Source organism: Miniopterus schreibersii (genome assembly GCF_964146895.1).
Source record: "Miniopterus schreibersii genome assembly, chromosome: 11".
In the NCBI taxonomy this organism is placed as follows: Eukaryota; Metazoa; Chordata; class Mammalia; order Chiroptera; family Miniopteridae; genus Miniopterus; species Miniopterus schreibersii.
In genome coordinates this window covers 37,935,136-38,007,224 of record NC_138111.1, presented here as the reverse complement: position 1 = coordinate 38,007,224, position 72,089 = coordinate 37,935,136, and the positions used below count along the sequence as shown (strand labels likewise).

The 72,089-nt window shown below is 36.5% G+C and overlaps 1 protein-coding gene across 6 annotated transcripts; it reads left to right on the top strand.

The window, feature by feature from the left end:
• The first annotated feature begins 12,550 nt into the window (after positions 1–12,550).
• LOC308563645 (cytochrome P450 1A5-like) lies at positions 12,551–49,357 on the top strand. Of its 6 annotated transcripts, XM_081150894.1 has the most exons (8): positions 12,968–13,138; positions 22,176–22,350; positions 34,372–35,210; positions 36,475–36,598; positions 39,689–39,778; positions 39,859–39,979; positions 42,973–43,059; positions 45,697–49,357. In XM_081150894.1, exons 2-8 carry the CDS (start codon positions 22,251–22,253, stop codon positions 45,989–45,991), a joined length of 1,656 nt encoding a protein of 551 aa, XP_081007020.1. In that variant the 5' UTR covers positions 12,968–13,138; positions 22,176–22,250; the 3' UTR covers positions 45,992–49,357. The 6 variants fall into 6 exon arrangements, with proteins under 6 accessions (XP_081007023.1, XP_081007020.1, XP_081007025.1 ...); XM_081150897.1 differs by lacking the exon at positions 22,176–22,350 and having other exon boundaries at positions 12,551–13,138; XM_081150899.1 differs by lacking the exons at positions 12,968–13,138; positions 22,176–22,350 and adding an exon at positions 13,211–13,359.
• Positions 49,358–72,089: the final 22,732 nt, after the last annotated feature.

Here is a 72,089-nt window from a genome sequence, read left to right as displayed (position 1 = left end):
CATAGACATAAACACTACAACTAAAAACATAACACTTATAGGCTAAGAACAGATTTTAATGCAAGGAAATAATTGAACCATGGTTTTGGTTTCTAAAATTCAACCAGAATTGTGGTTTCTAATAAAAATGATTTAATCATCTTTTGTTATTCAATTAATATGTTTTAAAAGAGCCAAAAAAACTTAATGGCAATGTAGTGTACCCTCCACCAAAATCTAATTTATTTGTTATAATTATTAGTCCCGTACAACTTATCTCAGTAAGCCTATGAAAAAAAGTTCTCCCTTGAAAATATTCCTGAAAATTAAAACACCTTTGAAACACCTTTACATTGCAGTCAATTAAAATCAATTCTTAGTTAATAAGAAACACTGTTTTCATGCTGTATATTTTATTTAAACATAAGAAAAAAATGACTTAGCTAATGCTTTCGTAAATCTAGAGGGCTCTAAGGAGAATATCTTTAAGGTAATTCCTTAATATCCCTTTTGGAAAAGTATTAGCCATTTCTTATTCAATGTAGATTTCTTAAGTAGCTGACATTTATTTTGTTTCTTACCACCTGATCTTGGTACCTTAAAATCTGTTTTTCATTTGTTTTACATTTATTCATGTTTTAATGGCTCTTAGTGATTTCCAACTAGAATTTTCCTAAGGGGCAAGTTTTAAGATCTTTCTACATATACGATGAATATTGTTTGTATTGATGTTGTTTTAAAAAATTTCTCTTTGTTAAATAGTAATGACTCACTCTATTGATTATATTCTTAACTGCTACTAATTTTAACCATTGAATTGGTTTATAGTTCCCCTGAATACAGTAAATGGTATGTATATTTAATTATATGAAATATTATGCCTCTCTTTTGATGCTTTTATAAAGAGCCTATTTGTTCATTGAAATTCAGGCCAGGCCTAAACCATATAGATTTTTTAAAAAGAACTTTAAATTTTATTTTTCAATTACAGTTTACATTCAATATTATTTTGTATTAGTTTCAGGTGTATAGCATAGTGGTTAGACAATCGTATACTTTACAAAGTGATCCCCCCAATATTTCCAGTACCCACTTGGCACCCCACATAGTTATTACAATATTATTGACTATATTTTCTATGCTGTACTTTACATCCCCATGACTATTTTCCAACTACCAATTTGTACTTCTTAATTGCTTACCTTTTTCACCCAGTTCTCCCATCCCCCTCCCCTCTGGCAATTGGTCAGTTTGTCCTGTTTCAATTTTGTGTATTTTGTTCTTTAGATTCCACATATAGGTGAAATCATTTGCTATTTGTTTTTCTCCGATTGACTTATTTTACTTAGCATAATAAACCACAAAGATTTTGAAGAATGCAATGTTTTACCTTTATAACAAAAGTTGGCATCACCACCTACACTCAAAAGCAGTTTCCCTTTGGAGCATCAAATCACACCACAGATGCCAGATTATGAAGTAACTAGAGATAATGGATCCATAATATTTTATATTTATTTCATTCTCACGTTTATCAAATCATCATGGTCATCAAATAAGATTATTCAGGCACACATTTTATCTACATTGGTTTGAGGGCAATTTTAATAAAACATGACAAAGAGGGAATTTATTTTAAAAGTAAAAACATGAGTTTCCCCGACATTGTCACACATACTACTCATTCTGTAAGTCATGTAATGAACATTGTCATTTTGACATGTAGAACATTTCTCTTCTTCCATCACCTTTGAATTAATTGGGTTGTAGAGAGTAGGGCAAGGGAAACAGGGATGGAATTTGGAATGTGCAATGACTCCCACTGCAACTTGTAGCATTGGAACATTTTGAAGTCAGGTCGATATTAACCTAATAAGGGGAGCCCCACTGACTTTCTGTCTCCTCCACACAATGAAACAACATAATTGAGTCTGTGCCCCTCTTTTCAATTGTTCTACTATAACAAAGACTCAGAACTAACTACAGATTCTAATTAACTCAAATTACACTAATGAGAGAGATAAGTACTACAACATGAAGATTTAAAAATTAATCCTAATTTTAAACTTCAAAGATGTTAGGAACAAGGAAATAGAGGTTAAAGGAACAAATTGGGCCACTAAGTACCAATGTTAGAAGTTAGCAGTAACCAATCAGTGGCTTTAACCAATTTGAATGCATGGTCCTGACTCTGTACAAGGAAGGACTTCAGCACCTAAAGGATAGGAGCCCAAATTTCAAAATGAGATTAAGCCCTTTCTGGCTCCTGATTCTGCCTGTATCATTAGCACGGGGATGGGAAAGGGGAAAATGGTGGAAATAGAAAAATACTTTATTGATTTAAAAATATATTGATTTAAAAACCTGCCTGGCATATTTTTTAAAGTTTAAAATATTTAGAAAGACTGAGTATTACAACATATTATTGAAGACATTTTGAAAGATATATAATGAGAACTTTAATATTAATTATACTGTTTGAGGAAACCATTTATTATAGATGTTCATTAATGAAATTCCTTATTGAAAATGTGCACACTTTTTATTTTTCCATAATTTATAACTCATTTAAAATGTTACTTTGTACTAAATGTTTTGTTTTTATGAAAATGGTGCTTCTAATGTTCACTAGTTTCTCTGCAGTCTCAGTTTTCTACTATGAAAATAAGCTGTAGAGAAAAAGTAATCCTTTTTAGTGTTGCAAGATTTGCCTATAGCAGTCATGCTGTTTGAAATCCATAATATAATAGAGTGATTCATAAGTATAAATTTGGAATTCTAATCTCTGTTACATAAAGGATTTAAGATAGAAAAAATTTATTATAATAAAATATAGAGCAGCCCCGGCCAATGTGGCTCAGTTGGTTGGTGCATCACCTCATACACTGGAAGGTGGTGAGTTCCATTCTGGCTTGGGAATCGTGTAACAGAGGCAGGGTGAGTGTGTGTGTGTGGGGGGGCTAATCAATGGTCCTCTCTCACATCGATGTTTCTCTCTCTCTCTCTCTCTCTCTCTCTCTCCTCTCTCTCCCCCCTTCCTCTCTCTAAAAATCAATAAAAAATTAAAATGTAGAGCAATTTGATTAAAATTTAACAAGTCAAAACCACATAAAGGGAGAAAACTAAAATGAGGGCTGTTTGGATCAGACCAGAGGATGTTCAATCAAATATCACACTTAGAGTTTTCCATAAACCAAAGTGAAAAGGGAGATAAGTAGCCTGCATGACTCTCATTATTAAAAAAGACGGAATTACATTAATTCCTCAAAGGAAGCAATGTTTTCAAGAAATAAAGTCTTTGAAGTCTTTAGAATGGGAACTCATACTGTGGTATGCCAAGTAATAATCTCCTCAACAACTCTGCAGTTTATAGTAGATGTTGGCTACATTTATAAGAAAAATTTGAATTGATATTTCAAGTAGTATTAAAAAAGAGAGTTTTGGTGTAGTGACTTAAGCCAATTTGTCCATTCACAATTATTAGGCTCTTTTTGGTTGGTTTCTGATCCCGGTCTTTCTCTCCCCTTCGCCCACAGAGGTAGCAGTGAGCTCTAGGTTCCCTCTCCAACACACCGAGTGCTTTGTTACATCAAAAGCAAGCCGCAGACACAAGCCAGCATAAACAGATTTATTACCAAGAAGGTGCAAAAACATTCAAACAACCTGTTCCTTAAATCAGGTGAGATTCTAGCTCTCTATCCTTTTGGAGGCCCCTCTGACAACAGTCTTGAGGACTTAGTTGAAATTAGGTGAGTCGTCTATTTTGCCCTTGGCCATGGGAAAGAACAGGAGTCCTAGGACTAAGGCACTGCTTTGAAGGATATTGGGGGGGGGGGGAGGCAGCTGGCTCACCAGGTTCTCATATCATCTTTACAGTGGGAAAAAGCATTTCAAACATCTCTTCTGTTCTATCGCAGATGGAGATGGCAATATTAGAAGTCATTGTTATTTGAAGTCATACAATACCGATTAGTGTCTTTGAAATGCCATCAAATTACCCTAATTAAAATACTTCTAATAGTGCTAATAATCTAATCTAGCATGTAGATTATAGTTAACCTGTCTACCCATATATCACACTATCTATGCTGAAGTATTAAAATAAATTGTAAGCAACATAACAGGAACTGTCACAATCTACTCATAAGAAAACTCAGGCTTTTTCTAGGATGTCTTTCCCTTGAATATCTGCTAGTGTAACATTCATCGTTACTAATACACACCCAATACAGGGTGGGGCAAAAGTAGGTTTACAGTTATGAGTATGCAAACCAGTTTATTCTTGTATTCTTATTTATTAAATATTGCTTTATCTTCCATACGAACAACTGTAGACCTACTTTTGCCCCACCCTGCATTTAATTTGTCGTAATAAATACAAGCATTCTTCTTTTTAGTACCTTATGCCTAGTGTTTTTGTTTCAGAATTATTTCCCATATATCATTTAATTAATCCTCTGGAACCTTGTAACTTGGAATACAATGGTGACCATTATTTCCATCATACAAAAGAAAGCAGAAGGCTCACCTTGGCAAAGTGAAGTATTCAGAGTCACACAGCGAGTCTTGGCAGAGCTGGCCTTTCTAGTCTTGTGGTTTTCAATTGTGAAATTTTTCTAAGTGATCTTTTTAATGTCCCTCCTGCTGTTTTTTTCTGGGAAAGTCTACAACAAGAGAAATGAACTTCTATTCTTTTACCTGTTTCACTTCCTCTAATTATTCAATAAAATAATTTTAAAACATTCTCTTTGGCTGGGTAGGAGTATGCTTTTAAGTTCTCTGATGATTCCTGAAAACAAAACAAAACCCTCAACTTCTTCAATATGGAATTTAACTGTAAAATGAACTCTATTTTTATTTAACAAAGTTTGAATGGTAACCTGTGCTTCACAAAAATCACAAAATACTTACCACACGATAAGCCTAATTTATAATATAAATGATAATTTCTGTCTGCTTATTTAGGGAGAGTTAGAAAATTGGAGCATTTCAGACAAAATTCTTAAACTTAATTTTGTTCTCTGGCTAATAACTAGATCAAAGGTATCTCAATCTTTAATTCAGTTCTCCACTATCAATATTTCCTTGAAAACAAAATTATCTCCTCCTAAGGAAATAATATTGCTTTATGAAGAAAAGCACAAAATATGAGTCAGGCAGAAGGAGTTTACTTTCTCCTATTTCTGCCCATTATTTGCTAACTGACTGCCTGGTTTCCATTAAATCTGGAATAAGCAGCTGGGGAGAGGCCGTAACCTGACTGAGAACCTCATGTCAGTGCCATTGTTTTCCTGACAAATTCTGACTTCTTCATGCTTCAACTCGGGCGTCCCTTCCTTTGAGCATCCGGCCCTTGAGTACACCCCCTTAGCTCACCTTATTGGATATACTCTTCCTTTGCTTACCTCTGTCATTGCTTTGGCTACATGTAGGATCTGCCTAATTTTATGCCTCTCCCATAACACAGGCAGTCCACAGAAAATAAGGACAATATTTTATTAGTCTTTGCAGCCACTGCAAGAGCAGTGCTAGTTACAGGGTAGATTCTCCAAAAAAAAAAAAAGTTAAATAAATGAACGAATGAATGAATGGAATGCAATGGAATGGAAGAAATGTTTACTCTATCTTGCAAGGTTGTTGTGAAGGTCAAAACTGGTGCAATACATTAAATTTTTTAAACTTAAGTACCACGTACAGTTTCCCTCAGCTTGCATAGCTTTAATAAATGATTGGTCAGTTAAATTAAACAAAACTAAAAATATTTGTCATGAATCTGTGCCTAACGTTATGCAGTTGGCAACTGCTGGTCTTGTGCCGATTAAGTCTAAAAGCCTGCGAGTGAAGTTGTCTACTTACGGTTCACCCTCCTTGGCAAGGCCCTTGCTGAGGTTGAGAACTGGGGGTGCTTCAGACCGCCAGCACCTAAGGAGATATGACAGGTAACCAGATGGGAAACTGCTGGCTGCCTTGGGCCCACTGAGATGTGTGTCTAACAGGGCAGACTTGTCACTAGGCCCTTTGGAGGGGAAATGAAGCGATGAACTAATGCTGGGCACAGGAGGCGCCAGGTCCTGACAGGCTAAGGTGTGACCTGCTGAATCCTAACCATGCCAGACACCTTTAGAGGACAAGTGAGCTGGGCGATGGCCGGGGCAGGCAAGGTTGCCGGGGAAAGGAGGTGTGTGCAGAGCCCGCAGAGAGTGGAAAGGAAAGGGCAAGTGAGATTACTGGTCATCTGGTGTCTTAGATCCCACGCAAAGCAAACTTCAAGCACAACAGCAAACACAACCTTTGGGCACTGCTGTCTCCAAGAGTATTTACCAAGTGCTATCTGGCTTGATCTCCCAGATGCGGTTAAACATGTATTTTGCTAAGGTTGTGTTTCTGACTTTCCCTTTTTGTTATTGTTGTTATTATATCTTAAAAAATTTAATACTTTATTTGCTCTAACACTATAATTCTGACCCCCAAAAAAGGAAGACATAAGAATGAGAAAAAAGGAAAATATTCCACAGAGCATTTAAAAAAAAAAAGGTTTTCAATAGGACAATAATGTAATTTGACATGTATAATTATAATATATTATTAAATATAATATATCTGATTCTTTGATCATATTATTAAATATATACTTATGATTCTATACATTGTTCTCCATTTTAAAACACTAATATTTATAAATTAGCAGGAAATTCATTTAAATCTTGCCATTTTTATAAGGTATGTTTCCTTAAGATAAAAATAGGATTAATAGTTACATTAAAATACATTTTATTTGGTGACTAAAGGCATACAAACATATCAAAGCATTTAAATATATCACTCTACTTTATTATATTAATGGGAAATGTAAAAATGGGAAGTTATAAATGAGGTGAAAGGTTTTTTATGTCTTTTTATATGCTTTTATTATGGCCATTTCATCACATTTTATCACGGTTCTTTGTTTAAGTGACGAGTGCTCCCACTGAATCAAAGGCCTACGAAAATGTTCATCCTTGAATTTTCAGCACCTTACAAAATGCTTGGGGCATCATAGGCTCTTAATTAAAGATATCTAATGAATAGAAAAGATGAATAGAATTAAGACCTCACACATATCACACTGTTTTGACAATATAGTTTTAGGATGGTAGCAATTAATTTTTAACAGGCTACACATCTCTTATTTTTTACACATTGAAACTAGTCATCGAAGTATAAAATATATGAAAAGGTAGATTCTCTAATGGTGGTTAATCACTGGCAATGAAAATTTAATTGATCACATTATCTTTTCAGCTCCATGAGAGTTAGACAGTAACAAAAAAAGATATTATGTAAACATTGTACAATAAATTGAAGTAGAAAGCACCTTGTCTGAAACATATAATGAACTTGTAACTTTCTATGGTATTTAGAATATATGAAGCACTTCGAAGAGGGCACATTTTTTTCCTTTTTGAGACATACAGTGTGCTAAATCCTTCAGACCTTTAATACAAGTGGGTTAATTTGACTTAAAAGTTTCAGAATGTAATTTTTGTAAGAAAATATAAACTTTCACCCCTTTTATTGTCTACATTTTGTTTGTACTTTGAAAAATCTCATTAATTGTTAAGGGGCAGATCAAGTAATATAACCCCCAGGAAATCCAATTTATTCCTTCTCAAGGAAAGGCATAATTTTCACCACTAAGATCAGGAAATGACAGCAAGTGAAGGTTTCTCCTGTACCAGGTGGTACCAGCCAAGCCTCAACAACCTGAACTCCGCCTGCCCTGAAGGAAAAACCATCTCCCTCCCTTCCCCAGACCTGGCACGTGTCATGAGTGTCGGTCAGCAGCAAAAAAGAAGGCAGCAGAGAGTTAGAACAATTAAGGCTAGATGTGACATGGACTTCCATGTGGTCCCCGACCTTCCAGACACGAGGGGTTTTTATAAATATAGAATTCTAAGCTGCAGCTTGAGATACTCTGATTCATTGTGTTTGCCACGGCCCTCACCCGAGGTGAGTCCGTTCACCATCAGGCTGGAGAACATCTAAGCTGGTCCAGGCCACGTTACGGACCAGAACCCACCCACCCCCGGCCCTGAAGAGGAAGGCGACTCCATGCAACATTAATGTTAGAGCAAGGACCACACGCTGGATCGGAGCAGTTCCTTTTTACAATGCCACGCCCTCAGCCTGGGGAGCTTAGACTTTCTGAAAACCGTGGTCCGTTCGGTGAGTCACACGTGGCCCTTACTCACGTAGAAGTTATACTCTTCAGCAGCTGGAAACTTATTTCCAGTCCGGCAAAAGTCATCTCCAATCCCAACCATTCTCCAAACGGTTACTATTTCTGAACCTACAAATTAACAAAAGTATTCTAAGTTCAATGCCTTCAAAACATAACAGTAACAAAATATTGTTTATGTTATTATCTGTTTTCTCCATTGAAAGGAGTCTAATCAGTTGTTCTGAATATATAAGTAAGGCATAATCTCTGTAAAATACATCAAATTATAGGGAAAGATGAAAAAATTTCCTGAGATCCTACTACCCTCATATATCCATTTGTAACATTTTGGTTGAATTCATTATGCATCTTTACATACAATAGTGTATGTCTTTCTATGCCTTTTTATGTGTATATAGAATCAGATACATATACATACAAATACAGAGGACACATATAAAACACACTTTTGCCACTTTGTTTTACATAAATGGAAAGTTGTATATATTTCTCTGCACCTTGATTTTTGTGTCTTAGCTGTATATCATGACTATATTTCCAGAGAAATATACAGTGATCTAGTTTATTCTTTTTAAGGGTTAAGTAATATTTTATGAAACTATCATAATATATTAAATTATTCTCCAATTGGTAGGCATTCATGTTGTTTATGAAAATTTGAAACATATTTTGGTCACTATATCTTTATGCACTGATACTTTTATTTTTATGGGCTAGCATACAAGCAATGGGATTACTGAATAAAAGGATATGTGGATTATTAATTTTAATATACACTGCCACAGCGCTTTTCTAAAGGATGGAACTATTTACATTTCTACCAGTAATGGATACAAGTTCTCTTTCTTACTTATTACCAACTCAGTGTTCACCAGCCTGAGGGTGTGAGGTGATAGTCCATTGTTAAATTCATTTACATTCTCTTAGTAAAGTTGAGCATCTTTTTCATATTATTAACAATTCATACTCTCTCTCTCTCTTTTTATTCCAAAATCACAAATACTTTGTAAGGTCTCAGATATCAACGGATAGCAATACCATGGAAAAATGAAAGTGCTCCCCTTAAGTAAAAGCCTTTCTGGGGAAATGCACACACACCTACACACACACACACACACACACACACACACACAGATAGTGATTTACTCACAAAATACAGAAAGCCATTCTGTAAATTTATTTTAAGCTGATTAACAAAGATAAATAACCATTTTCCTGGAGTAAAAATTAATGAAGATATTCATTTCCATGTTTCATAATTTGATTTTAATTGCAATTTTTAGAATAGATTTCTTGAGATAAAAATTTGCATACCATAAAAATCCATCCTTTTAAAGTGTGTGATTCAGTGGGTTTTGGCATATTCAGAGTTGTGCCACCATCACCACTATCTAATATTAGAAGATTTTTATCACTCCCAAAAGAAAACTTATATTCATTAGGAGTCACTCCCCATCCCCCCTCCTCCAATCCCTGGCAATCACTACTCTATTTTCTGTCTCCCTACAGATTTGCCTATTGTGGACATCACAAACAAAAACTGTTATCTTGAAAACACTATTCACTTTGAAGATTTCGATGCCAAAACAGAAACACAACTGAGTTGTTTTAAGCCATTGGGTTGATTATGTTTAGGCTACATTTATTATTATTATTATTATTATTATTATTGATTTGAGAGAGAGAGAAACATTGATTTGCTGTTCCACTTATTTATGCATCCATTGCTTGATTCTTGTATATGTCCTGACTGGGGATCAAACCCACAACCTCAGCATATCAGGACTATGCTCAAACCATCTGAGCTACCTGGCCAGCACTTGTACCTATTTTTGAACTTACTAAACTGGGATAGTCCACCTTTTGACTACTCTGCATTTATACACACCTGTACATATTTTTGAACTTCCATAAAGCAAAAGCTATGCTCTTGCCTAGAAAGATGATGCAATTGCGCAATTCTCCTTTGCTCTCCCCTCTCTCAGGGACACGCAGAGTCCCAACAGTTGTGTTCCTCTCCAGAAAGAGTCATGGTATCCATCTCTGGGTGATGTTAATTACTCCTCAAATTTTGTTACAGTTTTACCTGGAGATAAATCTGACGTCTAAATTGTAATAGAGCCGCCACCTGATACCTCTCATATAAAGGCCATGCCAGTCTAAAGGTGTGCCATTTGTCCTCCGTTGACTGGGCTTATCTACACTTTTGTTTCTGAAGCATCTGAATCCGCAGAAACCTGCCTTTTTATGATTGCCATGGTCTTCTATGAACTCTTCCTATTGCACATGAAAGTCTTCATAGGTACTCCGAGAATCCAGTCAGCGTGCTCCCTGCCTGTGCTCGCTCCTTAGAAGCTGCTCCAGCGCCGATTCCAAACCCCGGAGGCCTGCACGTGGCCCCCTCCTGGGGCCTGTGGACACTCCCGGCCGTCACACAGGCTCTTAGGCTCTGCCGCAGGGCTCTGAAAGTGGGAGGACACCGTGCCCCGCGGCCTGGGCTTGCTGCAGGACCGTTCCTGCTCTGTCCCCACTGAGACCCGGCCGTGTGAAGGGTGCTTCTGCAGGGGGGTGGTGGCTGGCAGAGGGCACTGCCTGCGTCAGGCCCAGAGAGTGAAGCCCACTGCTGCCCGGGGTGACAGGCCACGGCTGGGGTGACGGCGCCCACAGAAACAAGCCAACAGAAAGGGCATGTTCCTTCCCCTTGTTTTTGCCTTCCAGTCTCTTCTAGGGCCCCCGCTGGTGGAATCTAACAGGAATCCAGCTGGGAAAAAGAAAGAGTATTTGCACACTAGCAACCCCAGCACCACAAAGCAGAGGATAGGAGGATGGGTTTGGAGCTAAATCCCGGCAGGCCGGTAACCAGCACAGTACGAAACTGATCATCAAGTTAGCCGACTCAACAGCATGTAGAAAAGCAACTTGAACTGGCTTACTTTCTTTATATAATAAAAATAGTATGTACTTATTGAAGAAAATTTAGGAAAAAAATAAAATAAAAATCACCCATAATCTGACCATTTAAAGAAAAAATTTGGTACCTCTTCTGCCCTTATCACACACACACACACACACACACACACACACACACACACACCTTTATATTTGCAAGAAAAGGGGTCATGTTCTACATGCAATTTTTAAAACATACTTTTATACTTAACAATCTAATACAGTGTTAGTATCTTTACTTGTCATGAAATAATCCACCAATCAATTGTCCACATGGGATATTAGTGTATCTCTATCACATATACTAATACATTATAAATCATTCCCTCATTTTGGATCTTTTAAATAACTTGTGTTAATAAGTTAAGTACTTTTCTTTGAAATTCTTTACAAAAATTTGTTGATATGCTATATTTTGGAGAAACGTGCACATTTCATGTTTTTGAATCTTAATGAGATTTACTCTGTATATAAGTCCCTTTGAAAATAGGGTTTGTCACATATAGTAAAGCAATCTCTTGAAGGGTAGGTCAGATGCAAACTTTCTTTCCTCCCCCACTTCCTCCCTCCCTCCCTCCCTCCCTCCCTCCCTCCCTCCCTCCCTCCCTCCCTCCCTCTCTCTCTCTCTCTTTCTTCCTTTCTTTCTTTCTTTCTTTTTTGTCAATCATGTTATGCTGTTGGGTTGAGGTATTACTTGGATTACTGCTCATTCAAAAATGAACACGATAGGACCACAGACATGGAAGCATGGAACAGACTGACAGATCTCAGGGAAGGCAGGAAGGAGGAAGGCAAGAGATTGACCAAAGAACTTACAAGCATATATGCACAGCCCATGGACACAATGGACAGGTGGGGGCCTGGGAGGGGTGGGAGATGGGTGGAGGGGGGTAAGGGGGAGAAGTGAGGGACATCTGTAATACTTTCAACAATAAAAAAATGCATATCATGAGAGGTTTTTTGAGTGTGGGTAGTGATAGAACAGCTGGGATGGAGACTGAAGGAAATGGCAAGGACATTTCACATGGATATAAATGGAATTGCTTATCACACAAAACTTAGAATTCTGTGTGCTAGGAGAACACATTGGAATTGAGTGTATTTTTTTTTTCTTTGCAAATACTAAATGCTAAATCTTAAAACCATCTGTGCTCTTTCTGAAAGTTTAACATTTGAATGTAGGTAAATCAAAGTGAAAAAAAACGGATGGGGTGCTTTCGTGTTGCCAAGCAACATTGCTAATCTAAGATCTCTCAATCAAGTGCCAGAAAAAATCTGGCCACAATAACTGTGTCCCTAAAGACAAGTGAGTCAGCACCAGCTATTTCTGGAGGAGATTGTAGGGAGCCCAAAAAAGTCCTCAATAAGAGAAAAAATTGTCTTGGGGCTGTTTTGTCCGTTCTTTCGAAATGCAAACCTTTATGCCTCAACTCCCTGGTCCCCAGATCAGATACAGCCACGGAGCTAAAATGTATCCTGTTCCATCCTATGAAGGTCCTTGGAAGGAGACGAGAGAATCGCCTCAGTATGCAGAGGCCAGGAGCCCATGCCCGTATTCAGAGAGCAGGAGCTCGTGGCTCGAGTCCGCTCCCTGGGAAGCGGGGGCCCCGTCTGCGTCGTGGGAGCAGCCGGACGGGCTGGAAGAAGAGGAGCAGGCCTGCCTGTGCGCCTGCTCCTGGAAATGCACCGTGTGAATCCGGGCGAGCTCTCCTCTCGGCCACACAGCAGGCCCATCTGCAATCTTTGCGTGTCTGCTTTCCCCCAAAACAACTGCTTTGGGATGGAGTTTGTTGAAGACAAGCATTTGTTATTTTCTAGGTAATGGGTCTGGTCAAGTGGAAGGTCTGGAATTTAAAATTCTGAGCTGGGGTTTTCCTCCCACTGTGAGCTCAAGAAATTTAAGCCTCGATTTCCGGTTGGAGAAAAATGACCCAGGAGAACGTCATCTTCTCTGACATAAGACTGGCAGGAGTGAGAAGCCAAACACGGGTAATGACAGTCACATCTACGCATTGCTCTATAATGTTTTTCTTTTCCCAAATGCATTCACCTTTTCTAGCTGTTTCTGGGTAAAGAATACAAAACATGATAATTGTTGGGAAATTTGAGACTGGATTTGATCCCAGGAGGGAATCTCTGTAACTTAACCAAAATTTTTAGTTAAGTTTAGTTAAAGTGGAAAATACTTTGGGGTTTTAGTCTTTGAGAAGGTAGGTCCCTCTCCTTTTAATTTTTCTTTCTTGTTAGAATATCTGTAATTGTTTATGTGTATAAGTTATGTTATTTGGGTTAGTTACAATAAATATGGGTGTCTACGTTACTAAATAGGTTAAGTGAATTTTAATAGCCTGTTTCTGTTGTTATTGTTACGGGAAATTATAGAAACAGTACCGTACGCTGGTGACTCTCTAGTGTGTCATTGGAGGCGTGATTTGAAATGCTTTTGAATTTTTATAGAAAGATTTCAGTGGAGGCACTCTGAGTTTATTATTTATTCTACTGAGATGCTGAACTGACTGCTGATCTTGAAATTATAAGGGTTATGGATTTCAGGTCATATGTTTACTGCTTTAAGTTGCTAATGCTCTCCAATAGATAATTATTTCCCTTACTCTTTTGGTAGACTTTTGTAACACTTTTAAATGATTTAAAAGTAATATCAACTGATTCTAGAAAATATGGAAACATAAGAAATACTTAAGAAGAGGAAAAAAATTCCTTCTGCATTCTTAGCATTCAATGGTTAACTTCTTATGCTTTTTAACTCTTTCTAAACCTTTTTATCACAATAAAATAAAATGCCCTTTTTTGTCTCTTATGACAGGTTTTTATATCCTCTCTCTCTTATACTCTATGATTACTATATATTTCTGTGCAGGAAATATATATATATACACACACACACACACACATACACACACACATATATAGTATTTTTATATACAGTGTATATAGCATATAAAATACTATCTATTTTAAATTCTTTGGATAAGAAACTAGGTGTGTGTGTTTTTTTAAATTCTCATCTGAAGGCATGGTTGTTGTTTTAATTTTTTTTTATTATTATTGAGAGAGGAAGGGAGAGGAAGAGTGAGAAAGAAACATCGATGTAAAGTGAAAATGCATCAGTTGCCTCCCGATGGAACCTGCAACTGGGTATGTGCCCTGACCGGGAATCGAACCCATGACCTTTTGGTGTACAAGACAATGCTCCTATCAACTGAACTACACCCGTCAGGGGACTAGTCTTTTTAATTTTAAAAAAGTAGTAATTCATATCCACATGGGATTCCAATGCTTTATTAATAGATCTGTTTGTGATGATTCAGTAAGTCTTAATGAAGTATGTACGTATTCTGGTGGCTATTGTGTATTTTTCTCTCATGAATAGACTCATCTAAAAGCAGAATCTAAAGATAGCTTAGTGACGCATGCACACTCTTGGTTCCATAGTAGTTGGTAATTGTAGTTTATTGTTTTTAAACACTCGTTTCCTTTTCTTTAGAAAATATTACTTTTGTTTCATGATATAGTTGTAGTCAAGAATGTGGGCAAATTCCAAGTTTTGTCTTGAAATTTGCACTTAATCATCTTGTTTTCTTTCCTTTTGAAATATGAAATTAATACTCTCTAGGGAATAAAAGAAATTTATATTTGTTTAAAAATAATATGTCTGAAGAGAAATCATCATCTCTTTTGATAAAATAGTCATCCCTTGTCTGGGAAATTTATTTCTAAAAAATCATTTAAAATATGACCTTAGTTATTAATTAGTGTTATCTAGGGAGAAATTATAGGCTCTGAGATTATATATTTTTGCCAATGTACTTCTTAATTTACTGTGTTCTTATTTGTGTTCATCCAAGAGTATAGATCTGGAACTTAGATAAGCGTATGGGAAATATATCTTGAACTATATTATCCTGTAATGAAATTATATATATACTATATACTATATTATATTAATTATATATATAATTAGATTGCTTAATTTCTCATAAGCACTCTGTGAGTAGTAGAGCATATTGGTTAAACGCTCTGAATCTGGACCAGGTTGACTGGCTCAAATTCTGGCTTTGCCATTTGCAAACTCTATGACTTCAGGAAAGATACTATATTTCCTTGAGCTTTAACTTCTCATGTATAGAATAAGAATAATAGTAGCAACTATAATTGTAAGAACTAAATGAGTTAATATATTTCAATTACTAAGAACAGTGCATAACACATAGTATGTGCTATGTAAATGTAAGCTACTATTTTTGTTACTGATTTAGCTCCCTTCTATGCACTATGTGGACTTTAAAATGTCTGCATTCAAAAGAGTTTGAGTGCAATAAAAGAGCTTAGAATTACCTTTAAGACACAATGGTATAAACAGAGCAAAATATTGTTAGTACTAATCTACTGTTAGTATGACATTATTTTACACATATTTCCCATATTAAATATAATTGTAACCTCTATAACTTCTTTTTTTAAAATATATTTTTATTGATTTCAGAGAGATGAAAGGAGAGGGAGAGAGATAGAAACATCAATGATGAGAGAAGCCATTGATCAGCTGCCTCCTGCAGGCTCCTTACCAAGGATCAAGTCCACAACCCAGGCATGTTCCATGACAGGGAATCAAACCGTGACCTCCTGGTTCACGGGTCAACACTCAACCACTGAGCCATGCCGGCCAGGCAACCTCTATAACTTCTAATTTAACATCAACATGTCTTTGTTAACTCTGTGGCTTTGGAAAAAGAAGTTAACCACTCTGTGACTCAGTTTTCTCATTTCTAATATGGAAAAATGTCAATAGCACCTATCATAGGATTGTTGTAAGGGTTAAATGAATTCAATGTGTAGGGCTTAGAAAAGGGTCTGGAACACAGTAAATGTTCCACAAGTATTAACTATTATTGTCATCATTATCTATAACATTTTATATAAGGTTATAGCCCTTACAGTTTCAATTTAATGGTAACAAACTTACCAAGCATCTAAAATGAGGGCAACACCAGTAGGAAGAGTACAAGTTAAAATAAAAAAAATAGTTTCAAATGATACTCCGGCATAATATTTATTAAGTACCTTATGTACTTATTATTACTGAATATTTATTTGTCATGAGCTCTGATTATACCATGGAAAAGGGAAGAAAGAAAGAGAGAGAGAGAGAGAGAGAGAGAGGAGAGAGAATTTATGGGAAAGATCCTCAAGAAGATGAAGAGGTGGAGAGCCTATGGCACAGTAGAGGCATTAACCACGCATACAAGTGGTGCTCATCAATGAGGTCAAATGTCACTAGCTCCAGATTTGCTTGTTGCAGGTGAGTCAAGTAGTCATCCCGGATAATTCTAATTTTCTTTGTCAAATTCAAGGTCAGCATATTTGTGAAGAAAAAGAAAGTGGCACAACTAAAGAAAAGTGGTAAATAATTTTGGGATTAAGATAAAGAACTTGTTAGTTAAAACGATTAAAAGTTGTGTGAAGGCTCAGGATCCCATATATTCCTTAGGTCTCATTTTAAATTCTTTCATTTCTGTATTTCTGAGGTTTTTTATCCCTCAGGACAACATTTTCAATGTTCTCTCTTCCAGATAATTACACACTGCTAATACTTATACACCTGTAGTTTGCTTTATATAATTTAATTCTAAATAACAATGCTATTAATACAAATTCATTATATGTGTGTGATACTTGAAATTTACAAAGTTATTTCAAATTCAACAGCATTTGCCCCTACCAAGAAGTTGTATGTCCAATCAAGGGCTTAGCGTTTCGCTCTGGTCAGCTTTGGCCTTTGCATAGCCTGAGATAGAATCAAGACTCTTCTCCCAGAACTTTGTACAGAACAGAGACTTCCAGAAAGCTCCATAACTTGTGCTTCACTGATCCCAAAGCAATGTGGGTGAATCAGGTGCTCTGTGCTCCTATTTGCCAAGGCAAGCTTAGACAACCCTGTATCACGAGGCCATCTCATATTAACATGAAATCTCAAACTCTGCCTACAGGATACAAACCCTTCCTTATCACAGTCCTCAGACTATACATTACACTTGGCTTCTTCTCATAAATCCTTTTCTTGTGTCATATCAGGGGCAATGGCTACAGCCCATAGTTAATGCTGGTGGATTGGCTCTTTTCCAAAATTCGGTTGTTTTTCTTCTCAGTTGATAACATATAGATAGATGATCTTGGCAAAATTACTCAAGATATTTTTTTTAAAGGGCGTATTTGAGGGACCTTATTGAAGGCTGTTGTGCTTTCAAATTCTTATCTGTGATTATAATAGTGAGCGCAGGCCAAAGAATGCCATGCATTTTTCAATAAGTAAGGAATTTTATTTATCTGACTTCATAAGTTAATGTGACTTTTCAACTAGGACAAAATGAAAAAATGATAAATAAAAGTATTCACTCTTGAAATTCTATTACATGCTGGCCAAGGTCGGCCTCCCTGGATACAGACTACCAGACCCAGAACTGGGCACAGAGAGCCTTTGTGTGTGTGGACATCCTTCATGTGCACCCACCCTTCCCTGGGAGGGCTCACTCTGAGCAAAAGGGGAGCAGCTTCTGAAAGCCAGGAGCTACGTGGCACTACTAGAAGGCCTTAGTGCTGCTGGGAACTGGCCTGCCACTCTCAGCTAGGCCATTGTATTCTCCCTTCAGACATTAACAATTTCACACAATGACAAAACTAGACAAGATCCTGGGACTTTTTTGGATCAAGGCAAAACAAGAACATTCTGTAATCATGGCTTAATAGATAAAAACAAGAAAGTAGTCCAAATGATTAAAAAACAAACAAACAAAAAACCACAAATATTACCCTAATTTGGCTAATAGGAAAAAACCCTGGCTTTTTACCAATTACAGATGTAGCTGTGCTCCATTCTTCCCTGCCTCCTACAAAATAATTATTAAGATGCCCCATCAATGAATCCTTATCACTTCCTGACAACACAGCAGCCACCAATCCAGAGCAAAAGCTCTGCTTCTTTGGACCTTTCCAAATTACCAAACATATGTTCAAATCTTCTAAGTCCTTTTTCATGCCCTTCTGCTGGGATGCCCATATGGTTTCTCAGAGTGCAAGGTCTCCCTCAATGCAACAAGGCAACAAAAGCAACTGCTTTCTACCACTAGTGTGTCCCAGGAGGTTTTTAGCTGGAGAAATTTGACAAATCTGTGACATGAGCATTTGGACTCCAAAGGAAAGCTAGAGGAACTCTTACCAGAAAAGAGAGACAAGTGCAAAGGACAGAGAGGTAAGTTAACAGCAATAGGAATTCCTCTAAATGCACCAAAACAGGGAGATTGATACAAGAAAAGGCAGAAAGAAACATTGTTAGAAACAATTTATGAAGAGAGGACTTGAGAAAACAGGCACAGGTCACAGTGTGATGTTAAGAGCCAGTGATGGGAGTGGGAATAATTCACCTAGGCACTCATTCACTTATTCAGTCAGTCACCAAAAATTTACTGAATGCCAGCTACATGCTGCTCACTGGGTAATGGGGATGCAGTGATAAGTAAAGAAAGATACTACTCTTGCCCTAATACAGTTTGATGGTTAAGAAGTGGAAGAAACCAACATTACTCAAATAACTGCAAGATAAGAATTGCCATTGCCCTAGAGGAAGGGTTTGAGAGACTATCTTATGGTTAGAGGCCACAGATGGCTTCCTTGAGTAAGTGGCTTTGAGCCAAGACCTGAAGAATGATTAAGAGCTAACCAGGTGAATAACCAGGTGTAGAGAGATATTGTGAATGCTCTGAAGCGGGAAATAATACTATCAGTGTAAAGGTATGAAGCAAATTTCATTGGAATGGCAGTGGGAATATTCTAAGAGAGTAGAGAGGTAAATAGGGTTATGATATGCAGAATATTATAAAACAGGGGTTGGCAAGCTATAGCCCATGAGACAAACGGAGCCATTGGTTGTGTTTACATTGAACTTTTATTATAATGGAGCCACCTATTTGTTTCCCTGTTGTCCACAGCTGCTTTTTCATTACAATATCAGTGTTAAAAAGTTTCAACAGAGACTGTATGGCCCACAGAGCCTAAAATCTTTATCTTCTTAGAGGAAAAAAGTTGGCTGAACCCTGTTACACACTAGGCTGGGAGTTCTTTGTTGAAAGGGAATAGAATGCCATCAATGGCATGGAAAACATGCCTTCTGGTTAGAACATGGTGAAGTCATTGAACAGAGTCTCGAGAACATGTGGGTAGACCAACTATGAGACAATGGCAGATGAAGGTGTTTTAGAATAGGGTGATGGTGGTGAAGATGGAGAGAAGTGTGATGGCTTGGATACGTGAAGTAAGAGAGAAGTCAGGAAAGACTTCCAGTTTCTGCCTTGTGCAACTAGAGAGAAGGTCATGTCATTTGCTGAGGCAGAGGCTGCTCAAAAGAGCACTAGTTACTTTATTTATTTTAACCAAAGAGGGAAGTTTGTGAGTTAAGTTTGGGCATGTCAAATTTGAGTTCACTTTGAGGTGCCCAAGAAGAAGATACACATTAGACACTTTGGATATACAGTTCTGGAGCTCAAAGAAGAATGCTAATTACATGCACATTTTCTCCCATGTCATAAACAACCCAAAGAGATAAATGAGAATCAAAGTCCAGAATCAGCATTATTCTGAAAATACTGGATTTGAGTATATTGTAGGGATTCCTCTTGCTGGGATTTGATCTCCTCAATCTAAGGTGGAGAAACTAGAGAATGGCAGACACCCTTAACAGGCAGCTACCAAATGGACACAGAAGAGTTGGAGGAGGGAAGCATGTCCCACTTGAACACAAACTATTCCAAGAGGAAAAAACATTAGACAAGGGGCAGGGCCATTCATGGACAACGACTTCACCATCAATCATCTCATCCAACAGAAAAACCTGACACCGATGAATACCAGATTCTCGCCAAGTTCACCAATGAGATAAGCTACTCCTCTCTCCAAGGGAGAAATGGCCAAGCAGAGAGAGGGACTAGAAGAACTTGCCTAATACTAAGCTAAATCAGTAAGTTCCTTTATGGTAATGTGAGGAGTTTGGGAAAGGAGTGAATAAATATTCCCCTTTAAGAAAAATATCAAATTCATATAAAGGGCAAAAAAACCTAGAAAGAGTTCAAAATTACTTTGTTATGTTCTTTTAAAAATTCTTTTTAAAATTGAATTTATTGGGGTGACATTGGTTAGTAAGATGTGTAGGTTTCAGGGGTGCAATTCTATAATACATCACCTGTATATTGCATTGTGTGTTCACCACCTGAAACTTTATATTCTCATTTTAGAGAAGAAACTATAAAGCTAAATTTAAATAGAAGAAATTCATTAATCTAATTACATTTTCATAAGTGAAGCTGGCAAGGGATTAGTGTACACAAGGAGACACTAGTAAGAAGCCTACAGAGGACTGCTTAGAGGTAGCTTCCCAGGGCTTAAGGCCGTTCTCATGGGCCAAATATTAGTGGGCAGTAAAAAACTTCTGAGCCTTATCTTTGGGTGGCATTCATCCTAGATGTCTTTATCTCTTCAAGACTTTCACTGTGGTCAATGGTAGATTTAATGTAGTTCATGCAGGAAGTACCTCATGAAAAATTTTTAATAATTCCTATAAAACAAGTCCATTCTTTGTCAGCCATAACTTAATGCAGAGCCAGGATTAGGACTGAATTTTGAGCTTATTATTATGCTGGTTAATCACTGACAGACTATTTTCAGTGGGAAAATAATGGATGTCTTTGTGTTTGTTTTTTATTTATTTTTAAATTAAGTTCAATGGCCTTTCATAAAAATAATATTTTTTCTCATAGTTAATGTGGTGTGTCCTCTTATAATTTATTTTTTTTTTCCTTTAAACTGTTCATCAATTCAAAAGTTATGCATATTTGTTGCAAAAACTCCAATTTTTCCAATATTGTGGAAAAATTGCAGAATTAAGTGAAAGCCTTCTGGAAAGCATTTTACCTGCTCCTGTCTCCCTCTCTTCCCATAGTATCATGGTTAAGAATTTCAACTGCATACACTTACAGAACTATATCCACAAATTCACTCATTTGGTTTTCTTAATATAAATAGAAGTGATACTACATATTATTATTGTTGTCATTGTTACTATTATATAACTTGCTTTCTTCACTTAATCTGAGCCTCCAACTCAGCAGAGATAAATCTCCTCGAATAACTTTAAGAACTACAAGGTGACACTTAGTACTATGTGTGGACATAGTGTTTCATCGTATTCAGAACCCAAAGCAACATTTAACATGGTTTTAATGATCTTTAGCATAATATTGTCAGACTTTTGAAAAAACTATTTTAGCTACAGATTTTACATTATGATCACAAGGGAAACGATAGAACTTCATGGAAAGAGCATTGGACCTGATGAACTCTTGAACAAATCAGCTTATCATTTGACCTCTCTCTGATTTGAAGTCTTTGTCTGTGAACTGAAATATTTTGGTCCTGCTCATTTCTAACATTCCTGCTAGCTCTATTTTATACTTATACACATATTCATGTAATTTTGTATGTGAACGGGATTGGAACACCCAGTCTTAGTTAAAAACTTTTCATATTTTGCAAAGTATTAAATATTTACCCTCACTCAATACTTTAGGTAAACTCAGGGACAAATATATATATATATATAATTTGTCCATGTCAGATGTTGGTTGAAAGATATTTTCTGGGTTCCCCCTTGAATTGTTATTTCCAACAACAAGTACTTTCCAATAGTACTGGTGCCATGTTAGATGTCCACTTCTTTAAAAACAGAAAATTAAGAATCTGAGTAGAAAGTAAATACTTAGTGGCTAGAGGAATCAAATCAAAGAAACTAAAATAAAATTTTCTTTTTAAGGTGAAGAAGGAATTGCCATTTAGTTGTAAAAAAATACATGCAAAAGAGCAAGACAAAAATATAAAACTTTATGGGAACAAATATGTGGGATGGCAAAATATTGGGGTACACCTGTAAGACAATGAAAATGTGGTTATTCTGGTTCCTCAGAAAGAGCTGCTGCCCCCCCTTGTGGCACATGAGGAAAGCTAACCTCTGGATGAAGCACTGCATCTTACACAAAAAATGATACTAAGACCTCTTTGGATTACAGTGACATACTGCTTTCAAGGCGAAAATGAAAGACATATTCAAGTGGACACCTCAAGCAATGATTCTGTCTCAGGTACAGGCTTAATGTCACCAAGAGAAAAGAGCCCCATGTTGTGGGCATGTGCCCAGAGAGAGCCCTAGAGACTGACTGTAGTCAACTCAGGAAATTGGTTGGTCAACAGTTATTTCACAAACACGTCTCTCTGCCAACCACTTCGTAAGGTACTAAAAAGAGTGCAAAGTGATATAAGACGGTCGTCTTTCAAAAGTGTGCCATCCACATGGGAAGATAAAACATGAACACAAGGAGACAGTTAATTACAAGGTAGTAGATTGTGTCATCCTGGATGACCTAGAGCAGGGAGAAAGGAGAAGGGCTTTTGTGCTGGGGTATGAAGGGTCAGGTGCTTCAGAGGGATGTAGAGTGGTAACAGGCCAGTAAAGTAGAAAAGCCTAAGAGCAGAGAGTTAACCGTATTTCTGGAGTTTTGTGTTTATAGACTAAAGGCAAGAAAGAATACTTGGGGTCAGATTAAGCAACCCTGAGCTAATGACTTTGGACTGTATTCCACTTGTTTTGTAGATGAATAATTGTTGAATGTGTTTGGATGGAGAAATGCCATAATGTGAAATGTTTCAGGAAGTTTGATCTGGGAAACTAGATACAATAAGTTTTCTTTAGTTATATATAAATATAGATGCTAAAATAATTATAATTATTTTTTACATGTACCTCTCTAATTCATCATTTCTTATTCTCTTACTCTGCTTTTTTCATATAATTTAGTACTATCTGACATTATATGATTATGTGTGTGTATGTTTGTTTGCTGTCTCCTTTACTGGCTGCAAATTTCATGAGTGTAGGGACTCTATCACTTTTGTTCACGGCTGTACTCCCTAACTTCTAAGACTGGCAGACATTTGGTAGATATTTGTTGATATTATAAATAAACCTATATTGAAAGGCTTGAGGCAAGGAGAGCAATTAAGTGTTTATCACAATGATAAAACTTGACCTTGAATAGAAACAGAAGAGAAAACGGAGACATTTAATATTTTGAAGAATGAATGGACTAGACTTAATAACTCACTGAATGTGGCTTGCGAGAGAGAAAAGGAATCTAAAATTGCTGAGGCTTCAAGGTTATATGCATGAAAGGATAATGGCAGCATTAAAAATATTGGGCAGTCAGTTGAAAAGTGTGTTTTTGGCCAGATAACAGAGTCTCTTGACACAGACTGAGTTGTTGAGGGGCAGTTAGAGATTTCTGATTAGAATCCAGGAGAAGGGCCAGGCTTGCAAGTTTAGCTTTATGGTGTGGAGGTGATAGCTGAAACGGGAGCTTAGATAAGATTTCTGTGGGACAAACTCTAGATGCTGTGAGGAAGAGAACAGGGGACCGTCCCGTATAGTTAGTCAAGCCATCTTCACAAATAACCTTAAGCAATGTGGCCCATCTGTACTTTATGCACTCACATACATCTGTTCAGTTTTGACTAAAACAAAAAACAAAAACAAAACATGATATGAGGATTCTGGGGAGCTCACAATCTAGTAAGAGAGACAAACAAAAATAAAAGATTTACACAATGCCCAGTCCAAGTGAATCAGCCATCCCAGCTCCAGCCAGCTATGGTCCTGGTGTTGCTAGATCTTATTATCTTTCCAGACAAGCTGAGGTTTTATGTGAGAATTTCTAATGCCTAAATATAGGACATTGATTAAAATGTGTGAACCAACCAAAACATTTTTGCTGGCTGGATTTAATTTGTAGCCAGCCCTTTTGTAAGCTCATTCAATAAAAGACTCCTGCCTGGCCAGGAGTCGCTCAGTGGTTGAACATCAACCTAGGATCTAGGAGACTGAGGTTCGATTCCCGGTCAGGGCACATGCCTGGGTTGCAGGCTCGACCTCCAGCAGGGGGTGCAGGAGGCAGCCAATCGATGACTCTAATCATTGATGTTTCTATCTCTCTCTCCCTCTCCCTCTCTCTAAAATCAATAAAAAATATATATTTTTTAAAAAAAGAAAAAGAAAAGATTCCCCTAACTCCCTTACCCCTTAATTGTACAATCTCAGGGGAGGATGCTTTTAGTCACTTGAGAATCAGATTAAACAATTTGCTTGAGAAGGATGTTTTAGGATGGCCATTTTATAATGAAAGATAGGGTCACTCTTGTTAGTACGTTTGTAATATTTGTTTATTTATTTAACAAATACAGAGCTCATACTATGGGTTAGGCGGTTGGTATATAATGATGAAAAAATTAGACTGATCCACATTTTTAGGCAAATTTTATCAAGTGGGAAGGGACTCAGGATCATTACCAATAGAAGGAAGAAAACTCTAATACCTGAAATAAAGAGCACCCTAGTGTGCTGGCTGAAACTGCTTTAATTTTATGAGAAAGCTGAGGGTGAAGGGGAAGGCACTATTCCTAGATGCAGAGTTTATCTGTGTGTATCACTGGCAGAGGGTGGGCAGAGACTGAAAAGGGGCCTAGAAACATCTAGCATGGGCAGGAGAAAAGAAAGTCAATGGAGAACATAACACAGCACATTAGTTACCTGTAGAAAATAACTGAAGAATAAGTTGGAATTGAATACTGAATAAAACAGTGGCTTTCAAGTTTTCTTGGACCGTGTCACATTTAAATAAACTATTTTCACTTTTTATACAGTACACAAAAGAGATGCACACTTAGATATCTTCACACACACACTAAAACACAAGTTTCACTGATCATGACCTACTAAGGAGCTAAACCCATGTTTTTGAAAACACAGAAGCAAATAGTCTTTAATTCTTCTCAACGGTGCATAGATTTTCCAGGACTTCAGTGTTGAGAGTGAATGGTGATCCCTGAGGTATGTTACAATTCTTACACTTTTAAGTTAATAGATTTAAATCATGTTTTATGTATTTATTCTTTTACATGCAATGCCAATGTGTCCTAAGAAGCTATGCTTATTTCAGGGGCTTTTACTTTTACCAGTCAAAATCAAGTCAAGTGTGATTTTGAAAGAGTATACAGACTGAAGTTTTTAAATAAGGAATATCAAGGATAAATTTAAGTTTTAATTTGTAGAACTTATTATAAAGATACTCATGACCAAAACATCAGCGATAATTCACAGTATTAATTAATTATTTTTTAAGTTTCAATTTAGATTGTAAGAGTGACATTAGAAAAATTAACCCAAGATATGTAGAGTTTTGAAAATATGGAGGCTTATTTATTAATATTGATTCATACAACTATTTTTTCAATCTATTTTGATAATCGGTTGGATTTTGAAATAATTAGAAGAGTCGGATATTACATAGAAATCACCACCTTTGTGCAAAGCTTTTAGGAGCTGAATTTCTCCAATGCAAGGGAGTTTGATTATAATGTTTAAATTATGTTCTTTAGGAATATACCAATATAAACTGAAATAATGTATAATCAAACTGACACTTTCATATTGTGTAACATAACTTTTTAGGATAAGAAAACAAGAGAGGTACCAAAATAGCAAATAAAGTAAGGAAGCATAAAACTCATAGTCCAGGACACATAAAATAGACTTTGATAAAGTTTTCTATTAATCTAAATGTTTAGATTGAATTTCCCACATAACAGAAAATGAACACGTACTTCCTATGAAAGGTCTATACTATGATACCACTTGATTTCCCTCCTCTTACATCTATTATGTGGCAGAGGCTAGAGTAAGTTTTCAGTGATAATTATAAAAATCCTGGGCCTTTGTTAAAGCTACTGTATGAGAAATTCCATAATTATTCATGATGTTATGAATGGAGGTTGAAGACATAGGCTTTGGATGCTCACTCAGGTTTAAATGCTGACCCCAATGTTAATAAGCTATGTATTTTAGATAGAGATACAAACTATTACTGGAACTTTGTGGAAAAAAATGCATAATCTGAGCATAATCAGGAGGAAACATCAGATGAATTTGTATTTATAATGACATTTGAACAAAGAATTGGCCTGTACTCTTCTGTGTTAAAATCACGAAAGACAAAGGAAAACTGTGCAACAATTCTAGATTGATAGAGCTTAACAACATAACTAAATGCAATGTGTTTTTCTTCTTCTATAAAGAACATTATTGGACAGTTTGAATAAGACAATATTATTGTATCAATGTGGATTTCCTGACTTTAATTGCACTGGAGTTATATAAGGGACTGTCTTCCTTTTTAAGAAATATACTCCAAAATATTTAGAGATAAAGGGATAGCAATCATGTCTGCAACTTATTTGTAAAAGCTCAGAGAGGATGATAAAGCCAAGGTAATAAATGTTACCATTTGGTAACTTCTTGAAGGATATATGGGAGTTCTTTGTACTGTTTTTGCAAAAAATACCATTGAAATATTATGAAAAATGAGCATAATTATACTGAACTCAAAATATTCGTATTAAGGATTAAATGAGATCATTTGTTTAAAGCTGCAGATAATCCTCAAAAAATGTTAACTACCAGATGTCTCTGCAATAACACAATATATCTTTTCCAGAAATATCTGATGACACCAATAGGGCTTATTGGAAAAATGGGTTAGATGCAGACCACTCAAAGGCATTCTTATCTGCAACCAGCGCAGTGATAAAAATCATGAAAACCCTCAATCTCAACACCTTACACCGCCATTGCAACCCACCCTTTGCAGCCTTTTACTCTCAGCTCAGGATTTTTCCTCAGGGAGATAGATTAAGGGGGGGTCTTTATTTTTAAAAACCAGTTTCATCAAAATAAAATAAAAAATTACCTGGGGTATAGAATTCCTAATCAACCACTTTTTTAGTTTTTAAATCACAAAAGTAAATATTTTTGGAAATTTTCCATATCCGCTTTTAGTTTCACCAAATAGTTAAATATATGGGAAGCACAGCCATTAAACGAGCCTTCAAAGAATATCTCAGAATTTAAGGTCCCTCCCTTAGTTCTTCATCTGTTGATAATGATGCTCTTTGAGAGAAAGTTTGTCCCTGCTTTCTTCAAAATATTCATGTACGAGGGGAAATCACAGACTGACTAAACCTGACTTCCTCTTTAAAATAACACAAATCCCCCTGGCCAGTGTAGCTAAGTGGTTGGAAAGTCAGCTCGAGCACCGAAAAGTTCGATTCCTGGTCAAGGTGGGTGCAGGAGGTAACCAGTCGATGTGTCTCTTTCACATCCATGTTTCTCTCTCTCTCTCTTTCCCCCCTCCCTCCTACTCTCTAAAAATCGATGGAGGGAACAGATTAATCAAAGAACTTATATGCATATATGCATAATCCATGGACATAGACAATAGTGGGGAGAAGGCCTGGGTGGGGGAAGGATGAGGGATGGAGGGGCTTAATGGGGGGAAGAAGGGGGAACATCTGTAATACTTTCAACAATAAGGATAATTTAAAAATAAAGAAAGAAATTAAATTTAAAAGAAAATAATAATAAGTAAAGTCACCCAAGTTAAAGTTCTACAAAAAATAAAAGTTAAAAAAAAATCAATGGAAATAATATCCGTAGGTCAGGATTAACAAAATAAATAAGTAATTAACATAAATCTCCTAACAGATGAGTACTTTTCTTTTACAGAAACATGTATCATAGGAACAGACCGCAGTATTGCCTAAGTAGGAAGACTAAGAAGGAATGAATTTTGTAAAGAGCATATTGTTAAGCATGGGCAATTTGAACCAAGAATAGCATTATTTAAAAAAAAAAAAATGAAAGAAAGAAATAGAGCAGACTGTACTGAGCATCTTAGAAAACTGAATACAATAACCGAGGGCCTTCTTCCTGGAATGGATCGGTCTTTCGTAGAAGGATGAATAGGTACCTTCTTGAGTTTGTTTTCGGCCCTCTAAGTAGATTCACTGTAATCTCAAGTCAAATCCAGACCTATTAATATAATCATAGAAATTACACGTGGGGGACAAGTACTCTTTGAAATTATTTTTATAAAGCAAGAGCGCCTTATATATTTATTTAAGAAAAGTTCAAATATGCAAACGCTGAAATATTAAAATAAAGGGTAAAAAAATAATCCCAGCTCACTTATCTCTGAAATGTCTAGAAGTGATACATGCATAAAGAATTAAACAACAAAAAAATCTTTTTAATCCATACAAGGCAATGTTCAAAAGAGAATTTTGACCACATGTTCATTTTTAAAATTTATGTACCAAGGCATCAACTGAATGAGGAATACATGCTAAGTAAATTGGAAGCGCATTATGATAGTACTAACTGGAAAGGGGAAAGCCTAATATCCTGAGAATTACAGTTTTTCACTTGAGAATTTTAGTCATATATTTTTTATTGTGGCAAATATATATCATAAAATTTACCATTTTAATGATTTTTAAGTGTACAGTTCAGTGGTATTAAGTAGTAAACAGTAACTTCCCTTCCCTCCCCCCCTCCTTCTCCCTCTCCCTTCCACTCTCTGAAAAGCAATGGGAAAATTATCCTCCAGTGAGGATTGAAAAAAAGAGGGCTCAGATAAGCCTAATTAAAGCTTGGTCAAGGAGATAGTCTTTTATAGTCACATGGTAATTAAACGTTTAATTTTTTGAAAAACGGCCATACTGTTTTCCTCATTTCATATTCCCGTCGGTAATGCAAAAGGTTTCCAAATTCTCCACAGCATTGACATACCTGTTATTTCCAGGATTTTTGTTTCATTTTGTTTTGGTTTTATAATAGCCATTCTAATAGGTGTGAAGTGATAGCTCACTATGGTATGATTTGCCTTTCTCTGCTGATCAGTGATGTTGAGCATCTTTTATGTGCTTTTTGGACATTTGTATATCTCTGAAAATACCTATTCAAGTTCTTTGTCCATGTTTTTTCTTAGGAGTTCTTCATATCTTCTGGACATTAATCCCTTGTCAGATACATGATGCGCAACATTTTCTCCCATTTTGTGGTTGCCTCACCACTATCTATTGATAGTGACCTTTGATACACAAAAGTTTTTAATTTTTATGGTCACATATATGGTAAAAAGATTTTTCTACTGTCAATACCATTTGATTATTTGATCATCCATTCTATTGGTTTATGTGTCTGACTTTTGATTACTATAATTTTGTAGTAAGTTTTGAAATAAAAAAGTGTAAGACCTGCAGCTTTGTTCTTTTTCTAGATGGTTTTGATTATTCAGGGCCCCTTGAGATTCCATATGGATTTTTGGATGCATCCTTTCTTTTTCTGCAAAAAAACACAAACCATTGGAATTTTGATTTATAAACATGAATCAAAACATGAATGTCTTTCCATTTACTTGTGTTTTATTTCATTTCTTTCAGCAATGTTTTCTAGTTTTCAGTGCACAAGCCTTTTACTTCCTTAGGTTTTTTCCTAAGCATTTTATTCTTTCTGATGATATTGTTTTAAAGAAATTGTTTTCTTAATTTCCTTTACTGATTGTTCATTTTTAATGTTTAGAAACCAATTGATTTTTGTGTGATTTTGTATTCTGCACCTTTGCTGAATGCATTGATTAGATCTAACTGTTTTTGACAGAATTGTTTAGGTTTTCTAAGTATAAGATTATGTTGTCTGTGACTTTACTCCTTTCTAATTTGGGTGCTTTTGATTTCTTTTTCTTGCCTAATTGCTCTGGCTAGAACTTAAAGTGCTATGTTGAATACAAATGTCTTATTTCTGATTTTAGAGGAAAAGCTTTCAGTTTTCCACCATTGAGTGCAATGTTAGCTATGGGTTTTTCACATATGGATTTCATTATGTTGAGGTAGTGCTTTACTATTTCTAGTTTGTTGACTATTTTTATCATAAAAAGTGTTCAATTTTGTCAAATGTTTCTTATGTTTCGATTGAGATAATCTTGTGGTTTTAATCTCTTCATTCTGTTAATGTGGTATACATTGATGGTTTCAAAACTCTTTAGAGCAACCCAAGTCTCATTGAATTTTTAGAGTTTAGATATTTAGAAATCCAAGATATTTTGTGAATATGACATTGTAGCTCAGGGCCTGAAGGTTTATCCTTGAGGAAATACATTAGGTTTAGCATGCACTTTGGAGGCTTGCTTTCTTCCCAATGTGAGAACATACTGACTTAGCAATGGTCATTCTTGGACATTCTTATTAAAAGCTGACCTTTATACCTCAAATATATATGGGACCAGACTCCAAAGTGCAAAAAACAGTTAGTTATGTAATCAGTTGCAGATATCTTGACAGGAAGATATTCCTAAACCATATGTCATTTTCCTAGTAACAGGTAGAAAAACTAACCTTTAGGTAGGTAAGAATATATTCTCAAACCAAAACTATGAATATCATACTCAGAAGTTGACTGTTTTAGTGTGGAAATACATATCTGATGGTGAAGTCTCCTGAGGAATCTACCAAATCCACCTGAGAAAGGGAACCTAAGTTTCCTAGATTTTTAAGTTCATATCTCCTCCTCCCATTCCTTGCCTAGAGTGTGGTGCGTTTTCCTGAAACTAGCAGCAAAGCAATGCCTCTGTACCATCGTCTTTTTCCTTCCTGCTTATTGCCTCCTTATTACCTATCTTTTGACCTTACCTCTGCTTCTCACCAGTAATTTAAAAATGATTAGTCTTCCATTTTCCCCATCTATCCCCCCCCCCTTTTTGTTAATTTTGTCACTTGAGGATATTTTTTTCTATTGATTTTTAGAGAGAAGTTGGGGGAGAGAGAGAGATGGATGTGAGAGAGACACATAGATTGGTTGCTTCCTGCATTCACCCCTGACTGGGCTGGGATGGAACCTGCAACCCAGGTATGTGCCCTGACCCTTCGGTCTGTGGGCCTATGCTCTAACCACTGAACAAAACTGGCCAGGGCTCCCTTGTTTTTTGAGCTGAATAACAAATCATCAGTTATGTCTAGTACTTGCACTTTTACAAAATTTAATTTCTCTTCTGCGTTCACCAAAAGGCCCTGCTTTTATCCAAGATCAATTTCCATCTTAACCTCTTCTTCAGAACCCCTTGTTCCTGTCCCCTCTCCACTCACGGTGGAATCCATCTGCCTGGATCAAATCCTGGCTCCCTCCTTCCCTCCCTCCCTCTCTCCCTCCACCTCTCAAACGCCCCTAATCCAGTTCCAAACTCCTCCCCACATGGGCCCAAGGTCCTCTTATTACGTTCTCTCTGGAATGTTCTCTCCCAGTCTTTCCCAAGGCCTGCTGCTGCTGCCACCGGGACCAGACTGTTCTATTTCTTAGGATACTAGCAGCTTTCCCTAAAACTTTCTCTGTTATTAGATCCTTCTGCCAGATTTTTCACATTGATCTGCAAAATCTCTGGGCACAGGTAAGCCTTCCATGCTTCATTGTTATTTGGCTGAATGGATTTGTTGATCTCAGAACAGGTTGTTTTTCCTCAAAAAAAATGCCCTCAACTAGGAATGTCCCTTAGTCATATTGAGGAGCTTTTTAAAATGCATCCACCTCTAGAGATTGTAATTTAATTGGTATGTCTGGGACGCGGACATTGCAATGATTTAACACCTTTGGGGGATGGGTGTCTAATGCACATGTCTAGGTTTGAGGATCAGTACAAACCTCCCCAACCTACTACTCTCTACTTACTTGGCTCCTCTCTAGAGTTCCCGTTGAATCTTTGTCGATGCAGCAGCCCACCCCATAGGGAACCTTTTACTCTCTGTCCTCAGCCTTAATTCACCCCCAAAACAACAGGAACAGAATGTGCCTTCAGGGTTTTCCAAGAAAGCTGCTGGGAAAGTTGGCAATGCATCTGGGCCTGGTAAGCTGCCAGAGAGATTTTAATAAAAGAAGCTAGAAGAGCCCAGGCTGAAAAAGAATCCAGGGTGATCACAGTTACTTACATTTGTTGATGAATTGCAAACTGCCTGGAAACTCTGGCAACATAATATTGTTGGGCAGTCAACCCTGTACTCACCTTAGTGCTTCTGCCCTGTTTTCTGTTCTAGCTTTGATTACTGAGACTGCAGCTGGCCTTTGAAGTCTTCCAGTCTGAAGTGGTCATTTTACAGACGAGGAAAGTGAGGCCAAGGGAGATGTAATTTAACAGAAGTCCCACAGCTAAACTGGGGAGGAAGGAGGCAAGAAACCCAGCCATCTTTATGAGAGTCCAAAGTTCTTCCAGACTCACCCACTTCTCACCTATTTATTAGTCTGCTTTGGAAATGCCACTGATATTTATCAATGTGAAAAGTGGCAGTTTGGTGAATGCCCAAGAGAAATTAAGTTTTATGAAAAAGCAAGTGCTAGAGGTAATTGATGATTCATTCTTCAGCTCAAAAAACAAGGGAAATAAATAGAGAAAACATCTATCTCTTTAAGCTTCTCCATAACTCTCACAGAAGGATGAGTTTTGAAAGGCAGTACAGATTTAATGCTTAGTTTTGGGTCTGACACATGGTAAGTGTGCAATACATAGTCACAGTTAGTTTTAATGGAAGATGTTTCACAGTTTCACACAAAATCATCACTCTGCAAAACAGAAACACAACGAAGGCCCCACTGTTTCCTTTCTGAACAGAGAGAAAATGAAATTTTGCAAATTGCAGTTGTTGCATTGATTAGGGACTCAGTTTTTCTTTTTAGTTTAAACGTGTATTCAGGTTATTTTTCTCCATAAAAGAAGTTGATCTCTCATTTTTAACTCCAAAGTTCAATTGTTAGTAATCAGTGCCAATCAAGTTGGTGTAATTAGCTACATTTTATATGTGAACTTGGAAAAGTGAAGCAATCTGATGACAAGTGACAAGGGCTTGCTTGCATATTCATTTAAAACATCCAGAAGAAATCAGGTGAGAATCGGACACTTACACCAGCCAATAAGTGTATTGCCTACCAATGGTACTTGTCCAGCAAATAATTTGAGAAATGTGAACAGTTTAGTTATGTATGCTTTGAAGGGAAAATTTTTTATTCCCTCTATAGTTAATACAAAATGCAATGGCTAACAAATATAGACTGTGTGAGCATGAAACTTTTTTTTTTTTTTTGGTTAGGACCCTCTTTGATGCAAGTAATAGAAACAAATTATAGCTAGTTTAAGCAGGAAAGAATTCAAACCAAGGACAAGATATCATGAAGGTACTAGAAGTTGTGAATGCAAGGTCGTGATACCTCCCTCATTCTGTTATTTCTTTTCCTTTCTACTCTTTTTCTTTTTTTTTTTTCCAAGCCTACTTTTACAGTTTCTCACATCTTCCTGGTGGGTTAAAGGTTCCCAGATTGTATCTTCAGACTTAGATTTTGTAGATATAGCTGCCCCAAGAGAGGATGATCTTTCACAGTCCCAATTCCACATTCCTAAAGAAGGTTCATTTGGGGTCAGTGGCTCATCCGTGGATCAATCACCCGTGGCAACATAGGCAAGTTCCAGAGCAGAAGGACAGCTTCAACAGGTCACCCTTACAAGCAAGCTAGGGAGGCCAAGGACAGGCTAGGCAGACGACCAATTAGATATCGACTAAATGGCTGTAACTGACTAAGTACTTTTAAATAATTATTTAACTTGATCCTCAAATCATGACAGACAACTCTGTACTCAACTCTCTATAACATTTTACACTTTGTCATATCTTTGTTTATCCAGTTTTCTGATAAGTTTATGAATTTTTGTATTTTTAGTGCCTGACATGGGGGGGTAAGGTAGAAGAACATTTGCTGAAAGAATGCACGACTAATCCTGTCAGGTAGGATAGTGTGATAAGAAAACTTGGACAAACTTAGATTAAGTGACAGGATGGAGATCCTCAGCTAACAATGAGTATGGAATCAGCTTCTATAGCCTCAACCCCTTTCCCCACCATCAGAGTCCTTTCTACATCCAATTGTCCTCTTCTCCTGTCTATCATGTCAATGACTGACATGAAAAGATTTGGTCTGGTGTTTAAAATTGTAAAAATAATAGACTTGAAATAAAGGCACAATGCACTTTCTAAGAATTTGATTCTGTCTTCTTGGTACATTGGTTAAGAATAGCTTTCAAATAACTACCAAGAGTCGGTACTTTTCATTTAAATGTTTAAAGGGAGAAAGACTCTTAGTCTATGCTTAAAATGGCAAAAATAAGGTTTATATATTTCTGTTTTAGGTGCTTTATTTTTGAAAATGATATTTGACAAGTCAATCACTCCTGAAGAGGTAACCACTTCTCTCATAATTTTGGTGATGTGTTTTTTTTGTGTGAGGCTGCTTGGGAGTAAGGGGAGAAAGCAGCCATCACCTCCTGGTCCATGGTCCCTCCCCATCATAGGAAATCTTCTTCAACTTGGAGACCATCCTTACCTTACATTCACAGAGATGAGGAAGAAATATGGAGATGTTTTTCTCATCAAGCTCGGCGTGGTGCCTGTCCTAGTGGTGAATGGAATGGAAATGGTGAAGCAAGTACTGCTCAAGGATGGAGAGCATTTTGCAGGCAGACCTCAGATGCATACGTTTTCTTTCCTGGCAGACGGAAAGAGTCTTACATTTTCAGTCAATTATGGAGAGAGTTGGAAGCTTCATAAGAAAATAGCCTCTAATGCTTTACGAACTTTTTCTAAAGCAGAAGCAAAATCCTCTACCTGCTCTTGCTTACTCGAAGAACACGTCACTGAGGAAGTTTCTGAACTGGTAAAAGTCTTTGCAGAGTTGACTTCCAAGAATGGTAGCTTTGATCCTAGAAGTTCCATCACATGTGCAGTGGCCAACATTGTCTGTGCCCTTTGCTTTGGCAAGAGATATGACCACAGTGATGAGGAGTTTCTTAGGATAGTTAAAACTAATGATGACATACTCAAGGCTTCCAGTGTAGCTAATCCTGCGGATTTCATACCATGTTTTCGCTACCTTCCACTGCGAATTATAAATGGTCCTCGAGTGTTTTACAAGGCCCTGAATCAGTTTATCGGACTACATGTACAAGATCATCTTACTACATATGATAAGGTAAGAATTTAAATTCATGCCAGGACAAGGAATTTGTCCTAAGGCAAAAGAAGCAAAAGATAATGATGAGATATGTTGATTACCCAGAAAAATTGTATGTATTCTTCTTTGGTTCTTTTCACTAAAATTTTGCCATACTGACCCCTACCCAATCTATTAGGAAAAGTGAGTTCCAGTCATTCAGTTCTCATGTGCGAACTTTAAGAAGAGTTTTGAATTTTTTGAGACCTCAGAGATTTACCCAGTGTGTGGATAAGGTACATACTTGAATTATGAAACTGTAACTGGCTGATGAATAATGACCATGTATGTTTTTTCAGTGAGTTGAAGAAATGAACCAATGATTTTGTCTCTTCCATTTTCCATCTGAAGCTACAAGGTCTTAAAAGTATCAGCATATTTTTAAAGAGTGTTTCAAATAATTACAAAGAATATTGTATAGGAAGCTTCCAATTTACCCACTTTTTCTACTTGAGTCCCTTTACTATATAGAAATGAACTTTGAGATCGCAACACATGTAGGAAGTTTCTTGAGGTGACAGAAGTGGACCTTGTTGTGAGGTCACCCAAATCTTCTTGGCCCAATTTGATGGCCCACAGAAGAACCAATTTCTCTCATGAATTATGTATGTACTAGAAGGAATCCTAGATCTTTGAGGCCGATTTGCTCAGATGATGGCATAGTGAAAAAAATAGAAATGAAAAGGCGGAAAATTGAGCAAATGAAGAGCTGTAAGGAGTTAAGTTCCTTCCACTGAAAAAAAAGAGGAAGTGAACAATCCATTTCAAGGTACCAATGAGAATTTTAGAACAAAAACAGTAAGTAAAAGAATTTGTAAAGTCATACATTTCCTTCCTACTCCCTAACCTACCTAAGCCTCATCTCTTTCTGCATGGTGATTACAGTAAAATTCTTACAGTGGGTTTGGAAACCTCTTAGTATATTCATTGTGCAGCAATTTCCCTGTAGTAAGTTAATCTAATTTTTTAAACCACGCTTCCAGACATAGGTACTTTTTTTTTGGTTGAAAGAAATCTTAAGAAGAAAATTGAGTTTGGTAACTTTTTTTTTAATTCTACATACTTTTAAAATCGAGCATTACCATTGACAAGTAAAATTGGTTGCAAGTTTTGAAATGATCTACTCAAGCCTTTATATTCCTAAGCAAACTGAGTTCATTTTATATTACATGGTGCATGGGATTCCTGTGTGATGTGAAATGTAGGCAGGGATCAGTAATCATACTAAGGTTTGTCTCCTCAGGACCATATGCGAGACATCACTGATGCTCTGATTAACACATGCCACAACAAACATGCCACTGCCAAAACTGCCACCTTGAATGACGATGAAATCATAAGCACCGTGAGTGACATCTTTGGAGCTGGTATGTGAGAGTATTTGTCAACATGTAAGGCAAATAAGGATTAATTACATTTTTTTGTGTTCTATTGTTTACGGTTTCAAGTATTTCCCTCTTTTGATATGGATCGTTTCATGTAGTTATCTCACTCTGCATAAACAATCTGACATTCTGCCTCGTCCCGTGTCATTTGGGAAACTTTATTTTCATCTCAGGAGTAAAGAATTGAGTTAATGATGGTCTCCAGTTCATGTGCATTAACATCATTGTTCATGCGATACCTGGCCTTGTTTGTTTCTTTATTACTCTTTATCCTACATCCCACTCCCAACCCATTGACATTTATTCTTAATCTGCTTAAAGTGTTGCTTTTTAATTTTATGTGCTCTTATGAAATAGGCTTTATATTGTCATGTATTACCATGTATTCTTATATTATCATGATCTTTAACTTATGAAAACACCCTTGTTATTTACATCTCAGTCTATTTCTAACATTTTTGGTGAGGCCTCCTTGTATTTTTAAGATTCAATCATGGTTGCTGGGTGTGTTTCTAATTTGCAGCTTTAGTCAGTTGCATCATACTCCATGGATGTATCTCCCACATATTACCCATCTGCTGCCTCTGGGGTGGACACCTGTACTGTTTACAGCTCCCAACCTGCACAAATAATGCTGATGTTGAAAACCTCGCTAATGCTAAGATTACCATTTTGTCCATTGGTTTTGCCTCCTTTTAAATTAGAGCCTTATGCTGAGACACAGAGTTTCTGGATCACCCAATAAAAAGATTCTTGAGTTTTCATGCAGATCATCAGAATCTTAGAAAGACGATCAGTACTACTATCATTCCTAAATTTCATATTTTGTCACCCTTTTTGCCTATGAAGTTTCTTATAGTTCCTGTAAGATACTGAGCTGCAGGAAGAAAATTTCCTTAGTATAGCAGTAACACCAAAAAACTAAAGATGTTTTAGCAGTTTCATTTTAGGTGGAATATTCTTCAAATTCATTTTTTCCTTTTTTTTCTTTTATACCATATTTATTGGCAATTTGGTTCACTTTTTTTCTGGAATCTATGCATCTGTGTTCCTGAAATTTCTTGCAAACAAGAGGCATTTGTTTTGATTTGTATTATTTTTTCTATGCAAATAGCCCTGCTTCCCTTACACACACACACACACACACACACACACACACACACGATTTTGATCATGATTTAAATTTGATGGGTGCACTGGTTACTTATCATGCAAATGTGATCATGCCTGTACTTTGCATTTCTTCTGCCAACTATGAGTGCTAAATACTATTATTAGAGTTTGTGAGGTCATTTTTTTAAAGCCTGAACACCACTGAATACTAAAGACTGGTGTGTGCGTGATTAACACATCAAGTGGGCTTCATTTTCATCATGATTTGATGACATATTTCAGAACAGTGTAATACTGTCAAGATCTTGAAAAAATTAACAAATATAAAATTTTGGCAAATGACTGGGATATAGATTAGTGCCACCAGATGTGCACAACACAGTTAAAAATGATTTGTATAAATGTGTGCAGAACAAAGAACATCTAGTATAATGCATTACTATATAATGCATTTATTTGCTCAACAAACATACCTGATAGAATTTGTATTTTGAATTCAAATAAGAGTAATAAAGAAAATTAATAGGACATAAATTTCCATATGTGTCTGTTACTTCTCTAGTGATATGTAATAGAATATTAGAAGAAAACAATTGAGCTCTAAACCACATATTTTAGTGGAGAAAATTTGCAAGCACACTGTTTAATCAACACTACCTTATTATTAACATTTATATTTCCATATTTGACTTTTCAAACTGATAACTTGATTTCTCCTTTGGAAATAGTGAAGGATCTCCCAAAATCATTTCTTATGACCTCAATATTTAGATAATCTATCAAGATAAATAATATGTTGCTTAAGTCTTAATATAAAAAGCTGAATTCATGATGATAAAAATATGATTCTTATTATATATCTAGATAGTCCCGGGTCTTGGATGTAATGTTCATGACTCTACAATGGACAAAATCAGTGTCTGTCATGCAGTATTCATGGCTTGCTCTTTCGTCTTCTGCTAGAGAGTTAGAGTCAATATATTCTGAATAGAAGCCAATATTTTCACACCATACTGTGCTCTACTATAGTCAGCAACTTCACTTGGACAACTTAGTTTTAGGATAATTTCTTGCAGTATAAAGTCATGGTACAAATTTTGTGACTTGGAAATTGTAGAAGCTACTGGCTCACTATAAGAGACTGACTTATTCAAAAGATCTGAAAACCAGTCTTGAGAGGACACTCTTCGAAAGGAGTTCCCTCTGCTCTGCAGCTATATCTGGGTGTATTTCTTGTACACGTTGTGTTGCAAATTGTTTAGAGAACAAACAAATGGTTAAGTCTCATAGACTTGAATTTAAGTGTTAGCTAGATCTCTGTGTAGCTTTGGTGAAATTTTTAACCATACCCATGCTACAAGTTTCTTACCTCTAAAGTGAGACTAATTACGCCCCCCCCCCCCCGCCATCTCAATGACAATGCAATCAAGTGATCAATGTATGCTATCATCATTGTTGATGTAATCATCACCAAAGAAACCTGGAAAAAAGATATGTGGATTTAAAAATGAATTTTTGCTACTAGATTTTATTTTGTAGAAAACACAAATAGCATCATTAATTTTGACATTTAGTCATAATAGAGGTGAATTTACAACTGAAACAGTCTAGAAAAGTTTTTTAATGTGGCATTTCTGAGTGTTAAGTTTTCAAGAAATGATCACATTTTTGATGTATTGTTAAAGTTACTCTTGAGAAAAAAATGGCATGTGATGTCTTTTTCTTGCTTTTGCTTGCATAATGAAAAGAACTTAGCCAATGTATAAATAATCTCAAAAGTGATGATACCTTGTTTAAACAAACTTTAATGTACAATAATTACTTTATTGTGAGTTTATTAATTTTCAGTTATATTTAGATTCTTTTCTCTGGATTCACATATTCAAATATGAAGTAAATTGAAGATACCAATTTTGCTAATAATTTTCTCCATAGCATTTTGTCTCATTTCTTTTTCAGGGTTTGAAACTGTATCAACATGTCTGTATTGGAGCTTTCTTTATTTGATACACTATCCAGAAATTCAAGCCAAAATTCAAGAAGAAATTGGTAACGTGCTTTCGGATGAAAAATATAATTTTTGTCATTGTCATTTTTCTTATTAAATAAAAAAGACCCTTTTCTTTCAGATGAAAGCATAGGGATGAAATCACCCAGATTTGAAGACTCGAAAATTTTGCCCTACACAGAAGCTTTTATAAATGAAATATTCAGACATGCCTCCTTTATTCCTTTTACTATTCCACATTGGTAAGCATACAACTCTCCTTTGAAACAGCAACCAATGGTGGTTGGGGGGAATGAGGAATCTAAGGCATTAGAATACTTTAAGTCTTTTTAAATATAGATTGTGTTAGTATATTTTACTATTATTTTAAATCTTAATTCATTTTATTTTAAAATTCTCTAATGAAATTTTTACAGGGAACAATAGCATATGCATGAATGTTTTCATAACTACACTAGGATGTGATTAATTTTCATCTTATATGTTCTAATTAAGGGGAGGAAAGGATATAGAAGTCTCAAACAATGGATAATCCAACCATAATATATGTTTGGACCTGAAGTATTGTACAAACTCACTTAACTTCCTCTTATGAGCAGTCTTAACCACCTCCCGATGTGGCTTCATTTTCAGTAGCTTAGAATTTTGCTGGGCAATTGGCTAAGGAGGCCAGTGTTGCCACAAGTAGATTAAACAGAGTTTATATATCTATAAATATCCATTTATAGATATTTGAAAGTTTACTGAACCTTAAACCAGACTCTCCAACTCACAAATGCATGCCAGTATAGATTGAGTGGACAAGCTTTATTAAATATTAATGTGGACAACCAACATCCTAGCAGTGTGAACTATCTCCATTTCACACAATTAAAATAAAAAATGGAATTCTCAGTGCTTTTTCTCTTCCCATCTTTAAATAGTGAAGGAGTGGGAATGTGTTTTACCTCAGGGAACTGATGGAATTATGGTTATTTCACAGCAGTAGGTAGTGCCTTCAGCAGAGGTGTCCTAAAGGGCCAGACCACTAGCTGAGCGGAGTTAAGGCCAGACAGTAAGCAACACGGTTCTCTGTATTTTGTCTCTTTACTTTGTTTTCCATATGCACACACAATGCTGTCCACTCACAGTAATCCCTTTCCTGCATATCCTCTTTCTGGTGGAAGTAAATTTCATCTTTAACTTAGGTTTTAAAAATAAGTCCTATTTTTAAGGAAACAATTCTTTTGTCCCAATGACTTTCATAAGATGACTTTGGGTTCTTCATGAAAGAGTATGACCTACAAGCTTTACTGAATAATCAGGAACAGAGAGCCTCTGAAAATTTACAGGCACCATTTGGATTAAATAATAGTTATCATCTACTCTGGATCCCTGAAAACACATCAGAGGACATATCTGATAAGAAAATGTATCTTAAAACATAAGTGTTCATTATTTTATTAAGAGGGAAGAAATAAGTTAATATAAAATAAAAGAGCAAACACATTGACCAACGAGAGTAGTGGGATACAAACCAAGAATTTTTGCACAGACATAAAAGACATCTTATATATGGTTTTTGGGACTAATCTATTTTTCTATACTACCTGGAAGATTACTGTTTTCCATTTAAAAGGCATGGGATCAAAAAGCATAAAATACGTTAAAATAAAATGAATTAAAACAAGCTAAATGGAATAATCATAGATAAAAAGATCAAAAGTCTTGCTATTACCTATAACACACACACATGTATATGCACACATACACGTACACCCCACACAAGACTAAACAGTACCCTAGTAAATATTTATTATGTATATGTTACCTAAAAGTTATGTGGAAAGCCACTTTCACACACACAGTTTCAGAAATATGTATGGAGAGAGGGAAATCCTACAATTAATGCAATTATATATTGAATTCTCCTTTAGAATAGTTACTCATATTTTAATAATAGTGAGATCAAATTTTCCATGCTAGGTTTCTATAAAATAGGAGCAGGTCGGTTTTTTTGTAGAATAAAATTGGAGCACAGGAATGTATTGAGATAGGAGAGTGATCATGCATAGAGGGTAATCTTTCCAAAAAAATTTATCTATTCCTTTTTTTGGCATTCCCCTTCATTGGATTTTGAGGACACCTAATGAATAATATCTGTATTATTTGACAAAGTTCAGTACCAGCTACAAGATAAACATAAGTCAGATAGAAATTCAAATAAGAGCTTTACTAATGATCAGAACTAGTTTGCACAGTTTAGCTTAGAACTGAATCAAGTAGGCTTGCTCATAGTTCCCACCTGAATTAGACATACTCTGCCACTCAATCTCTCGCAAGGTTGAACAACAGCAGTTTCCCCTGGAAGTACAAAGTCTACTTCTTTAAGCTCAGCCCATTAGTGATTATAGATGAGATGCACCTTCTCTATAGGTTGGCTCATCAGAAGAGAGAACCCAGAAGGTTATCAAACTCATCAAACTGAAATGTCACTGCTGCTCCTCTGGGGAGAAAGTGAGTGTTGGGGCCATCTAGGAAGTTAGGGAGTGCCATATGGAAACATCACACGATTTAATCTAATCCATACACAATTACAGAGGTATAAAGAACAAAGTATACAGTTTGCATAAAGAAGTCTGAGTATGGGACTAGAAAAAACAGTTATTTATTTAAAGACAATTTAGAGATTATCCAACACAAACAATATCATTTCATAGCTAGGAAATGAAATCATAGAGTAGATATGAGATTTGCCCAATAGTTCTTTGTGAGCAGTGTCTAGAGTTCAGGTTTTCTAGTTCCAATTCTATTGTTCTTTCTACCAAATACTAAAAGATTTTATGTGTGTTTTTTTCTTGATCTATTGATAAAGGCCAAAACACTTTGGATATACAGAAAATGCTTTATAACTTCCTTATAGTTTCTTGATATAATTTGATGTGTCTACTTATAGGCAACTTTGTCATAGAAATATTGAGATCATTTTCCACTGAGATTTTAGCTCATAGCAATACTTTAAATATGTTAAGTGCTCAGTATGTTTTACAAATACAAAAATAAATTACTAATTTGACAATAGGTGGGAGATGTATCAACTAATGAAAGAACGAAGACTTGTAAAGATTTCATATCATTATAGTTGTTTAAAAGACATTAATAAATATAGCCTGTGAGTTGTGGGCGGCAGTTTAGGGACGGGCTGTTTGAATCCACGGGATGTGCTGTGTGATAATGATGTGTTTTGCTTTCCCAGTACCACAGCAGACATTACTCTGAATGGCTATTTCATTCCCAAGAATACGTGCACCTTTATCAACATGCATCAAATAAATCATGATGAGTAAGTCACCAAAATTATTTTTGGGGGTTAAGTTTGTTTATTTGTTTGCTATTTATTAATCAGGGAAAGATACACATTCTTAACCAAACTTCATTCCTTCTATTTCTCTTGAAAGAAGTTGGAAGGAAATTCAGTTTTCTCTTCTCACTGATAATGGGAAGATGGTATCTTAATACAAATTCATTCAGGGCAAATCCAACTTTGAAAGTGGGCTTACTGGGGGAGATGTAGGCCAAGGACTTCATGGGTTCACCCTCTGTCTCGGTTATGGCCGGTTGATGTTTGAACGGCAGCGCGAAACCCCCCAACAGCATGTGAAAGACCAGGCAGAGATTTTTCTTTCTTTTTGTTTGTTTGGTTTTCCTCTACCTCAGCACCCAGATCAGTGCCTGGCACATAGTAGCTACCCAATAAATATTTGCAAATAAAATATAGCTAGATTCTCATCTATATCAGCTATAAAAGGAGAGCTGAGCTGAGGATACCTCACACAGAGGAAGTGAGGCCGATGGCAGCGGTGATGGTGGTGGCGGGAATGATGATGGTGGCAGCTAGTATTGATAGACCCTATGCTGGGCCCAAAATCTTGAAGCATCTCCTCTGAGCCTCAACAATAACCCTCTGCAGTGGCGCTACCATGATCCCAACTATACAGCGGAGGAGACTTTCAGCCAGGCGACATGAGTTACCTAAAGCCACAAGTTCAGCAAGTAGTAGAAGCAGGACCACATTCATTGTTTATTGGCTTAACAGAAATTGGATGTTGCACGTGGCCGGGGCTTACTGCCTCCAGTACACCGGGAGAGACTGAACCCTCGCGCTCAGCGGGCCGCGTATACAGTGCTCGGCACAGCTTCGTTGCCTTCAGCCAGGATTTCCTGACTGACGTCTCATACTGCAGGCTGTCTGGGAGAGAGGCCATTATCCTGCGCGCCTAACAGCACATTCGCTGCGCAGGCTGTCCCACTGCAAAATGTACTGTCAGCAAGATTGCCACCTCCATTCTTCACCCTCAGTGAATGCGCAGAATAAAATCGAGCATTAAAACCCCTCTGTAGCCCTGGCCGGTTTGGCTCAGTGGTTGGAGTGTCGCCCATGGACTGAAGGGTCCCGGGTTTGATTCAGGCCAAGGGCACGTACCTCGGTTGCAGGCTCGATGCCTGGCCCTGGTTTGGACGCACGAGGGAGGCAACCAGTCAATGTGTCTCACTCGTATTGATGTTTCTCTCTAGCTCTCTCCCTTCCACTCTCTCTGAAAAGTAATGGAAAAAATATCCTCTGTTGAGGATAAAAAAACAAGACAAAAACCCACTGTAAGGAAAATATAGTCAGTGTAAATTTAATGGCATTTGTTCTCAGTTAGCACTACCCCAAGTGCCTTTAAGTGTTCTAGTATCCTAAGAATGTGTGATTATACTGAATACTGAGTAATATTCAAACAAATTGTGTTAACACAGGTGCTTATAAAGAAATACTATTTGTATGGAGGCACTTATTTAAGCTAAATGAGTATGTGATTCAAGACTTGATATCATGGGAAATTATTCCTATTTAACTAAAACAAAGGTCGCAAACATAAGCACCTACTGAGCAGTGGAAAATACCAAAAATGAGAGAATTGCCTTTGTGGAAACAATAAGAAGAGGTCATCTGTTGTATTTGATTGAGCTCAGTAAACTGAGGTCAAGCAGGACATTGTCCCAATGTTGTCAGCTCTATCAGTTATAAGGCAGAACTTAGAAATGGAAATTTTCATGTGGAAGCTTCTGATGTTTAAATGTTCACAGCAGGAATTAATTTTAAAAGAGTATGAGAGCAAATGAAATTTATTAGAGGGCTGAGTATGACTTGTAGGTCTCTAGGTCTATGACTTTTGGCATAGAAAGAAGATAAATTTTCTGCTAGAGAGTGACATGGATACACAAAGAGGCCCAGTTCTTCATAAAGTAAAGTGGGTCCCTCATGTACGGTTTCGGGTGTGCTAGGGAACATGCTAGCGTGAGTTGTCATAGACAAGCCAGACATGGTGCCTGAAACAAAAAGTGGAGGGGAAAGTGAGAACCAGGCTCACAGATGTGGGCAATCCCTCCGTCACACCCACTTCCTGGTGACCTGGCAGCTCTGTGACAATGTATAAAGGCCTTTTGCTAAACATATTTGTGAGAGAGTGAGAGGTGTGGCTCATTTTGCTTAAAGCAAAGGAGATTGAATATTTATTCCTTTTTACTTATACCAATATTTTGGAATATTTGTATAACAATTTTATAGAACTTTTCATTTAAAATCATAAAAAATTGAAATAAATTTTCAAGTATTTTATTCACTATTTGATGAAACAGAAGTCATTTTAGTGAAAACTAAGAATAAGTGTACTAATTCTTTATGATAACTAAACTTATAAATAAATTAGAGAATTTTATATACAAAAGTCATAATCATGATATACCTACATAAATATATATACATATAAATGTTTGAATATTTACACATATATTTTACATAAAATTTCTAAAGGATATTCCAGACAAACATTTCATGCAAAACGAAATTATTGGGGAGAAGTTGGCAAGAATGGCAAAATGATAAAGTGATTTCTTTTGTCTTTTTTAAAATGCAACTTTTATCTCTTTTATACAGAACTATCTGGCATAATCCCAGTTTATTTAATCCTGAGAGATTCCTAAACGAAAACAGGGAACTGAATAAAAATCTTGTCGACAAGGTTATGATATTTGGAATGGGAATCCGGAAGTGTCTTGGAGAAGATATTGCACGGAAGGAGGTCTTCATTTTCATGGTTACAGTTCTGCAGCAGCTCAAGCTGAGCAAATGCCCTGGGGCCGAGCTGGACCTGACGCCCATGTATGGTTTAGCCATGAAGCCCAAACCCTACCAGCTCCGAGCAGAGCTCCGCACCACCGGTAGTACTTAGATTCTCAGGCTGGTGTCGGCTTTCTAAATTAAGTCAGAAAAATTATGTGATTCAAATTCATTTAAGAAGCAACTTAAAGTATGTACCCTAAACTATGCTATTTGTTCAATTATTTGTCTATCATCTTAATATAGGAAGTGATTTTTAAAGTGCATGGTGTAGCCTCAGTTCTAACATGAGAGATCTTGTCTCCTAAGGATATTTTAAGGTAATAATAAAGTGTGATGTAATTCGGGGGCTTTAAGCCTATGTCTTATGTGGTAATGTCCCAGGTGCCGCTGTGAATGTGAAAGGAAGGGAAAAATGAGTGGTGGATTGAGCAAGGAGGTAAGGAAGATGAGATGTGTTTACCTTACTTTACACCAGCTTCAAATAGACAGGTATATTTGTATTGGTTTTAAATACAAGATTCAGAATGAGAACAAGGTTCTGATGTTAAATATGTATTTTTCCAGTGATGTAGGAAATAGGTGCTCAAGAGGTACAGAGAAGGAAGCCAGAGTGGCCTAGAACAGAGAACATTTTGTGGTGTGGGTAGATGAGTGGAGTTCATTTTAGAGAGAGAGAAAGGACATAAGGGGGCATTTCTCCAAAATCCATTTCTGTATCGGCTCTTATGTTTTCTGTATTAAGAATTTAATTTCAGGCCAAACTGGTATCTTTACAATGCTATAAATTTATTTTGACACCTACTAAGTATACATGTGTATTAGCCTGCTACGGCTGCTATAACAAAATACCACAGTCTGGATGACTTCAACAGAAATTTATTTCCTCACAGTCCTGGAGATCAGAAGTCCAAAATCAAGGCGTTGGCAGGGCTGGTTTCTCCCAAGGCCTCTCTTGTAGATGTCCTCACATGCCCTTTTCTCTGTGCGCACACCCCTTTACCTTATAGGAACACCAGACATATTATATTAGACCCTCATCCTACTGCTTCATTTTAACTTATCTGTTTAAAGATCTTACATTCAAATAAAATTTCATTCTGAGGTACTGAGGGTTAGTACTTCAACCTATGAATTTTGGGCAAGGAAAAGGGCACAATGTAGCCCAGAACAACATGAAAAATAAGAGCAATAATTTTAAAATATCTTCCAGTATAGTAACAGCTTATGTGTGTGCTTCTTTAATTGACTTTGTCAATGAGCAAAGGCATATAAGGTACATAAAGTGGACAGTGAAAAGTACATTGAAGCATTAAGGGGAGGTACATTATAAAGGACTTGGAAATCATGCTGGTAGATAAAAGCATATCTGGGATCTAATTTACCTGGAAGAGCAGTCAGGGAGGGCTGGCTCTAGCTAATGGCCATGCTGAACGGTTGCTTCAATGAAAGCAGAGAAATTAAACAATTCAGAGACAGTGAGGATTAAAGTCAGGACTTAGTCTTTCTTTTCAAATATAAATAAACTCAGCATTATCCTTGGGAATAAACAAATTGGATTGCTTGTCCTTTTTTGTGAAAGCTTTTGAAATTATTTATATTATCCTCATGACACTGTGTCAAACAGAATCTATTTTTGCCTTTTTTTTTTCCATAAGAGCCTGTCAAATCTTCTGTATACTCAATAATAATGGGATGACTAGAACACTATCCAAATCTTGCTATCTGTGTACCTGGTATGTTCTTTAAAGAATTGTATTTTTCTAACCTCTTCTTTTTTAACAGTAAGCATATATGATTTGGTACTTTTATTTTAATACATTGTATTGTAAAGTGCTAATTTTCACTTTTACTATGTTCCTGAGGCATAATCAAATGGTATACCATTGAGCTTTCTGTACAACTCATAAGTTTGCATTATATGTATTTTTAGAAACATGAACAAGAATAAAATAGGAAAAGTATAAAAGCAAAGTAGGAATAACTTTTCCTTGTCATTTAATATGTAAAGATGAATTACTTTTAATTATATGTATTTGCTTATCCTGAAGTAATGATTTATTTTATGAAATGTAATCAGAAGCAACACAGTGGTTATATCAAAATAACTTATATTAACATACATATTTTAAATTATCAGCCAGAAACAACACACAGAATTCATTATGACCACAGAGGAGTTGATAATATGTGAACATATGCATCAGTGATAAACCAAGATGAATTAAGTCCTTAAAGTCATTGTATATGAAGTAAAAAAAAACACAAAAATAAAAAACAACAAAGTTATAGGAGTTAGATATCTTGCTATCCACAAGTACATATGGCTACTTATAACTCCGTGTTCTCCTTATAGCTACAGCCCCTTGGGGCTCTTGGTAACATCATGAAGACAGAGACCACCCTGGAAACATTATCCTCTGAATGATGCAAGTGGGATGCTCTTCAAAGAAGAAAACTTGCTCCAAAATTTATGAAGGCATTTATATAGTCCCACATTGCAGTTCTCTAACTTCTTTCCAGTTAAACCTATAATTCAGATGTGATTTCAATCCACATAACAGAATCAGAAAGCAGAACCATTTTGGGGAGGCAGAAGAGGTCTTTGGGGATTTTACTGTCTACATAATTATTAATTAGACTGTAAAATCTACAGATTCCAGGCCTCCAGAGGGGTGGATACACAATGAGATTTTTCAGATTCACACAGCACTTCCCCACAAAACCTAAGATTCATACTTTAAACAAACAAACAAAAAACCATCCTGTGTATACCTTGAATCAGAAATAGCCAAAAGGGAGTTGTTTTATGGCTTAACAGGCTGTAAAAACAAATTCCCTGTGAGGAATGCACCATGGGCTTACTTTTCAGATTAGAATAAAATGCAGGATGCAGGCAACTGATTCTCTATGACATATTTTTAACAGTGAGAAAACCTAAATAACAAAAATCATAGAAGTTGATACTTCCCCTTCCACCCTTCATCATGCTGTTTACAGAGAATAATTTACCTGAATTCACTGTGACGATCAGGCCCCTCCAATAGCAAACTACACTCGTGCGCACAGTACCGTCGCCTTTATCTGCTGCTCCTGTGGACAGAAGCACGTTGCAAGAATGAATTTTCCAGCTAAGTGAGATCATCGAGTCCCAAAGTGCTCATATTAACGGATCTTATTAAAAGTCTTTCTGAGTTGCTGGTGTTTTAAAATGCCTTTACTAAACATAAGTTTATCTTTCTCAGGCTTTATGGTGACATTTATTTCTAAATTTACTGCACGGACTGTACTCATTTGATGGACTCTTGACCACATGCTGGACCCCTGCCCCAGTGCCTGGTTTCATTCATTATTTTAATGTGAACGTCCCTACTCTCTGCAAGCTGCACAAATTCAGGGCCAAGTCTGTTTGGCTTTCCAAGTCTCCCCAGTGTCCAGCACTGTTTCAGGTACCTAGCAGATAATCAATAAATGGTTGCTCAGTCAATGTGGAAATGAATTAATAATTAAATGAATGGATCTAGTGGGAGGGCAGGAAAATATTTAGCAAAGGGAAGTGTCTGAGGTTTTTTAGTATGGAATGTATTTGTGGCATCTCTGCTTCTATTTTTATTTTTACCTTGTTGCCTACACCTAAGGCTGCACATCTGCTCCATTTCCTCACACTTCTTTATGCTGTAAGATCCAGGTCTCATCAAATAATCCCTTAATTCTTTTTTCTAACTGACATTTTTATGGCACCAAATTCCATCTGGAAATTAACTGCCTAACCGTCTCTTCAGGACCACTGTCCAAGTGTGTCCTAGGCATTTAGTAAGCTTTCCAAGGGCAACATCTCAGATGTGTCCCAAAAAGTCACTGTGCTTCTCCCACTTTGACCTCTTCATCTTGCCAACACACATGCACATCAGCAGCTGACCTTGTCACTGACTTCACCAGGGGCACTTGTAGTCTAATGGCATCTGTCACTTCTGGTCACTCTGATGGAGAGAAGGGATCACTTCTTTCACCCTGTCTTGTTTACACCCAAGAATGGGTCTCGGGAATATATCTGTTTTTCAATGGTGTAACTGAGAGCAGTGATTCTGAAGGAAGCTTACTTGAAGATTTGGGGATATTGGAAGGGAACACGCACACACACACACACACACACACACACACACACACATTAAAAGCTCATGTCCTGTCACTTACGGCCTAGCCCAGACTGTCCCCAGGACCTCACAAGCTCCCGGTGGACAGGTCCAGTGCCTCCATTCTGCACCTAAGCCTCTGTTCCAGTCCCTGTTAGAACTGTCCACTCCAGGTCTGCACTCTGAGGCTGGTAAAACAAAGAAACAGACTAAGCTTCTCTCCGTCCTGGAGAGATGTGGTTCATCTTCTGACCCTTGCCCGGGTGTAACTCCTGAATCTTCACTTCCCACCCTAGGATTAACCTTTGCAAGAATGACACAAATGAAAGCTTTAACTTCATTCAGGGCCAATCTTAGGACTCAATGGCGGAGAAGCCTGGTCTTATAACATAACAGATATTTATTACTTCCTTCCAAAATCTGGGCTATTTATTCTTCCTGAGCTTCATCGTGTTATGCTAAGATTAGAGAAACAAGCACTCATCTTGATTTGCTATAGTTCTCTCAAGTCACTGTTGTTTCACTGCCAAAGAAAAAAGCCTGAAAGTCTTTGAATATCTTCTGTGTGTCAGGCAATGTAGTAGGCATTTTGAAATAATTAATTTTGGCACAAACCATGGAATAGGTATGAATACCTTTTTGCAGAAAAAGAAGCCCAGAAAGATAAATAATATAGCCAAGATCACTCTGCTGAAAAGAATTTGATCCAGGATGAAAATCTCTATCAAACTCAGTTCAAAGCTTGTGTGGTTTCCAGGACGGCCCTGGTTTCAGGGTATATCCCTTAATTCAAAGAAAAATTTTATGGCATCTGAAATATGTAAAATTATTTTTCTAGTTGCAGTAAGGATGAAGAGCTTAAAACTTCCCTTTTGTCTCCCATTTTCCCACCTTCAGCACCAGAAATCTAGAGGCAATATACATCAGCAAGATGAATCTAGGAAATCGGCTACCTGTATAAGAAGTAACTGAAATTCATTCCAAAGTTACATCATTCAGAAAATCAATTTAAGAGAGATTAAAGACCTAAATAAGAAAAGCTAAATGTTGAAATGTTTACAAGAAAATGTTTAGAACAGTAAGAAAAGAATTTTTAAACAAAACACAGGAAATGCAATTCATAAGAAAATTTGTAATTCATTTACTGCATTGACATTTAAAATTTCTGCTCAACAAAAAGCTCAATAAACAAATGTAAAAACAAACCATGGAGTGGGAAAGAATATTGGGGCAACACCCGTAACAGACAGCAAAGGAGTATCCAGAATTTAAAAGAATTTATTCAAATCAATATGAAAAAGATAACCAGCGCTCCCCTCTTCAAAATAGACAAAGTTTATGAACTGGCAAAAACACGAAGGGCTAACAAACATGAAGAGTTACTCACCTTAATAATAATCAGAGAAGTGCCTATTAAATCAAACTAAAATACCATTTTACACCTAGGAGACTGGTAACATTTTAAAATTCTGACAATGCAAATGCTGGTGAGTGTTTGGAGAAATGAGACTGCATTCACCCTTGTTTACAGTGTAAATGGTACAAGCAATATAAAGTTTGGAAATTTTTAATAAACCACTTGACAAAAATGAAAACTTTAACTTCATTTTTATTGAAGTTAAACTTGAAGATGCACTTACTTGATATTCAGCAATTCTATCAAAGAAACTCTCACACATACACAAGAAAACATGCATTGTCCACTAAGCTTTCTTTTGCTTTTTTTGCAATACTGAAAAATTGGAGACAACTTAATGTTCATAAACAAGATACTAGATAAATATAATTACGTTGTAATCATATAACAGAATGTGCTACACATGCGTAAACAAGTTTACTAGTGTTAAGTGAATCAACATGGCTAAAACTAAATCATGTTGGGTAAAAATAGTGCATCACAGGAGTGCACGTGGTGAAGACATTATTTCTGTAAGTATTTTTAATAAATGAAAAGTATTGCTTTACATTGCAGATACATGCATACAGAGCCACAGTATAAACACATACATGGGACTAACAAACAAAAGTCAGTATTCTGTGAATTATGCATGTGTGTTTTTATCTATTTTGTTAAAAAAGTATAACTGCTTACATGGAAAGTGTAAGATGCCACATGTAAATAGAATGCTGACAAAAACATGATTTATTTTTATTCCAGTTTAAGCTTAAGCTCTAAATATAGTGTGGCAATCATTTGAGCTTATAAATCCCCTCTACTGCTGTGAACTCATATAAAGGGTGAAGAAAAGTTTAAGAATGGCAAGTATCATAAAATTCATGATTTTGGTCTAAAGAGAGAGTGAATCTTCAGACTCTTCGACTAGACTAACTGTGAGTTAAAACACGAGGTTGTAGAAGTCCAGCATTATTTAAATTAAAACAAAAGCTGACCTCTGAGCATAAGGAAAGAGAAAAACTTGTTTGTATAAAATGTTAAAAGTCTGGGATTATTCATTGATTGATTAAGAAATGCCACACCCCTACATAATATTATATTTAATTTTTAATGAATGTTTTCAGGTGCCTACTCTAAGCCAGGCACTTTAGATGCCAGACAAAAAAAAAAAAAGACTAAAATATGATTCTTAACTTCGGAAGCTCTTTAAAGGTAGAGGCAAATAATAATTGTGTATGTGTGTGTGTGTGTGTGTGTGCCCGCGCGCCCGTGTGTACACAATATGCAATTTTCTCTTTTTGTGAAAAGTTTTCAACAGGGTAAGTGCTTTTTGGGGATCAAGTGTATTTGTATAGTTCTGCCAATGTACCTTTTTGCACAGCTGGCCCCTCTTATAAGGAGTTTTTTTTCTCTGATTCTTCTGAGCCGGCTTGGCCTATTTTGCACTAATTTCTAGCCTTCCATACGCAGCGGTCTTCCCTGGGCTTCAGTGTGCCTCTTACTCTCCTGCCTGACACTTTGACTTCCATCTGTCTGTTTGGAATTGCCAAGGGATTTTGCCCATCTCAAAGTAGGTGAGAACAGAGCAGTTTAGAAATTCAGTGCTTTGGGAAGAGTTTGACACCTTGGAGGGCAGCACTTCTATTGTCTTAGCAGTGCTTGCTTAGCTTTCTTAGTGTCTGGAATGTAAAGTCATTCAACATGTTCTCAGATGACTCATTCCTACTTAGAGTGTTTATTGGCAATCCACTCCATTGGCTTCTGTGGGCAATGGAACCGTATTGTGTGAAAAGGTTTTCCAAAGTTTAAATTGTTGTGGGCGGTGAAGTGATTTTACAAGATGATATATTTTTAGTTAACAATATTCTTACTCTACCTATTTCAGCAAATTGGGAAAGGGAGTCAAGTATATGAAAACTGTTCTTTGGAACAAGAGTAATAATGGCCTTTGGTTTTGAAATAAGAATAAAAGGTAGTGTTTTTCCCAGGCTATTGGGCAAGATAGATATGAACCCAATTACTTTATATATGAAAAGCTGCTGTTTGCTTTTTAGTTAAATTTTTTTTTTATAAACTATTCCCTCCATTGAGAGAAAGTTAACTCGCTCCCTTCTCCTTTGCACTGCTTCCTGCTCTATACTGCAGACAAAAGTTTGTAGGGGAAATTTTTACTAAAATATACATGCAGAAAAGTGCACAAAACAGAAGTTTAAAGCTTGATGACTTTTTACAAATTGAGCACCATCAGCATCCCACAGTCCGCCCCTTCCTATCTTTTCATGCCCCCTTCCAGCCTCCAATCTCAGGGCCCCAAGGATAACCATCATCATGACCTCCAGTGCCGTAGTTAGGTTTGCCTGTTTTGATTTTTTTTTTTTAATTATCTTTATTGTTGAAAAGATTACAGATGTCCCTTCTTTATTTGTTTGTTTTGAATTTTAAAGAAAGGAGTGAAACAGCAGGTACTCTATGGTGCTTGACTTCTTTTGTACTACATGGTACTGGTAGGATATATCCACATTCTATTTGCAAGGCTGATCCATGTGTGTAATTATAGTTCATTCATTCTCATTGCTATAGTGCTCCATTAGTAGGTGAATATACCACAATTATTAATTTATCCTGTTGGGTAGAAGCCACTGGACTAGTTTTTAGCTTAGGCCTATTACAAATAGTGCTGGTATGAACATTCTGGTGCACATTTTTGGTGAGCATACGTACATCTTTCTGTTAGCCATATAAATGCCAGGCTGGAATCGCTGAGGCACAGAATATTCATATGTTTAACTTTAGAACTTCCAGCTGATTTTTCAGCATGGCTGTACCAATTTATAGTGTCACCAGCCAGGTAGAAGAGTTCTCTTGCTTTTTTTTTCCTCCACATTCTTTTCAACAGCTGGTATTTTCTGTCTTATTTTCTGCATTTTTGTTTTAGCCACTGTGATGGCAAACCATGCCCTTGTTAAATAGACAGATGGTCAGAAACATCCCTGGCCTGTTACCTCAAGTGAACTTGGTTTTGGCAATGTTACTGAGCTCATTCTCTCCTAATGAAATGAATCTAGGACGGAGCGAGCACATTCATTCACTGAAGTCCTTCAGAAGTGAATGATCTCCCAACCCTCTGCTACCTCCCCTCAGATATTACAAACGGGCTTACCTCACAGTTACCATGGCCTCCTGAGAAAGCAGTTTTGCCAAGACAATCTTTTTCTAATTTCCTTGGGAAGGGATGCTACAGGATTTCCCCCATTAGTCAGAACAATTTTTACCTTCAAACTATATCTGTTATTACGATGTCTATGTTTTGTTCATAATTTGGGGGTTGGTCTAGAAGTGGTTATTTGTATTTGTTTATCTTGTGGTGTATGTCTTTTTTTGTTTTCCTTTTCATAATTCTACTTGTCATTGCAATAGTTAAGACTGAAAAACAGGATGTTCTCTCTATTGTCACATTTCTAGAATTCCTTTTTGGTCCAAAGTGTAAGTCTCTTGACCCTTCCAAGCTTTTGTCTTTCTGAGGAGAAAAGAAAATCCAAGGGAGAACATTTTGAAATCTTACTTATTTTTCCATTGCTTCTGTGTTTCATTTGCTCTGTTTCACTCTATGTATTTCTCAACTAATACCATTCTGTTAACTATTTACTTATTTTAAAAAAGAGAATTGGGGTAACATTTCTTAATTTTCTAGAAGTATCATTTCGTTAGAAAGGTATTTCTGTTAGTAAAAAGTTTTAACAGAAAAGTTCTTCCAATATTTGAAATTTTGAAATTCCTCTTTCGATTGTTAAGTGATTCGATGAATTCCAAGAGTGGGTTTTATATGCAATGGCCCTTCAATAACTAGTCTATAAGAAAAATAGAACCTTTTCCACACTTAATTTATAAGCATATTTGAATTTGTAACTTCTTTTTGTTTATGGTGTCTTTTGCTATGCAAATATATATAATTTTAAAATAGCCAATTATGTCTAGTTTTTTTCCTTTATGGTTTTTGAGATTTCTGTCATACTTAAGAAAGTCCCAGCCCAGATTTCTATAAATAGCTTCTTATTTTCTTCCAATATTTTTCTTATAAAAAATAACAGTAGAGATACAATTCTGTTTGCTTGTGGATGGATAATCAATCACATCAACACTTTATTAAATTAACCACCTTTTCCCACTAGGTTAGATTGAAATCCCCTATATATTGATCTTTCTGTGGTGCTCAACCATGTATGAATAATATGTTTATGTAGTCCTGTGCCAATATCACACGCTTTTGATTACAGTGACTTTATCATTATCTTACTACTTGGAAGTCTCTTACTTAGCCTGCTTAATTATTTTTATTCAATATTCATAAATTTTTGGCTATTCTTAGAGATTCATATACATTTCAAGATCTTTGTACACTTCATTTGGATTTCAGAATTTAACTTTTATGTCTTATACTACTCTTGCTATATTTAGTTCTCAGAATTTTATTGTTTTGTCTCTATTATAAATGGATATGTTCTTTCCATTTTAGTTTCAAATTTATTATTATTAAGGTAGAGAAAAAGATGTTGATTTTCAGAAGATGTCCAATCAGAGTAAATCTTAGGATTTTTTAGGAGCTACTGAGAAGGGGTACTCACTATTTCCCTTACTTCCATTTGATTTATGTGGGCTTAAATAGATCTTATTTTTCTTTTATCAAATAAGGTGAGTATGGAAATTTGAATTTGATTCAGTTGATACTGACTCTGGGAATCTTCAGAAAAATGCCAGGTTACAGTCTGCTACTATCATGGGGAAATTTTAATGTAGAATTGAACATAAAAGAATGCTGAAATGTCATCAAAGATGAAACTGAGATTGTTTCATATAAAAGTTGAGTTTTAAGCGATACTAATACAATAAAAATAGAGGGGCTTCAGGTTCAAAACTATAAATATAAAGTAATTCAGTTTTATGAAAGGAACATGAAGCATACTTATCTTTATCTGTACAATATAAATTTGCTGTGTTAATATGTCTCTTCTAGTGTAGAATTTAGAAAGTCACTTGACAATCACAACTTTATTCAAGAAAATTTTATTAATTAAAAAAACCAACATTAGTTATAATATCAATACCATAATTATGCTCTTTCAATTAAAGAAAACATTGCTTGAACCCACTATGGTGTTCTGAGGTTTCTTTCATATCCATCTTGTTTATCCAGCTGACTTGTTTTTTCATTATTGGCTTCCTGACAGATCATTGCACAACTCGGATTTTGTTTGTGTTTCACCTTTAAAGTGACTTGAGACCAACCAACAGCTTTCAAATATTTGATTATATGGATATCTAAGGAAAGCAGATTCCAGACCAGTAAAGAAACCCTAAGGCAAGAATATGCTAAGTGTTTTAAAATATATCTTTATTGACTTCAGAGAGAGGAAAGGAGAGGGAGAGAGAGAGATAGAAACATCAATGATGAGAGAGTCGTTGATCAAGCCCACAACCAGGGCATGTGCCCTGACCAGGAATTGAACCCCGATCGCCTGGATCCCAGGTCCGCGCTCAACAGCTGAGCCACGCCCAGCCTGGCAGGAATATGCTAAGTGTTTTAAAGGAGCAGCAAGAAGTTCCAGAAAGGCTGGAGCACAACGAGGATCCAGAAGAGAAAGAAAACAGGGGGTAGGAAACTTGATCATGAGGGATATGATATTTGTATTAAAAGATACTCAGTCTGTGTATGAGAATAGACTGTAGAAGGATAAGTGTATGAGGCTATTACACACTTGCACAATGGTTACTGAGAAATAACATTGACTTTTATGTTCTTGACAAATCAGTGTAGAAAAAAATAAATTTTGTGTTTTAACAGAAAATTGTGCATTTCCTCTAGCACTCTTTTTTGTTCTTCTGAATTCTAGGGCAAAATCAGAAGAGAGATAATGGTGGTAGACCAAGGAACTTTAAGTGAGAAGTAGCTAAATTCTGGATGTATTTTGAAAATAGATGAAAAGAATTTGCTGGATGTGAAACAGAGGGTGCATATCAGTCAGTGTTCCATCAGAAAACATATGGCACATGAAATTAAGACAGAGGTGTGTTCAATAAAAAATTATTTAGAAAGATGTGAATAGGGTATAAGGAAATCCAAAGAAAACTACAGTGCCCTGGAGAATGAAGAGAAGATGCAGATTTTCAAATTTGGAAGTTGAAAATTTATTACACAAAAATAAAAATCTGTGTTCAGTGTAATTAAGATCACCTTAAGGAAAGTAACCAGCTCAAGGCTACCCCATACAGACATAGACAAAGGGATCAATACTTTGACCTCACTCTCCTCCCTCCCTCCAGTCTTCAGCAAAGGCTCTCCATTAAATGGAACCAACTGCGAGACAAAGGACAAGGGAGAAATTTGATTTAGTTACTACAGGTCAGCTTTCATTGTCATGAATCAGGGTGTAGAAGAGTGAAGAATGGGCCCGGGGGGGGGGGGGGGGGCATGGAAGATATTAAGGATGACTCTACAGCAGTGATTTTCAACTGGTATGTGGCAGGAATCTTTAAAACATGAAGCACCTGACTATTTTGAGCACTGACTACTTTTCCTTTAGATTGTCACATAAAAAAGTGACAACAGCTAAGACAACAATAGCTGTCTGGTGCAAATGAATCAAAATTATAGCTATATTTTTTGTCAGATCAGCAAAAAATATATTTTTTATGTGCTGCAGAATTTTAGTAATTAGTTTATGTGTGCCAGGAGATGAAAAAAGTTGAAAATTGCTGCTCTACAAACTTGGCTTGAGTAAATAGAACTGCATGGAGATTGTGTGTGTGTGTGTGTGTGTGTGTGTGTGTGTATGTGTGTGTAAAAAGGGATGGATTGAAAGAAATCAAAGTTCAGTTTTGGATAACACAATTTTTAGATGGCAAATTGACAGTTGATTCTAATTTGAAAAATGTATGTCAGGAGTACCCAAGAGAAGTTGGGATTGAAGATATAATATGAGGAGTTTTAAATATGCGGTTGGTATTTAAACCCTTGGAACTACTATAGATGAAATCACCTAGGTAATGAGTATAGATAAAGTTTATGAAAACAATAAAGTGGAATCTGCAAAGGAGATAGCAAAGAAATTTTTTTAAAAAAGGAGTAAGCCATTAATTATGTCAAGAGTTTTTAATAGTTGTAGCAAGATGGTTACTGAGAAATAACATTCAATTTTTCAGTGTAGAGGTCATTAATAACCTTGAAAAGATTAGTGTAGAAAAAAAATGTGTTTCAATAGGCAACTGCATTTTCTGACCTGCTGGGTTATCAGATTTTAGTTCAGTTCATTGTCTCTAAGCTATCTTCCAACTCTCTGTAAATGTAGGTAACTGATAAGTAAACTTTGGTCTGGTAGCATTTAATTGACATTTCCTGTCTAGTTTGATAGTGACTTAACTGGTTGTGGAAAAACCACACTTTTGTCTCCATTTGCAATTCATTTTGCAAACAAAAGTTCCACAGGACTCTTCTGAGGCAGAAAAGAGAATTTTTATTCTAATAAGATTTGCAAATCAGAGGAGAAGTTTTTTTGGCATGAACAGGAAGGCATGCTCTAGGGCAGGAAGAATAAGGCAGGGGTACAGAGGCAAGAATTTCAAGGTGGAGTTGCTAATCAAGGGGATGGGTTGCTAAGAAATCAAGGCCATAAACTTGCATTATTTATTTTCTGATTGGTGAGGGCAACTTGCTTTTCAGGGTTCTGCTGACTCAGTAGTCAGGAACTGGGGTTGTGAGATGAGAACCATGGGTAGTTTTGTTTGACTCATGGTCAGCCAGTAGGGTCACTGGATATGGCCAACAGTCTAAGTCTTAAGACATGGTTAGCAGGGAAGGGGGATCACAGGCAGGAGCCAATAGCTAAGTTTCCCTTGGAGTCTGCAAAATAGACCAGTCAAACAAGTTTCACAGCGAAACAGACAACGCAAAGAACGCAGTTCTTCAGGTGGACAAAGTCAGAGCTTAAACTGCAAAATGGTTTCATCACTGGAGCAGGGTCAGAGACCAGGTCAAAGAAGGTTCCATGTGTTTGGCCACAAAATTATTACATTAGAATCCTCAGTTTCAACCTCCTTTACTCCATAGAAATGTGTGCTGTTTTGACTTTTCCTTTGAACTGGTTATAATATCTCCTTGGTTCTCTCCGTTTAAGAGAAAACCACAGGCCGAGATGGTGTCACTGGTGCTAAAGTCCATGAAAATAAGCCTAGATTTAAAACTTGAGCTAACTGCTGTTTCTCTCTCCCCCCAAAACATAATTTTAATCAAGCAGTCTGGTATTTTCTGGTCAATCACCAACAAGGTAATCTCTTCACCCCCCTCCCACTCCCCCCCCTAGAAAGAAGAGGCATTCTGGGTGATAAGAACCCTTGCCATTCCCGTCCCCCTAGAAGAAGATGTCCTTGTCTAAAAATAATATTTCCTTTTATTTGGTCCCTTTCTTCTCCCTATAAAAACCTTCCATTTTGGACAAGTCCTCGGATCACCCTTCTAGTCGCTGGAGTGGATGCTGCCTGCCGCATGAGTCGCTTAATAAATTACATCTTCAAATTTACTCGGTTGAATTTTTTTTTTTCCACACCTCATATTCTATGAATAAAATAAATTTTTCATCACATGTTCATTTCATATCTGCATGAGAGTCATGATTTTACTTTTTTTCTGAAAATTATCTTTTAAAAGTTTTGGTGTAGGAATGTGGGCCAAAGGCTGACTCAAATGTGTTTAATAGAAAACAGGGTCAAGGTAGCTGATTCTGTATTCAGAAAAATCTTTTTTGGTGAAGCACATTGAGAAATGTCAATATAGTTTAACAATCATCTTTATAAATCATGAGAGGAGAGGAGAGGCTTGACATGACAAGAAGGCAATCCAGAGGGGTGAGTAAGTACTAGACCCACCCTTGGGACAGGAAACAAAGTCCAGAACCTGAAACGAAATCTGGGAAGTAGGACCCCAGTCAAATAATGCTGGAATTCTTCAAAGGGCAAAACCTCAAGGGGAAAAAAATCTACCTTTCCTTTAAAAAGGAGGTGGTGAAAGTACTTGCCTCTTTCGCCTTAGCTCTAAATTGAGGCAGAAGGAAAGAAAAAATTAACCACGGAGCATTTCTAACCACAAGCTACACATACCTTGTTCGTTTAAGGGACTGAAATAAGGCAGGTTTGGAGAGAATTTCATGAGCTAAAGGAGCAGTGGTGAAACCCAAGATAGGTTGTCATCTTGGTTCTTGTTTGTCACCTCCTTGTTACCCTAACACAGAAGGTTGCAAATGCCAACTTCTCTATTTCATAACAAAATTCAGCTAGGAGAGTGTTTCTTGATTCACATTACAAAAGCCCAAACATGACTCTTTGTTGCAGTGCACACATGCAGGTAACAAGAATATGAAAATCCACAGAGTCTACCCCTCTCCAATTCCCATTTCACGAGAACTGGTTTGTTACATAATAATATTTACTTGAATTTTTATTTTCGCATTTGCTCCTCTAGTCAATGTGTTTCCCTAGGCAAGAGCATTAAAAAAAAGAAAAAAGTTGTTTTCACTTCCTGTTCTCACATTTTCTATTTTCTTTGAAACAAGCATTATTTTCCTTTTGTTGAGAGGGACAGTTAGTTACACTAATAATCCCTAGGGGTTAAAAAAATCTCAGAATGAGAAACTAAACTTGAATTAAAATACAAATCTTAGCCCATAATCTCAGAAAGAGTATTTATTTTTAAAATAAATGTTTCTCCGAGCTCCAATCCCATGATAATTCAATCTGAATCTCTTTGGGTCCTCTCTCACTCACATCTGTCTTAGGAAAAACTAGGCGTTCTGGGGAAGCCCTTTGCTCTTGCGTCCATTCGGTTACCTCTGAGCTGCCCTGTCTTGGCTCATAAGGGTTACAGAAATCTGAGAGCCCGGGGTTTCTGCTGGAAAACTTCCAGATCTGCCTTCCCATTCTCAATTTCCTGGAGGAGGCCTCCCTCCCTCCTCCTCTTTTCCACAAGGTAATTATCTCCTTTTTTCCTTCCGGGCATAATCCCTTCCAAGAAAACAATTACCTTTTCTGTCCTACAGCCAAAACCTCCTATGAGGCAAGAGAGTGCAAGGGGTAAGTGGGAAAAAGTGCATCCAGGGCAAAATACAAATTAATAATCCATTATGCTGTTTTACAGCTTTTATAGGAGTACCCTTCCCTCTTAACCAGAAATACCTGATGCAGGAGGGCAAGGCCCATCACTGGCATGCCTTCCAGTTTGCAGGTGACTGAAGGAGTGCCCTAACCCTGCATCAGGGGCCTAGCCTTCATAATCTTATTACTGCACAATCACAGTTTTTTATTCCTGAAACCTGAAACCGGGAAGGAGGAAGGAAATGTAAATCACAAATGTCACCACACATTTATTTAAAAATTATGTTGTTCTACACATACAGATGCTTCATGTTCTCTGACAATCTTTCTAAACCCTCTACCCTAGCTATAGCCTTCAGAACATTCAAGAAATGAAATCATCTTTTGACTGCCATGAACAGATGAGACGGAGGTGGAAAGATCTTGCCAGGGACAATATAGGGAGATGAATGTTGCTTTGGATAAGAAACCAATGGAGAGTTGTGTTTCCTTTTTATAAATACTTTGTTAAATAGTCATTTATAATTAAATTGAAGTTATTGTACTGAAAATGACAATCATTTCTCAACATTCTAGAAAGTCTATCTTGTAGCAGCATGGACCATGCACAGATGACACTCTAATGAATGAGTGTTTGTTGGAGACTAATCGGGAACAGGAATGGAATGGCTGTTGTTCTGTCAGGCGTTTAGTTTCTTGAGGAGGTATAATTGTGTTAGTTAATTGAGAAAAGTAAAAGTTGGTTTTTTAATTGCCTGCGTGTTTTTTAAAAATATGTTTTTATTGATTTTAGAGAGAAAGGAAGAGGGAGGAAGGTCAATGAGAGAGAAACATCGCCCCCTACTGGGGATCAAGCCTGCAACCCAGGCAGGTGCCCTGAGTGGAATCAAACGGGGAAACCTCTCAATGCACAGGACTAAGCTCAACCAACTGAGCCACACCGATCACGGCCTATCCATGTGTTTTTTCAACTAAAAGCATATTACAAAGAAATGTTATTGTTCTCATATTTGTATGCCAGTCTGAGAAATAGATTGGGGAAGTGAGCCTCTGTAAAGCACCTCTTATGTTGCATTTATTATGTGGAACTGGGAATCTCTTTGTACTTATGAAGTGGCCATGGAAAGCATCTCTTACAAATAGTGACATAAGCCTCAGAGGGAAAGTACTGAAAGGACTGTGATGCATGTTGGCATTCCAGCATTTCCTCACAGCAGCACCACATTTCAGACTGTCTCATTTTTTATAATGTGGCTGAAAATATAATTTAGTTTAAAGCTGACATCTCTAGCAATCAATGCTCAACTCCCTGTATCTGTTGTGGAGTTTTTTGTTATGTTTTTCTATGTGGAGAAAAGACACCTAGTCAGCCTTATTGGATATTAAAATATATATATACTCTAGCACCACCTACTGGGAATAGGTTTATAGTGCTCCAAATTCCAAGAAGCTAAAACCCCAGATCTGATTCTTTCTTCAAAACTTTCATTTATTTTCTTGCTTTTTCTCCTTCCTGTATTCTTTTATTTACTGTTGCTCCTCTATTCATTTTTCTTTATTCCCTTTACCTATTAGAAGTACTCTGACTTTCACAATATAATTCTCATACATGGTTGTCTAAAACAAGCACTTTATTGATATGTGGACAGATTAAAGATAAGAAAAAAGAGGTGTATGACAGGTCATATGTCTTTACCTTTCAAAAATGTAAGTATAAGGTAATGCCTGAATTTTTAATAAAATTTTAATTAGAAATATAATGATTATTGATTACAAAAGGCAATAAAAGTTCATGAACACATAAACACAACTACTTCTAATCTCTGAAAATGTATTAAAGCCAACTTTTTACAATTCTTAGAAAGTTTTTAATACAGTTCCAAGCTTATATTTTAAAAATATTAATGGTTATAGCTAATATGTGTTGGACATGCACTTTCAACCAGGAGCTCCCATAAGATCACCTTATGTGTCACCTTGCGGTAACCCTGTGATGTAGGTGTTCTTTTATTCTCATTTTACAATGAGAAGATTGTAACAGAAAAGTTAATTAGCTCATTCAAAGTCACATTAGTCAGTGGGTGAACTGGCTTTCATAAGCATATTTTAGATTCAGTGTGTATGTATTTTTATTTGCAAAGCGTAGTTTCTAGGTATTTGACATTTAGCACGATTGAAATCAAATTTTAATCGTCCATAGGCATTCCTTTGAAACGTCCTCTAAGATCTCACCAGTTCGGTTAGGATAACCGTGCTTTGACTTCAGAGTTACTGTTGTTGTTTTCTTCATTGTTTTACTTTATTACTGATATCTTCGTTTGCTGACTGACTATTTTTCATGCAGTAGTCAGAAGGGATAAAAATATATATATATAAAGGCTTTTGTTTTCTTTGCCTCAACTTGGGCCAAATTTCTAAAGCTCAGAAAGAGCCTTTGTGATGATGTGGGAGAGAATGGGAAGGGTGGGCTCGAGGGGAGTCACAAGGAAGGAGCAGGCCTGCAGGGTGGGGAAGACACATTCCCATCACCCTGCCACAGTGGAATCTTTTAGTCTTCACGAAATTATATTAGTTGACTTTCCAAAAGGTTACACACAGTTATAGTTTTCATTATTGTTATAATTGGATTTTTTTTTAACCAGGAGATTGGATCCTGGTAACATAGTTTTAAAATATTTTACACTTCATTTTTTTGTCAGTATTGTATTATAAGTACAAAATATTCTATAATCAAACATAAATGCCTTTTAAAAAAATATTATGTTCAATAATATATACAATTATTTTATTTTATTAATATAGAATTTTCTACAAATGCATCCATCTAGATTTCTGACTTTATATTTTCTCCTTGGGATGTCACAGAATATTTTCCAATAGAATAAAGTGAAATGATAACTATGTGAGTGATGGATGTACTTTCTTATGGATATATTAATTAACCTGATTGTGGTAATCATTTCACAATGTATGCATATAATAAATTATCATGTTGTATACCTTAATTTTTTAAAATAAATGATGAGAAGAAGAAAAATAAGGATATTTTCCTTTTTATGCATTTAGCACAGAAAATTACAAATACCATTTATTTCACTTTTGAAGAGTTTGAATGCTACAGTCCAAAAACCTAAAATTAAAACCTAGTATGACATTTATGATTAGTTTGATAGATTAGAGAAGTAATTCTCAAATTCCCAACAATGTGCAGAATTTGCTTGGGACAAATTAAATCTCTTGGATCTGATGTGAACTGACTAGACAGGTTTTGGTTGTTTTTTTTAAATATATCTTTATTGATTTCAGAGAGAGGAAGGGAGAGGGAGAGAGAGAGATAGAAATAGAAATATCAATGATGAGTCATTGATTGGCTGCCTCCTGCACGCCCCCTGCTGGGGATCGAGCCTTCAACCCAGGCATGTGCCCTGACCGGGAATCAAACCGGATCATAGGTTGATGCTCAACCACTGAGCCATGCTGGCTGGGCTAGACAGGTTTTTTAGTTTTATTTATGTTCTTAACCAGGTGGTGTCAAGAATTTTGTTTATGGACTATACCATCCCATTTTATTCTAAATTAAGAGGATCTTAGCCTGGTTTACATTTATTATTGTGAGAAAGAATTCTTTATTAGTTCATAACTTCTGGTCTGCTTGACCATTAACCTGGCACTAACTATGCCCAACTTTAACCATTAACCATTGCCAAATGGAAAAAGAAAGAAAGAAGAAAAAAGAAAATGAAAACAAAAACAGGCATTAAATTTGAAACAGAATCATGACATTTAAATGTATATTAAGACATTCATATTAATAATAGGATACTTTATGTAAATACTTTATGTATAATGACGATGGTGGCCATCCTAACTTCAGCATCTGTTTTTAGTAGGCTTTCAAAATTTAAGATACCAATTTATCACACTTTCTTGCCTTTAGCATTTGAAAGATAATTAGCTGCTTTAATTAAAGGCCAATGAAGGACTTATACCACACAACCCATACGAAATCAAACCTATGATTATCCCAATGTTCTAATCAAATGCATTACAGACACAAATTCCAGGTTAATGATGGTAAAGGGCACAAGCAAAAGTCTATCTTAAAATACCACCATGTTACTTTCATTATGCCACTGTGCATCCTTTCAAATAAATGCATTACATGGGCAATGATTTCTTCCTATAAAAGATTTTTTTTAAAAAAAGTATATTTGATTTATTTTCTTGCCATAAGTTGGATTTGGATTTGGGAAGGCAAATAACTGTGTAAGTCTGCCTTCATGGAAGTTCAGGATACTCTGTCACCAGTCACTAGCTGTATGACTATGGATAACGTCACATAAACTCATTGCTGTTCCCAGCATGAAATGAGAGGACTGGACCACATGAGCATTTTGTAAACTGGGCCCTGGAAGGGCTAGGTTTTCCTGGGTTTGCAAGTACTTTTCCCTTTGGACTTTCAATTTTACGCTATCCCAGTATCAACAAAGCATCTTTGTTTCTTATTATTTTTGTTTCAATATGTTTTATGTTTGGGGTTTTAGGAGTAAGATTTTCCTTGAAGAAGGAAACCTCCAGTTTCTAAAATTAAAAAAAAAAAAAATCATTGGTCCATGCCTGACTGATGCAGCTCAGTGGTTGAGGGTTGACCCATGAACCAGGAGGTGACAGTTTGATTCCCAGTCAGGTCAGGGCACAAACCCAGGCTATGGGCTCTATCCCCAGCAGGGGGCATGCAGGAGACAGCAGACCAATGATTCTATCTCACCATTGATATTTCTCTCTCTCTCTCTCTCTCTGTCTCTCTCTCTCTCTCTCTCTCCGTGTGTCTCTCTCTCCCTTCCTCTCTCTGAAATCAATAAAAATATATTTTTAAAAAACCTATTGGTCTGAATTAGCATAGCACTGATGTTACTAGCTATTAAGGACAAAGGGTCTCAAGATCTGAGCAGTTCTAAACATTATTCTTGCTAAATGTTAAAATATAGCACAGTATTTTGCAGATGCAGCTGTAAACAGGATGAGTTTGACAGAAACTCAAAAGGGGGTAAGTGTAGCCAACTGCAAAGAAGAAGTCAACATGTAATTGACCGAAGAGCGTATACAGGCACGTATATGAGCATTGGGCAAGCCTCTCTTCCTGGAGACAGAGCTTTGGATGTGAATCTCCCGTCTCCTGTGCTTGCTGCAGGTGACTAAAGCTGCCTGGTGACAACCCTGTCTCCTTGAGCAGAGCACCCCAAGCATCAAACCCCTTGAGTTGTGTAACACTGGCGCTCTTTCCAGCTCTCAAGTTCTCTGTTCTGGTTTATTGTGACTTGGTGAGCCATTTGCCCCAGCGCACTAGACCAGGCAATAAAAACAACGAGTGGATAAAAATCCCCTGCCTCAAATGTTTTTAGTCGCCAGTTTTATTTGGAAAATTTAAGTCATATTTACATTGCTTACAAACATTTTCAACAATAGCTTTACTTTTTTCTGAGGACCATTCAGTCTCCGAGGTTCACCTTCACTTTGCAAAATCTCTTTAATCACTCTTGCTCATTTGGATAAGGGCAGTTTCATTTTTTTCTGATGTAACCAAGGCCCCTGCTCTGTGTTGTTCTAACAGTAGAGTCTCCCTTCCTCCACTGTGCTAATAGCCTGGAAAAAAAAACAAGGTTAGTTTTAATTTCCAGCTAACAGTGTTTTTTGATCTATGATGTAGAGGCAAATAGTATTATGTCATTATTTGCTAAAAAGCAGCAATAAAATGTGTTTATAAAAAGAAAAGAATCATGTATGAAATACCAAGTACTTTCAATTCTGAGATGTGTGTTTTGAAAATATATTTTTAAATATTCCAGAAATGTCGGAAATGGCTTAAAACAAAATTGAGGGGCTTTTTGCTATTGCAGTTAAGTGTTTTTGAGTGACTGAGTGCTTATTTAAGGGGAGAAAAACAGCTCTAAGAATTGCTTTATAAAACATGATGCACAGACTTTTAAAGGGTATTTGGAAATATGTTTCACAGAAAGTCTCTACTTGCATTCTAAATGGTCAATGAGCAAAATGGGGTAAATATAAAATGAGCATTTTATTAACTAGTCAACATTAGCTTAACAAACAAATGTGCAATAAATGGATATATAATCATGTGTTGTGTTTTAAATCTTAAAAATGGCTTTAAAGATTTTGCATTTTCAATCATAATTCTAAGACACTTTTCCACTGTATTTCTTTCCCTGGATCTTGTCTACTCACAAGTACCATAAAAGCAAAATATATACCACATCTACCATTGAATTATCCATTTGTCTTCTAGAAATAAAATTATTCCCCCATGGAAAAACAATTAGATCGTGATCTGTTAGAGGAATATCACCAAGAATTTTAGTCGCATAGACTCTTAAAATTTACAGTGGTAAGATTTTCAGCAATTCATATTACAAGTAGTGGGAGTCATATTTTTATATATACTCTAAGTCACAATTTACATTTACAGTTGATATTTTTTTACGGTAAAGCAAAATGATTTTAACCAACTATTCTCCTGTTTAATTTGCTATGATGTTATGAATCATTAGTGTTTTAAACAAGTGTAGAATGAGAGTACAAGTTTGGGGGGATAAAAGTTAAAGTTCATATTTATAATTGCATACTTATTTTAATTTTTGTCATAAAGTTAATTATCTCCCAAGGTTTATAAAGTCAAAGTTAAGTGGTGTTTCTTAGAACATATTCATGGGTTTCTTGAGCTTTGAACCTGGCTTACTAACTCATTAATTTGTAACTCATTCTGATATATTTCCCATTGAATTCATGGTGATTTATCAGCTGCTACAAAATTTAAAAAACAAATATTTTATTTAAAGATGTGTTTTGGGGGCTATTATATGCATTTTTGGAAACACTATTCTGTTACAATGTGATTACTTTCACAATACTTTTAGCTTGTTTAAAGTTATTTTCATGTTCTCTTTTCTATTAGAGATAAATATTTATAGTTATAGGATGGAAAACATTCTTTCTCCGTAATATATCCTGCAGTCTCAGTCACTTACTCATTTATTCCACATTAGGTCTTGTTAATGAAACAGTTAAGGTTATAACTAGGCATTTGCTTACAGACAGGAATGTTGAAAATAAAGAAGTAAATTTGAGAAAATTGTGATAGAGTAAAATAAATATTTGTTATATTGAAATGAATTTTAAAATTTAAATATAGCAAGGGAATTAATGGCAATTTGTGAGAAAACTTATGGTTACATTTCACCACTGAAAATCAATAATTACATTAGTAATTGAAGATCAATTATAATACTGATTGTTGAGGGAAAAAGACTTCTAATGAACAAGAGAAAGCAAATGAAATGCACTCTCAGGTTTTTTGTAGTCCTAAAGAATAGTCTTGGTTAGGGAGTTTACTGCCTCTGGTTTGGCTGGCTCTGTCATTTTGAATTTTTCTAGTCCAAACGCATATAAAAATAATTGTGTATTTACTTTTTTATCTTCCTCAGGCCTAATGCAGTGTTCTGTTTTTGAACAAAGTAGCTTATTAAGACAAAAGAGAGTTATTTTTTTGCTTTTAAGCCTAAGATCTGTTTCAGATACATGCTTCTTACTTATACATAAACTTTACCAGTTTTCTTCTAAATTAAAAAAAAAGTGAGAGAAGATATCTCCCATGGGAAGTTAGGTGTAGGGAACATTTTGTTTTACCTGAAAAGTAATTCAGATATTGTGTTTGTGTAGCTAGAGGGACATTGTGACTGAGCCTTCATCAACTCTGCCTGGTGTACCCACTTCGTGTCTGATTCTAAGCTACTGGCTGCTGGAAAGAAAGGAGAATAAAAAATACTGTCTTAGAAAACGAAATCCTTATTTCCAATGTAGGAGACATGTGTGTGTGGAGGAGGGATAAACAGGTGTTAGCTCAATCCATGACAGGAGTGCCTCAGGCTAGAGCAGTTTTTAACTTTCAGGAAAAGAACACCCTGTGTGGGAAGAGGCGATGGCGCTGAGGCCAGAGTTGGATAAACCACATGTGGCGCTGCTTCAGGATGGGCCTTTTCTAGGTAAAAGCAAATGTTGAGCCCCTGGACGGAGAGCCTGAGTGAGAGCCGAGTAGAGGAGCAATAAATAGTGGCTCAGCATGGGCAGGAATAAGCCCAGCGCCCCTGAGTTTGGGTCTCACCACCCAGGGCTGGTTACGCCCTGACTCCGTGTGGAAGGGGAGCCGGCCGCTTGAAGAAGCCGGAGCAGCACAGAACTTATTTAAGACTGTGTACATGAGAGGGCGTGGTTGGCGCAAAAGTATCTACAAGCAACATCATTATTTCTTGGCATAGAATTTTACATATATCGCTCACTCATGTACATATATCTGTGTGCACAAAATTATTTTCGGTTCCAGTAGTAGTTTTGCTTTTAAAATACTACTCAAAGCCTTTATGAATATAATTATAGTCTTGTGGTCTTATTTCTTTTAATGTATTTTTCCTCTGCCATTTTACCCTAAGATCATGTCTGAATCATTAGTACCCCAGATAAGGTTCCTCTTAGTTATAACCAGTGATTTGGTAGAATTCGAAATTGGAAGATATGTGTCTGGTATCTCCTCCAAAAGTTAGAGAGAGAGAATAGATCCCTGCTGTGAGAGATACACAGAGTGTCCCCAAAATATGTATACACACTTTTTTCTGATAGCTCAATTGATGTTTCTTTCTTTTCAGATTTAATCCATTGGAATTAATAATTATTCAAAGTATGTATATGATTTTGGGGACACCTATAGTTTTGAAGATTTTCAAGCTCTGGTATAACATGAATCTAGAGAATGTGCTTTGCCTAACAGCAGGAACCTATATCTCAACGTGACACTGTGAAATGAGTTTTCGAATGTCTTTTTGAGGAGAGAAAAATAAACTTGTAAAAGGAAATGACATATGGACATCCACGAGATAAATGCCTTCAAATATATTGCCTATGCATGTCAAGCAACATGATGGTTTCAACTTTTTAATACACTGTCTTGTATTACAAATTCAAATATGAGAAGGATATTTATTCGAAAGATTATCAGATGAATGCTGTTAAAAACTACTTTCGTTATTCCAAAGCCACGAGAAAAGATTAGGTTTCCAGGCTTGTTTATCAGCTTGTTCTGCTTCCACATCCAAATCCCAAAATATCGTCTTCCCTGGGGACACTGTTGCATTTGGATGGCCACAGGCAAGTTTCTAATTTTTCTGGATTTTTCCCCAGATTCACTGTGATTTCTTGCGGTTTATGGGCAGCTGAAATAAGTGGGAGACTAGGGAAGAACCTCACAAGAAATTTATCATTTAAAATCACTGAAGATATTCCACGAATGAAAATCATTTAAATGTAGTGCACACACAGCATTGGTCAAATGTATACTTGATGCAATTGCTTATTCATTGTTCAGCTCATTCATCTGATATTTATGAATATTTACTACAAGAAAATGCTCAGGTTAGAGCCGAAAATGCCTTGATGATAATGCATCTGATCGTGAGGGAGAAGGGAAGAAAAACCTGAACACCCGCACTAACATAACTGAAGGCTGTGATAAATGCTGGTTTTAAAAAGTCCATAGGCTGCTATGGTGGTGATTACTGGGCAGGCCTGAGAAGTGAAGCTGGTGGGGAAGATCGCTCCCCGAGGCGGTGCTGAAACAGCCTTGGAGCATGGAAACAGTGAGCATGCTGAGAGGGAAAGCTGGGGCTCCCGGGACCCCAGGGGCCCCCTTACCTCTCTGTTCCTTAGTCCATGGTTCTCCTTGCTCCTGGCACGTCGGCTCCACTCCTACCCCCAGCCTGGCTCGTGCTTTCTTCTGCCTTAGTGCTTAGCTTGGCATCAATCTGCTAAGAAGTTACTCTCCAACCCTCTGTTTTCTCCTGCAAGATGTTAGATACCCTCTCCCGGGCCTCCCCAGTAAACCATAAATATCCCTCTGAGCGCACTTCCTTTATTGCACTGAACACCCTGTCTCATTCCTCTTCTTAACACTAGGATCCGGCACTTGGTTTCATAAATTGTGGTTGAAAAAATAAGTGGTTATTAGTCATAGAAACTGCAAATGGAACTTTTGAGCTATGACATAGCAAAGCTACGATAACAGCCCTATCAGGAACTCTACGAGGCCTAAACTATAAGGAGTACGGTACACATTTTGAACCTACCTTGTCTCTCTCCCATTTCTCTCTCCCTCCCTCGCGTTTTGTTTGCTTGGTGAAGGAGATTTTGCTTTTCTCCCATGAGTCCATCACTTTTCCTTGTCAGATCCTATATATGTTGGAGGAAGGGAAAGGGAAAAGAGCAAGACGATAAATTCTTCATTATTTAAAAGTTGTTATCCTTAGATGTGCTTGTTTTTGAGATGGAAAATGATACTTTAAAATCAATTATGGTCTTAAATATTTAAAAGTCATTATCTAGGGGATATTATCGAAACCATGTCTGCATGCTAGAGTATAAATTGACTGCATTATTGACATAGAGACGATCGATGCAGCTGTAGAATTTGGTCAGATTAGTAG

Bases quoted from the DNA above. Each gene is read 5' to 3' on its own strand.
- LOC308563645 (XM_081150894.1), top strand. From the start codon at position 22,251: ATGATACTAAGACCTCTTTGGATTACAGTGACATACTGCTTTCAAGGC. The intron at 36,599-39,688 runs GTATGTGAGAGT...TTTCTTTTTCAG, and splicing joins GAGTGACATCTTTGGAGCTG to GGTTTGAAACTGTATCAACA. The intron at 39,779-39,858 runs GTAACGTGCTTT...CTTTTCTTTCAG, and splicing joins CAAAATTCAAGAAGAAATTG to ATGAAAGCATAGGGATGAAA.